This window comes from Littorina saxatilis, linkage group LG8 (assembly GCF_037325665.1).
Source record: "Littorina saxatilis isolate snail1 linkage group LG8, US_GU_Lsax_2.0, whole genome shotgun sequence".
In the NCBI taxonomy this organism is placed as follows: domain Eukaryota; kingdom Metazoa; phylum Mollusca; class Gastropoda; order Littorinimorpha; family Littorinidae; genus Littorina; species Littorina saxatilis.
Genome location: NC_090252.1, coordinates 13,929,820 through 13,996,172, shown reverse-complemented (window position 1 = coordinate 13,996,172; position 66,353 = coordinate 13,929,820). Strand labels below are relative to the sequence as shown.

Below are 66,353 nucleotides of genomic sequence, written 5' to 3'. Positions count from 1 at the left end.
GGAGGTCGCTGGATGCGTAGGTTTTGCACCCTCACTCTTAGCGTGACTCTCTATGCTCCTCAGTCCTAGAGCATTGTCCACAGAAATTCCCAGAGTCTGGATTGCGTTGCGTCCTAGCAGATTCAGATGAGGGATCTTGGTGACGATGTACGGAATTGAGCTTTGCTTACCAGTCACTGGATCCTTGGTTTGGCCCATGAAAGTTCCCAGCACGGGCAGGTCGTGCTTGCTGGCAGACTCGTAACGATGTGTGACGTCATCCAGCTTCGGTTTTCCTAGTTGTCTCCAGACCGGAAGAGAAACAAAATTTCCCGTAGTTGCGGTGTCCAGTTCCATGGTGAACTGTCGGTCCTGGATTGTTATGGGTACATCCAACCTAGGAGTATCTTGGGGAACTTCACCGAGGATCGCGTTGACAAGCTCTGCTTTCGTGACTCTCTTCACGGAAGCCTGGGAATGTCGTTCCCGATTCTGATGTTGCTTTTTTCTACAGACAGCTTCCAAATGTCCTGTGACGTCACAGTATCGGCATTTGGCTTCTTTGTAGGGGCAGTCTGTTGCTTTGTGGGCCTTTCCACATCGGTAGCACTTCCTGTCTGTGGAATTAGACTGCTTGTGGTTCTTTCGTGGACCCGTCGTCTTGTTCTGGTGGACCTTGTTGACTGGCATGGTCTTGGAACCGTAGACAGTTTCCTTGGCAACCTTCGCTGCGTCTTCAGTCTCAATCGCGACTTGGACAGCACGTGCGAAATCCAGCTCTGTGTCCTTGATCTTGAATAGAGCCTTTAAGACAGCCTCATTGTTGACAGAACATATGAATCTCTGTCTCAGAGCTTCGTCTTGTGGGTTTTTGATCGAAGGAAAGTCACAGGTAGCGGCGTCTTGGCGTATGCGCGCAGCTAACTCCTGGAGAGTTTCGCCTGGCTTCCGTTTCATGTCACTCCAGAACTTAAAACGTTCTCGCACTATGAAGAGTTTCGGGTCGAACTGTTCTTTCGTGAATTTGACAATCTCGTCCATTGTCAAACTGTTGATGTCCTTGGGCGGATTTTGCTGAGTAGCCAGATTTGCCAGTTGTTTGTAGACCGTAGCAGTCTGATTCGTCAAGAAAACTTGAGCCTTGCGCTGCTCCGGCACGGAGTTGGCGACCACAAACGTGCAAAATCTTGACCAGTAGTCAGGCCACAGTTCCGATGTTGCATCAAACGCAACAAAAGATGGGATTGCAGCTGCCTGTGTAGTAATGGGAAAACGTAGATTCGAAGCACTCGGATCGTCGCAGCTTTCCTCCCTGGCAGAAGCTGCGGCACCACTGAACACTTTCATCATCATCTCCATCTGGTGCATTTGTTGCTCCATATCTTCCTTGTGCTGGCGTTGCTGTTGCTCCAACTGCTGCCTCAGAAGCGTTATCAGCTGCTCTGTTTCCGTCATTTTGCAGTAATAAGTCACTCCGAATAGACAAGGGAAGTAACTGTCGGCGACGCCAGTTGTCGTGTTTTTCCTTTCGTCACTCTCAGTCGCAAAGGAGACACAACGATTTGTGTAGGTTCTGTAGATTTATTAACAGCTGGAACAACGGTGACAATATCTCTCAGCACAGTGTAAGAAAGAACAAGTGCAAGACTGGTAAAGAACAACAATACGTGTGCGCAGCCCTACTTATATAGTTAATGGACATACGAGAATATTCGGGAAACATCGACACTAATCTGGTTAGATCTACACAGTTCCGTCTGTTCGATGAGCGTCTACGCTTACGTCATGAGTGACTGCGCACTTAATCAAAGTAAGTTCTATAATGTTCTATATCCTTCCATTCGATTCCAGTGGTATCTAGCGATCTCCACAACAGTATTGACTTGGAAACAAACTTTGTTGTCCGCAATGTAAACAGCCAACGCTGTCACCATGCCCAGACTCAAAACAGGGACACGGCCTTGCAGTGTACGCGCATGTCTCTTGTTCAACGTGTGAGGAAGTTGTTCCAGGTACCGCTGGATACCTTGCTTCCAAAGAAAGCGGTCAAACGGATTATGGTCTCAACAGGCAAGCCGTTTATTCGTCCTTGGTATGTGGGCTAGGTGCTCAACAATTTAACACATTTTGTGAAAGTTTAGATTTGGTAGGCATGCATCACAAAACCTTCCAGAAGAAAGCTGATAAACTCTATCAACGACGTGATGTACTGGAGGAGACAGTATTCAATGAGGCTGTCCGTCAGGTCAGACAGATACACGCAACGCTTAATGGAATGACACTGTCTGATGATGATGTTCTTGACATCAGTACAAGCTACGACGGATCATGGCTGACCAGCGGGCACTCGTCCCACATTAAAATAGGGTGTGGTGTGGACGTGCTGACTGGAATTTGCTTAGACGCTCATGTCCCCGAGTACGCAGTACTAGGGTCCTGCAGACTTTAATTGTGTGTCTGTTCGTCTCGACTTAACAGCTTATTGCTGGGAAACTACTGGGCGCAGTTCGTTCAAATGTTGATACACTAACTTGATAATAGGTCCGATTGATCGTATTAAAACTTCATAATGTTACCTGGGACCTAAATGCCAAATAAATCACAAACACCACTCTTAAAGGTGGGAGTTTTTGCGGTGGGAGGCTGGTCGCTTTGCGAACAGCCTGAACTAAAGGGCAGACTTGGGCGGCGAACACGTCACGCAGTGACGAGAAAAGCATGATTTCAGTGCAAGCCAGACAACGCGTGGGGAAATGGTCTCGGCAAAGAAATTACAATGCAGGGTTTGGTCTCGGTGAAAGAGAGACAGAGAGCACGAGAGAGTCTATGGCCAAAGTGATCCGGGTTCGATTCATTTTGTGCACATGTGTTAGTGTTACTGTTTGTGTGTGTGTGTGTGTGTGTGTGTGTGTGTGTTTGTGTGTGTGTGTGTGTGTGTGTGTGCATGAGTCTGTACTCGTGTGTGTGTGTGTGTGTGTGTGTGTAAGAAAGAAAGAGAGAGAGTGAGGGAGAGAGAGAGAGAGTGTGTGTGTGTGTGTGTGTGTGTGTGTGTGTGTGTGTGTGTGTGTGTGTGAATGTCTGAAGAGTACTCGGGTCCAGCGCGAGCGTTTTTTATTATGTGCAACTACTGTCATGTTTGCCAGACAACTGGAAACAAACTTATCCAGGAGAAACCCCTGGAGTATGCTGCCTGGCTGGTAAAACAACTGGACATCTGTGACAAGAATTTTGCAGGTGAGTACGTAGATCTAAACAGTATGTGTGTATGGTGCGTTTGTGAAGACGGTTGTTGAAATTGGTGGAATTACGGGAGCTAAAGGGATACCACTTATTGCAACAAAAATGAAATCAACACAGACTGGTAGATAAAGTGTCCTTTAGTACCCAGTTCAAAATCTAAGCCCTGAGGTAATGGAATAAGTGAGTTATCGGATCAGAAAAGTCATGCAATCACACGGAACAAGCATGATTTGACTGGTTTGGCCTGCCGTCGCAAAGCCGGAAGTTTATGCGAGCCATGCACTCAAAGTCTGGTCGAACGTGCTTCGCGTGGCCACATGCAAAAAGGTGAGTAATCGATAATCTTTACGTTTTTATTCGTCCTTTAACATGTTTACCACCTCATTTTCTCGGCTGCATGTGTAGAATGCTAGCGCTAGTTCTTTATTTATGACATACGAATGCATTGGAAAGAAAAAAGCGTGATATGAAGACGACCTAGCTTCGCTAAAAGTTCGTCTGCTTCCAGACAGCACAACACGAGTCTAAAACTTGTTTTACCGTTTCAAACGTGTAGATAATCTTTGCAGTTGATATGCTCAGCATCACAAATACAATTATGAAGTTATATTAGAAAAAAAAAGTATATTATACTCAAAGACCGTGCGAATTGTTGATCGTGCTTCCGGTATGTATGGTAGGCGAATGCTGTTGTACTGTTCGGTGATGTTTTATTTATGTTTGTTTATGTTATTGTCGCCATTGTTCACACTTTAGGCACTTCTCTGATGGAATGCTATTGATTTAAACAAAACTTTATTCAATTTTAATCATGACAAGAACACTGCATGGATGATTACATACTCAAGCATATAATGCTTATTTTAAGCAATCATAGTAATTACAAAACAAGGGTTAGCATGATGGCGGAATAAATACATTAACTCATTTCAGAAAACGAAGAAACAAAACAAAAAACAAAACAGATACACAGACAAGCAGAAAATGGGAATGGGTTGGTGATACAGGAGGTGGGGAAAGGGCACGAGAGAACAGGAATAGGAGTTAAGCCCGCCACCAATCACAGCTGAACCACGCCGAACCAGCTCGTCGAACACTCGGCGAAACATTCCACCGAACCAGTTCTGTGGGAATGCTATTACGATAGCCTTTATTTGATGCGTAAATCATTAATGTTATCATTTTTTTCTACAGTCACCTGCTTTCTGAGCGAAATCCTTGCTCTACACCAGTGACCACTGCGAATGAGACAAGAATGAGGTAGGTTTGACATATCAGCAATTTCTATTTAAGGCTAAACAAAAAGGTTTTCATTAAAAAAGGCGTAATAAAACAAATCCCGTATATGTTTATATTTTCAATAAATCATGTTTCAGTGGAACCCCCTTTCTTAAGACCAACAAAATAATCTGAGAAAACCAGGTCTTAAAATGGAGGGTCTTAATAAGGGTGTTTCACTGTATTCAGGATATTTTATAATAAAATATGCTGTACTAATTAAAGACAGAATTTGACTATTGTAACCAAACATATGTTTACGTTAATTAGCGTCTGGACAATTATACATACAGTGTCAATCCAACTGCTTTATCTAAGTTTATGTTATAAATGATTTTTTTCCAGATCATGGAGCAGTTGTGTATCCTGTGTGGAGGCAGCCTTTATTCAGGGGAGCAGATCGTCATTCCGCAACAGAAGGGAAGAGACACCATACACAGAGTCAGTATCGAGCGTGGTGATTCAATTGTTGCAGAGGGGCAGGCTGTGCATGTACGTTGTCGCAGTTCATATATATACGAACAAGCACAACATAACAGCCTACCTTCGGGGAAGTTGGCTGCAAAATCATCGAGCAGTTGGAAGGCAAAATCGTCACCGATGTTTCCATGAGAAAAAAAGATCAAGTGGTTACAATGGCTGCAAAGACGTTTCTTCGTGTTGACGGAAGTCCTGTTCAAGTGGATCCCCAACTGCTATTACAGCGACTGATTGCAGTGACCACGGCTAAGCTTCATGACAAAGCAGAAGCGTTCCATTTTGAACTCTGCGGGCACCTGTCATCACTGTTTGAGTCACCAAAACTTCTCCGTCAACCAAATAAAGCTGTCTTAGCAGACGAACTTTGGACAATGGTGGAGACAGAGGAATGCCAGCGTTCAGAGGAAGCAGTGCTTCAATACGTCCTCGATGGTGGTTCCCTCCTCCAGCGCATCCCCTGGCAACGAGGACTAACTTTCCAGGAGATCATTGAGTCATACGTTCCCTACGTTTCAGGAAAGTACTCACCTGCAATTGTCGTATTTGATGGGTATACTTCTGGTCCATCTACGAAAGACATGACACACTCCCGCCGAAGTAAAGGTGAAACAGGACAACCTGTCCACTTCAAACAGGATATGCAACTGCAGACATCCAAGGAACAGTTTCTGGTAAACACGGAAAACAACGCTTCATCCATGCTCTGGGAGCTGCTCTTGAGCCAAAATACACAGTGGTCCATGCAAAGGGTGACGCAGACCTCAGCATCGCTCTTTCAGCAACAGGGACTGAGGGAGCGCAAAACACGGCCCCACTGCTGTTGTCGGAGAGGACACCGACCTTCTTGTGTTGCTGGGCTACCACGTAGACTCATCTGCCCATGATGTATTCTTCTTTTCTGACAAGCACGGCAAAAAGAAGAAGACATGGAGTATGAGGACATTGATTGCTAAGCTGGACAATGTTCGCCGCCTGCTTCTCTTTCTGCATGCTATAACAGGCTCGGACACAACATCAAGGCCATTATTTTGGCATTGGGAAAGGAGCTGCACTCAGAAAGTTGATGAACAGTATCCAACTACAGTGTCTTGCTGCAGCCTTTCTTGAAATAGAGACACAAGAAGATGTTCTGCGTGCTGGGGAAAAAGCACTTGTGCTTCTGTACAATGGCGTTCCAGATTACGCAGGTCTTGACGCACTTCGACACCGTCTCTTCTGCACATAAGTTGCTACTGGGACATCGTACGTCCAGGTTCATACCCCCCCCCCCCCCCCCCACCTCGGGTGCTGCGAAATATCACAGTCTAAGAGTCTACCTCCAGGTTCAGCAGTGGCTAGGAAATGACATTCTGACTCCAACTGATTGGGGCTGGAAGCTGGATGGCGAAGTTTATGTTCCATGCACATCGGACCTACCAGCAGCACCAGAAGCTCTTCTGAAAGTGATTCGGTGTGCATGCAAGACTGACTGTGACACAAGAAGATGCAGCTGTCGTAAACATAAACTCGTTTGTTCGCCTGGGTGTGGAGAGTGTCGAGGTGCCAGTTGCTCCAATTCCCCCGTCCGGCTTTACTGAATAAGGTGAGGCGAGAGAATATAAAATTGTTATCTTGCAGATAATTGTTATCTGTTGGCCAAGACTTAAAAATCAGGGTCCTGCGAACCGAGACTTTTATGTTCTTTTTCATTATTAAAATGACGTCATCTCGATTGGGATGTGTGACGTCACGCCAAGCAATCCATAATTGTGATTGTTTGTTTGTGCAGCCTGCCGGTATATTTTGTTTGCTGTCCTGTTTATTACCACACTAAACAAGGAACCTGTGCAACCTAGCTTGCCAGACGAAAGACCAAACCATACTGAAGAGGACGCGTGAGCGAAACTGGATCGATGGAGAAAGAAGCAGTGATATGTGCTGTCCTTGTTTTCGTCACGGCCAGTGCAGGTGAGTTCACTGTAGCGAGAGCGGCTACAGGCAGAACATCAGCCAGCCTTGTTTATCTCACATAACTCACATAGATTGGGGTCAAAATACTGTTTTCTTTCAATCAAGAGAGGCACACAAAAAAGTCTGATCACGATATGTGTGCTGGCTTGCGTTTGATGTGTTTCATGCAGCAGTTGCCTCCCTTGTTAGCGAGGTGCATTTTCACAACGTTCAGGTGTGAGGTCGCATCATCCATGGTATGTTTCGCGAAGTCGGAGGCGGGGGATAAGGGGGGGGGGGAGATTCCTCGGCGTAGGCACCGTTCTGTGTAGCTTTGAAGCTGCATCATCACTGTCTATACACCAGGGGTGCGTTGCATAGGCAGAGCGCCACAGAACGGTTGCGAACGTTTTCTAGGCAACGCATAGTTTTGTTATGGCGCTCGCGAGCGTTAGCAAGCGCTAGGTACGAGTACCATTGTCCGGAGTCACTGAAGCGTAACAATGGCTACCGCTCACCGAGAACGGTCTAGGAAACGGGGGTTTGCGGGGAGCATTCTGTAACGTACCTGAGAGGTGGCACGCCAGAAACTATTGCACTGTACTGAGCTTTCCGGTTGACTCTCTCTCTCTCTCTCTCTCTCTCTCTCTCTCTCTCTCTCTCTCTCTCTCTCTCTCTCTCTCTCTCTCTCTCCCCTCTCTCTCTCTCTCTCTCTCTCTTTCTTCCTTTCTTTCTCTCTCTCACTCACACACACTGCACCAACACACACACACACACACACACAAACACACACACACACGCGCGCGCGCGCGCGCAAACACACATACATACATGTGTGTTTTTGCGTGTGTGTGTGTGTGTGTTAGTGTGTGTTTTATGTGTGTGTGTGTGTGTGTGTGTGTGTGTGTGTGTGTGTGTGTGTGTGTGTAAGAGTGTGTGTGTATAAGGTTGTGTGTGTGTGTGTGTGTGTGTGTGTGTGTGTGTGTAAGGTTGTGTGTGAGAGTGTTTGTGCGCGCGCGTGTGTGTGTGTGGGGGTATGTGTGTGCGTCTGGGTGTGTCTGTGTGTGTGTATGTGTCTGGGTGTATGTAAGTGCGTTTTTGTGTGTGTGCGCGCGCGCGTGTGTGTTTGTGCGTGTGTGCGTTAGTATGTATGTGTGTGTGTTGAGGGTGGTGTGTGTGTGCGTGTGTGTATGTGTTTGTGTGTGTGGTTGGGCATGTGTGTGTGTGTGTGTATATATATGCGTGTGCATGCTAATGTGTGTGAGTGAGTGCGCGTGTACGCTTGTGTGTGTGCATACATGTGTGTATGTGTGTGTGTGCGTGTGTGTCTGTGTGTATTTGTATGCGCGCGCACGCGCGTGTGAGTGTGCGAGTATGTATGTGTGTGTGTGTGTGTGTGTGTGTGGTAAGTGTGTGTCTGTTCGTGTGCGTGTGTGTGTGTGTGTGTGTGTGTGTTTGTGTGTGTGTGTGTGTGTGCGCGTGTGTGTGCGTGTGTGTGCATGTGCATGTGTGTGCGTTAGTGTATGTGTGAGTGTATGTGTGCTTGTGCGTGTTTATGTGTGTTTGTGTATGTGTGTGTGTGCACGTGTGCACGTGTTTGTGTGTGTGTGCATGTATGCTAATGTGTGTGAGTGAGTGCGCGCGTGTGTGTGTGTGTATGCATGTGTGTGTGTATACATGTGTGTGTGTGTGTGTGTGTGTGTGTGTGTGTGTGTGTGTGTGTGTGTGTGTGTGTAATTGTGTGTGCACGTGTGCATAGTGCTTTTAGTTATGCGCTATAGAAATCTCCTTAATAAATATATGTATGTGTGTGCATGATAATGTGTGTAAGTGAGTTCGCGCGTGTGCATGTGTGTGTGTGTGTGTGTGTGTGTGTGTGTGTGTGTGTGTGCGTGTGTGTGTGTGTTTCTGATTGTGTGCGTCTGTTATTTTTCGTATTCCCCTTCTGTCCGCCGGTCTTTGTGAGCTGTCTATTTGTCTGTCGGTGTGTTTGCGTTTTTGAATAAATTATATACAAGATTGATCGAGTAGCAGACATATTAACCATTAATGTTGCTTTTTCAGTCCCTTCAGCACTTGGAGCAACTGATGTCTACATGGAATGTCCAGATTATCAATGGGTGCGAGGAAATACAGTTTCTTTTAAGTGTTCTGTCTTGAAGACGGCGTATCCCACACAATGCAAAACAAGTACAGATCGTTTTGTAGAATTTCGCAGAAGCCCAAACGGTGGTACATACGTCCCAAAGTGCGCTCTCGCAGATGTATTAGGCTCTTGCCTTTCTTCGTCACTTGACTGCTCGTGCGATAGTGAAAACACGACTCACTACAACTACAACTACACGTTTGAGGTGACGGCCGATTCATCTGGCTCCTGGGACTGCAATGTACCTTGTAGCGCAGGGCTAATTCAACCACTCACCTACAGCAGTAATGGCGGCTGTGAAAACAAGGCTGTTTTGGGTAAGTTTGTATTTGCTTTTACTTTTCGTTAGTTAACACATTTTGTTCAGCAGATTATGTAACATATGTGTGCTCTTATGTACTGTCTACATGTGACTACGTTTGAGATCAGGTCATATTTTCGCGAACAACGACTTTTTGATTTTTATGTTACGACTGTATTCTGTATTTATTTAGTGAAGCAGAAGGGGTTTCATCTTTAAGAAAATGTTCAGCTCAATCTTTCCTCTCGTAGACAGACTATGTTAACTTTTTTTTAAAGTGCAATGTATTCATCCTATTCTTTGATCTTCAGAACTACCTCCATGAAGTGCATTTTGTCATAAAGTTATAAAGTTGCAGATGCAGCAGGGTATTAGCTGTACATACATCTGTTGAAGTTACGCAGTCGAAGACAAAATCTTAAGCCAATTCAAGGCCACAGAAGGCGAATAAGCAGAGCAGATCTTAACCCGATTTTGTTTGAAAATACTCTGTTAGGACTGTTTTTCTTTGAAATGGGAATGATAAGGAAGACATTTTTTTTAAACCGAGCAATTTGAATGCAGAGAGCTCGTCCAGTAACATTCCTGATTCATCCTAGCAGTAGTATCGTGATGACTGCCGTAACCACTACAAGTCAGTTGCACTACTTTTGTTGCGTTATCAGCACAAAATGACAAAAACATGTGGTGCTATTGACACAAGGCACGCGTGTCATAATCACTACGTGTAAATTCTACTACGTGTCAATATTACTTTTTGTTTGTAAACAGCTATCGCTATATTCACAGGTATATTATCTACGGGTTAATCTGGATTGGGTGGCCGAGTGGTAACGCACTTGCGCTCGGACGGAAGCGAGAGGTTGCGTGTTCAGGCCTGGGTCAGGCCGCAATTTTCTCCCCCCTTTCCTAACCTAGGTGGTGGGTTCAAGTGCTAGTCTTTCGGATGAGACGAAAAACCGAGGTCCCTTCGTGTACACTACATTGGGGTGTGCACGTTAAAGATCCCACGATTGACAAAAGGGTCTTTCCTGGCAAAATTGTATAGACATAGATAAAAATGTCCATCAAATACCCGTGGGACTTGGAATAAAGTAAAAAAAAATTCCATCTCACACGGTATTAAGGGGTTACTTGTGTGTTCAAATCGCTCGTCAGAAACATTACACATTTTGTGCACAGGTTCCTCTAAGCAATATGGACACATCTGTGCAAAGAAAAAAGGGGGTCGACGTATTAACTTTTTTTTTTAGAATTTTTTTACTGGGGGTTGTCAAGTACGATTTTGCGAAAAACACTGCGATTTTTAACATGATCCCAACTGACATATTTAGCTCTACAAATAATAAATGAGACATTAGTTTGTGTATATAAATGAATGGAGAGTATAACTTTATCATAAAACGGTACTTATCAACGTGCATTTTCAGAAAATGATCGAGGTTTATCGAGGGCGTACACATAAAATTATCACTCCTTTAGTAGTAAAAACGTATTTAAAAAAAATTCGCGTGTGAGAAACATTACACATTTTGTGCACAGGTTCCTCTAAGCAATATGGACACATCTGTGCAAAGAAAAAAGGGGGTCGACGTATTAATTTTTTTTTAGAATTTTTTTACCGGGGGTTGTCAAGTACGATTTTGCGAAAAACACTGCGATTCTTAAGGGGTTACTTGTGTGTTCAAATCGCGTGAAAGAAACATTACACATTTTGTGCACAGGTTCCTCTAAGCAATATGGACACATCTGTGCAAAGAAAAAAAAGAGGTTGACGTATTAACTTTTTTTTAGAATTTTTTTACTGGGGGTTGTCAAGTACGATTTTGCGAAAAACACTGCGATTCTTAACATGATCCCAACTGACATATTTAGCTCTACAAATAATAAATGAAACATTAGTTTGTGTAGATAAATGAATGGAGAGTATAACTTTATCATAAAACGGTACTTATCAACGTGCATTTTCAGAAAATGATCGAGGTTTCTCGAGGGCGTACACATAAAAATATCACTCCTTTAGTAGTAAAAACGTATTTAAAAAAAATTCGCTCGTCAGAACATAACTAAACTTGAACACAGCTAAGTTCACTGTATACAGATACAATACCTGTAAACAAAATAAGTTGTTGTCGTATTGTCTGCTTCACAATTATTCCCGTACCAACCCCACCCCCATATCTTGACTGACAAAAATGATAAAAAAAGAAATAATTTGGGAGTGCTGTTGGTCAGTTGGTAGAGCGCTGGACTTGTGATACATGAGTTTGAATCAGGGTGAAGGGTTGGGGGTCGGAACATTTGTGTGCAAAGTTTCATGAAGATCTATCCAGTAAATTTCTATGAATCGCACACCACACACACACACACAGAGACACACACACACACACACACACACACACACACACACATATATATATATATATATACACCAGGGTAGATCAGTTAGTTTGTAAGGGGGGTGTTTTTAGAATTCAAGAGTGTAAATCGAGGTCGCAGAGCGCCCGAGACTGATCAAGGGGCATACGCCCACCCCCCCCACCCCCCCCCCCACCTCAACACAAGAAAGAACAAAAAGTCGCACGTGAAATCCATTACACATTTTGAGCACATGTTTCTCTAAGCTATATGTCCACAACTGCAGACAGACAAAAAACTTTGTTTTCTTATTCATTTTTTTTTATAAGAGTTTTGTCAGTTTTGGGGGGTACCGGGTGGACACATATGACCTTACAGAAAACACTGTAATTCGTAACGTCATCCTAACTGACATTTTTATCTTTAGAAAAGATAAATAAAACATTACTTTGTGTAGATAAAAGAATGGAGAGTATCACTTTATTATAATACGGTACTTATCAATGTGCATGCCGAAAATTATCCAGGATTGGCGAGAGCGTACACATACAATTATCACTCAAAAACGTTGTAACACAAAATTGGCTCGACAGATCATAAACAAATTTGAACACAGCTAACTTCACTATATACCGTTGCAATACCTAAGAAAACCAAAAGGTGTTTTCTTATTGCTTACTCCACAATTATACCCGCACCACCCCCACCCCCATATCTTGACTGACAAAAATTGATAAAAACATTCATTTGGGAGCCCAGTAGGTCAGGCGGTAGGGAGAAGTGTGGGTACTGTGTGCAGAGTTTCATAAAAATCTGTATAGTAGTTTTCTCTGAATCGCAATACAAACACATACACCCAAACACTTGGTGCCTTTAGTGCACCGATACCCCCCCCCCCCCCCCCCCCCCCCTTCCCTCCCCCAGATCCAATACCACCCCCCCCCCCTCCACCACCCGCCCACCCCAGTAATCACAAACACACACACACACACACACACACACACACACACACACACACACACACACACACACACACACACACACACACACACACAAGCAAACCAACCCCTCATAGCGATAAGAATAAGTACACAGTCAATAACTATATTTCTGACTATTTACAATTGGAATACATGCATACTCTCTCTCTCTCTCTCTCTCTCTCTCTCTCTCTCTCTCTCTCTCTCTCTCTCTCTCTCTCTCTTTCTCTCTCTCTCTCTCTCTCTCTCTCTCTCTCTCTCTCTCTCTCTCTCTCTCTCTCTCTCTCTCTCTCTCTTTCTCTCTCTCAAATATAATTTTGAAGCGCATTACATAAAGTCGGTATCTGATATCTAAAGTGTTTCGCTATGTTTTCGTCCTGATCTTTAGGATCCGGAGGATTATTTTCTGTTGATGATCTAAGGTAACGGAATTGTTCTTGCATTTTGAGGGAATTTGACAGGTATCGGGGTGTGGGGGGGTGGGGGGGGGGATTTGGTGTGGGGTAAATTATCAAAAGGCTTGCACCCTAACACAGCTGACTTGTAATCTAGCCTGAACTACGAAAGCAGCCACACGCATACTCATAGAGGCACGCATGTTTGTGTGACGGTTTGCACGAATAAACATTGAAAATTAGTTTTGAGTTTTGATAAAAACAAACGACATTTCCTTTTAGCACACAGGTGCTCAGCAAATGTGTATTGAAACTCGTTCAATTATCCCAAAATGTCATAACGTTTGGCAATATAATTATTTAACAACAACAAAAAGACTACCGGATTCCGTACATAAAAAAGTCAGGGGCTGTAACAACAATTCGCGGCATTGGACTGTGGGAGGTCGTACACAGCTAACACTGCGACGCGTAACCAAAATCTACGGACACACTTTTTATCAGTTGATGATACGAACACACTTGCATATTGGGGCACTACTAATTGTGTATTTCAGTTATAATGCATCACGTTACCTCAAACTTCGTCTCAAGTTGGAAATGTCCCCCTTGTCCAAAACCCCGCTCCTACCATCCACAACAGGGAGGACATTTCCAACTGGAGACAGAGTTTCATGAAGATCTGTCCAGTAGGTGTCTCTGAATCGCACTACAATCACACAAACACACAGACAAGCACACAGACACACGCACATACACACGACACACATGGGTGAATCAGTTACTTTGTAAAAGGGGTGTACTTTGAATTCAAAAGTCTAAATTGAGGACGCGAAGCGACTTAGGCTAATCATAAGAATGCGCCCCGCCCCCCCTCCCCGAAAAAATAATCTGTCGTGAGATACATTACACATTTTGTGCACAGGTTCCTGTTAGCAATGTGTACACAGGTTGGGGTTTATAGTATCGGTCCTCCCCCCCTTCTCAATTTCCCCCTGTCCGCAAACAGGCATCCTCTGCCTCGGGGTCGCATGGACCCATATCTTCATAGATCAATTGGATATTGTTAAACAGGTGTTTGGGGAAAGCTCCTTTGAACGGAATCGAGGTAATAATTCATTTCAAAACCAGGTGTTTTTTGTGGCTAAGTGTCTGTTCTACACGAACATTCTATAACTTGTTAATCTGTGTCCGAATAATGAACTGTTAACAAAGTTACTCGTATGAAGGAACTATGAAGCCAAACGCACCAAATGGACACATATTAACTGTGACACACATACACACGGCGAACACATAAACAAACAGACAAACAAAGCTTCGCAATGCCGTAATGGACACCCGCTCTCACTTAGTAGATTCCTTTCTTAAACTATTTATCTGTCACTATTTCTCAAAACTTCGCTTTCTCGCACTCAAGACGACATGCACAGACACAAAGACACACGGGCACACACACGCCCGCCCGCCGGCACGCACTCACACAACAAACAACACACACACACACACACACACACACACACACACATGAGGAAGGGATAATCACACATAGTGCGCCAGTGAGGTTAGAATGGTGAGGTGGGGTCTGAGGCTGGTAAGGGATTTGGGGGTAGGACCGACGAGAGGGCACGGATTCGGCGGTTCGCCGTGTCGAGTCAACTTCATATAGATCTGTGTAGGTGATTAACAGCCCCAGCCGATCTGGATCTGTTCAAGTCAAAAGTAAAGTCAAGGATACGAAGAAGTTTACCGAAAAACATCGATCCCAAGGACTCATGTTGTAACTTTTCAAAGCAGTTACATTCAATCAAAGCTCTATCCACATTAAACCGAACGGGAATCGTCGAAGATCCACGCAACTTCACTGCAATGTCGAAAACGAACTCATAATGTCACCGCAGATCTATAGTTGGTTTTGGTTTTGTGTCGCAGCAAAGAAACGAAGCAAATCTCCGGCTTTTATTTCACACTAAAAAAACGTTCATTTAGCGGGTTATTAAAATATATTTCTTTGAGGTTGCAAGGCAATGGCATCGCTGAGATGTACTCCTTCGAACACACGACACAGGTTAGAAATTGACTTCATTTGGGCGCTTTTTACGGCCAAAACAGAGTGAGCTTTTTGACGGGTTTATGGAAAAATCACTTCGGGGGCAGGTCTAAAATCCTGTGAACAGTGCCAAATCATACATCATTCAAAAGAGCAAAGTATGTTCTTTATTCTAACATATGGGCTAGGGTAAGTCATAGATATAAGTATCTGTCTATTATATCTGTAGGCAAGTGTATTCCATTCCTTCGATAGTCTCGTCATCTACACTTGCGTGAAATTGAGTCTGTTTTGCATAAAAGACCTGCGAGATTTGTAGAAGTCAAAACAACAACTTACAGTCCAGCCTCTCAAATTTCGTTCCATGCAATTTGTTTGTCTGTACGTATAGACTGAGGGGTGCCCCGAAATGATTTGTAATCACAACATTCACAGACTTCAAATACGCCATTGAAAACTCGTCCACGAGCGTTTTAGATATATACTTGGGTGACTAAAACTGTCGTACCTACCAAAGGCCGCTTCGCGTAAGAAAATGACTACCAGAGTCGCAAGGCTCGGGATTTTTTTTACAAGAAATTTATATTTCGTTGTTCTAGTCCGAATGAATATGAAGATATGGCGAGTTGAAAACGCCGATTCTTTCGCCAGAAACACGTCTGTTTCCATACCGGAAAGAAGGAATGGACTGAGCTACTAGAAGCACGGCGCCGTGCGTACAATCGATCGAATGATGTTATTCACACAATACCATTTGGCGATCTCTAAAAAATCATTTAAAAACGAACTAGTTGACATGTAATGAAACTATTTACTGAAATCAAGAAGTATCTTAGTTCTAGCCGTGCATATGACACACCCTTTCGCGAAAGCACACTGAACCGTGCGTATACGCATTCGCACCCGCAAACCACCAACCCAGGCGGGTTATCCAGATCCAGATCTAGATCCAGATCCAAGGGAAGTAACTCAGTGAGTATAAACATGAGCAAGAACCGCAACTCAAACCCACTCAGGAAACATGAATACACGCATGCAGGAAACAAAATATGGGTAGCGCCGTATGTATGGCAGCTCGCTTTCCCCGGGGAGAAAGCAGCCCGAATTTCCATGAGGGTAACCTCAATGGACTGTAAATCTTATCCATCCATCCATCCATCCATCCATCCATCCATCCATCTCCCCCTTCAACGACTCTGTTGACGTCCGTTTAACCGCTTGCTTCCCTTTCTAATTTATGATAAACCGGCGCGCGCGCAAACAACTCTGCATAGCCAGACGGGCGAGAGATGCAAGATTGCATTAACACACAAAAACACACCACACACCTGAGCATTCAAATATATATGATATATGCAAGACTGTTGCACACACAGCTATTTAGCCAAGGTTGTATTTTCAACAACACATGCGTTTCATAGGACAGATCATCGATCTATAGTCAAACAAGCTCAGACTAACATATGGGCATTATGAGCATTCTGGGTGAAGCTGTTCACAGAAACAAACCAATACGTAAGCACACATGTGTACAAACGTACACTCACATAACCGTGCACCGACACAGATAAGGCCAACAAAAAAAAATTGTCTGTTTAGGGTAACATGACCAAAAAAAGTAGGGTCGGTAGGTAGGTAGGTGTGGTTTTTTTTTTGTGTGTGTGTGTGTGTGTGTGTGTGTGTGTGTAAATGCTATGTTGGCTGAACATTCACTTCTTGTATTTGATGAATACATGTTTCAAAACTAACGTATAAATAAAACAGAGAGAAAGGGAGAGAAAGAAACGCCAAATGTCTCTTTTTAGCATGTTTACCTCTTTTTTTTTCTTTTTTTTTTTTTGAAATCAAAAAAAAGTTTTTGGGTCGGCGCCAAATCGATAGGGTCGGTCGGGTTACCCTAAACAGACAATTTTTTTTTGTTGGCCTAACATAGTGGTACCGGCGATGAAAGAACCCACTTGTCCTACAGAATACCATCTTCATATGAAGGCCGGGAAAATATAAAGGGTCAACCAGAATAGCCTTAAACTTCACCACTGCTTTCCTCTCGCACAATGTGTTGAGGTCAATGCTAACACAGCACGCAACATTTCCTGTAGTCCCAGGCAGCTCAGCATACCGCATTCCATTCTTTCAATGTTTCTGAAAGTTAACAGAATTTTGTTGGAGAGTACACCGTCCACCATGTGACAGTACAGTAAACTACCTTGTGTACGCCCCCCCCCTCCCCCCATGCACCAATTTTGCCCAAAGGAGCTGTTCCTTTGCTAGAATAACGATATTTTGGTTATGTCGCATAGAAGTGTTCCAGGTATGCGTTACTGCACACAACTTTTCTCTCTCGCGATCACTCTCTATCTTACACACACACACACACACACACACACACACACACACACACACACACACACACACACACACACAAACACACGCACACACACACACAAACGCACGCACGCACATACAACGCATACACACACACACACACACACACACACACACACACACACACACACACACACACACACGGAATTCAGCTAGCTAATCACGAAGATAGTTTTGTTGCTTTAGTGTCTGTTGACAAGTTTATAACTTCAAAAGATCTTTGCTCCTGACACGTCCTTCTACCCGTTCTTTGTCAAGAAATCAAAGAACACCTAAATCAACCTCTTCAGACCTCACTTCCCGCCCAAGATGAATATTTTGTTTCTTCTTATCCCTCCCAGTCCGATGCATCAACAATGTATCGCGATTCTCTAGCCACTCTAGACTTATTTTTCTGTCCACTCCGCGAAACATTTCCCAGGAAGGGAAACGATAAAAACAGCAGACTCAATAATCTTTTGTATTTTTCTTGTCTACTCCAACGGTCGAAACTGGTGGGTCAAGCATTTAAAGCATTGACAATCTTGTTTTTATTGTGGTGTTTAAGAAAATCAGATGTTGTTTAATTACGTCTAAAAAGTGTTCGCGGCGTCAAGTTTACGTATTGCTCTTTTTCTCTCGGAAAACACAACACAGATGAATACAATACATGCCGCCACCTCCCAATACAAAAAGTTGGACAAATCATAAGAAGAAAATAACAAAGAAACACAAAAAAGTTGCTTGTTGCTGTTGCTATTTTTAAGCAAGCTGCTGACCAGCTCAAGACAGGTGATAAGGATCTGAGACACGTCACAGTGTTGTGCCATGACGATATGCTTCCTGTCACTGAAAATACACCATCCACAACTTACGTTCAACTTTAAGCGCGGTTACATGAATATTTTCGAAACTGTTGATCCGATTGTCATAAAATTTGGCACGAATTTTTGTTGTGTATTGTTTTAAATTGTGTTCCTCTGAATAAGAATTCTGAAGAAAGTTGTTATTTTTGTTAAAGTTTTTCTATTTGGTACTTGTTTGGGCTGGTCAAAAACAACTTGTTTGTGCATTTGTCAGAAAGCTGGAGGAACTAAACACAGCGGAGTCAACACTTCAGCCAGATTTGTTTTTGCTGAAGTTGACGATCTGGTATCTCGGACACAGGATTGCATTGCGGACCTCAGTGTTTGGATGTCTTTAAACAAACTCCAGTTAAATAGTGACAAAACCGAAGTTATGCTGGCCTGTCCCAAGAAATTTCTCAATCACCCTTCTCTTCCTGCCTCTCTCACTGTCAACGAACTACCTATCTCTTTCTCTCCGTCTGTCCGCAGCCTTGGCGTCACTCTCGATCCAACTCTCTCTTTCCAAAAACACATCTCTAACATCTGCAAGTCCGCCTATCTAGAGCTGCGCAAGATTAGTTCAGTCCGTCACTACCTCACCGCTGATGCAACCAAAACGTTAGTGTGTTCTTTAGTCCTCTCAAAGATAGATTATTGTAATTCTCTTCTGGCCGGTCTCCCTAAGTACCTTTTAGATAGACTTCAAAGGATCCAAAATAACGCTGCCCGCCTGGTCTTCAAATCTTCCAAGTATGAACACGCCACACCCCTTCTTCACTCTCTACACTGGCTGCCAATCACTAAAAGGATCGAATACAAACTCTCCTCTCTTTCTTTTGCCGTCGTTTCTGGTTCTGCCCCAGAATACTTGTCAGAACTCCTCAATCTCTACACCCCTTCTCGTCAGCTTCGCTCCGCCGCCGACACTCGACTCGTCCGACTCCCCACAGTGCAAACAAAGACATGTGGCGAGAGGTCCTTCGCCTATCAAGCCCCTGTGACCTGGAATAGATTACCACTGCCTCTCAGACACACAGATTCTCTCACTACATTCAAGACAAATCTCAAAACACACCTCTTTCAGCGCAAGTGATTTCCCCCCCAGCATCTCCCCACCCACCCCATCCCGCCCCACCTCACCCCCTACCTAGCGCCTAAAATAACGTGTATATATATTTTCTGCGCTTTGTGTCAGCACTGTGTGTGTGTGTGTAAATAGTACCGTTGACACGTTTTTATGTAGAAGCCTACTGTGGTTCTTGTGCTTAGGCTGTGTATTGGACTGTCATTGTATGCCTGCATTATTAGTTGTCAGTAATTATTACATGTGCTGATTGTTCTCTTTGCCTGCGCGCGTATAGTATGTTGGTTATGTTTGGTCATAGTATGTTTGTTTATGTTTGGTCGTTATCTTGCCTGTGCGTGTATTGTATGTTTGGTCGCTTTCTTTGCCTGTGCATGTATAGTTTGTTGGTTATGTTTGGTCGGTTTCTTTGCCTGTGCGTGTATAGTATGCTTGGTCGATGTATGTATTGTAAAGCGCTAAGAGTAGACATTTTTCTAGAATAGCGCTATAAAAGTTTGCATTATTATTATTATTATTATCCCATGTGTGTAACCATTAACGTTTGCACCACAACATTTGCATCTGATATTATGAAATTGTTTCTGCAGATAACGTAATGAAATTTGCACCCTGCATTCCTTCATAATTAAAGTATGTACCGAGCAAGTTTTGTGCAAATCGGTTAGTATTCAAGTGTGAAGCGCGAACACAAACAACGCACTTTTGTGCGAAATCTATGTGGTTTCCTTACCTTAAAGACCACATCTGCCTTAAATGGTTTACAGAACGATTTAAATCTTCTAATGAACAAATCAGTGCTAACCTTATGGAAAGCAGTTGCAATAGCATTTAATGGCAATAAATGAAACAGTTCGTTTGAATGGCTATTTTTAGCTTGCGTAATCCACACACCAGTTTTCGTGGTTTATCTAACCCCTGCGCCATCGTGGACCCGTGTGATCAACTTTCCTTTTCACAATGTAGTCGTCACTTTGTGATTTTCAATGCGACTCGCTGTATCTGCAATATCACGTTATCGTGTACCTCTGAATTTAAAATGCAACAAACGACTGCGAGTCACACGAACTTATCGGCGGTGGTTGGCTTCAAAGAAGCAAGCGCTTTGCAGAAAATTCGTCTGCTTGCGAATCACAACATTGCCTGACCTGCTTCCTGGCTCCCTTTTTTCAAACTTTCAAAACTTCGAACTGTACTGATCCTGTCTTGATGAAAAAAGAATCATTTTTGACTCACATGCGAAGCAAAAGTGAGTCTATGTACTCACCCGAGTCGTCCGTCCGTCCGTCCGTCCGTCCGTCCGTCCGGCCGGCCGTCCGGCCGTCCGGAAAACTTTAACGTTGGATATTTCTTGGACACTATTCAGTCTATCAGTACCAAATTTGGCAAGATGGTGTATGATGACAAGGCCCCAAAAAACATACATAGTATCTTGATCTTGCTTCAAGGTCAAGGTCGCAGGGGCCATAAATGTTGTCTAAAAAACAGCTATTTTTCACATTTTTCTTATTTTCTCTGAAGTTTTTGAGATTGAATACCTCACCTATATATGATATATAGGTCAAAGTAAGCCCCATCTTTTGATACCAGTTTGGTTTACCTTGCTTCAAGGTCAAGGTCACAGGAGCTCTTCAAAGTTGGATTGTATACATATTTTGAAGTGACCTTGACCCTGAACTATGGAAGATAACTGTTTCAAACTTAAAAATTATGTGGGGCACATGTTATGCTTTTATCATGAGACACATTTGGTCACATATGATCAAGGTCAAGGTCACTTTGACCCTTATGAAATGTGACCAAAATAAGGTAGTGAACCACTAAATCTGACCATATCTCATGGTAGAAAGAGCCAATAAGCACCATTGTACTTCCTATGTCTTGAATTAACAGCTTTGTGTTGCATGACCTTGGATGACCTTGACCTTGGGTCAAGGTCACATGTATTTTGGTAGGAAAAATGTGTAAAGCAGTTCTTAGTGTATGATGTCATTGCTAGGTTTAGTTATTTTTGAAGGTCAAGGTCATGTCAAGGTCAAGCATGTGAGGCGTATGGGCTTTGCCCTTCTTGCATGATTTAAGAATGTTTGTGTAACACGCTGACAATTTATCATTTAGATTTTTAAAGTAAGGTCCAGCGCCAAACCGAGGCGTCCGATTAAAATAAATTCGTTGAAAAATGCTCGCTCTTTACGGATGGCACCTAGGATGTTCTCAAGCGGTGAGTGTTTAAATGAAAGGGTGTTTGTATTGTGTGTAAAAGCCTGACAGTGTCTGTGACCAGAAACTGATGGTTTATGTGAAGCTGAGCGTGCCTTTAAGCTGCTCTTGTACATATCTTTAGATCTGCACAGACATTCACAGTGGAAGTGGAATGAACGACTGGCAATCACAATAAAACCATATATTGCAGAAACCCCGAAAAAGACGCTGTGCATACATTATTAAGCTCTAGGGTAGTTCATGTGTCGTAAGTTGACATGATCCATGTTCCTTCTTCTGGGGCTCAACATGCCCCACAGCTTCTGATGTATTTCCGCCTCGGGGAAAAAAACCTCTATAGACATATTATTTCTTTTGCTTAAAGTTGTTTTGAGCAAGTAAGTCTCGTCCTGTAACATAATCTTCCAAAATAGACACAATAAGATCACATTAACTACCCATTGATTACATCAAATTTTGAAAAAAAAGAGATTTAAACAAAAATAATATAAGAATCATAATAATTACTGACTTTCTTGACCAAATTCAGTTTTGGCTCGCCCAGACAAACTATGTGTACTAAGCCCTTTGCATGACCTCATTTCTGAAACTATGACATCATAACATGATGTCATCACCAACAGTCTAGCCAAGACTTAAGAAAACCAAAACAATGACATCATACCTTTATGACCCCAAGACGTATTATTGTTATTGATAGCTCAGTGAATATTTCAGGGGTGAAAATCTTCTCCAGCAAACATTTTCATGCTGTGAGTGATTCTGAAATGTTGGTCATGTCTGCAGATTATCAACACCTACACTTTGTACAATTTGGAGATGTTTGCTTCCAACAAAACTAAAAAAAATATTAACGAAAAGTTTTTTACGAACATGACCCCACTGTGACCCCAAAATGTGATGGTCATGTTGGCAAATTAACAAACCCTTGAAGTGATCAAAGTTTCAAAGCTCTAGTTTCAAAAACGCTTAAAATAACGTCAATGTTAAGTTATTATCAATCGAACATGACCCCATATTACCCCAAAACTTGACGAGGGTCAATCAAACGTACGTCAAGCCGGTAGATTATCAAACCCTAGAAGTGTGCATAATATCAAAGCTCTAGCTTCAAAATCATCCGAGATAACCTCAGACGCCTTGATTAAAGACGCCTGTTTTGGAACCTCTTCTAAAGCCTCGTGGAATATATTACGTCAAAGCAAAGAAACGTCACTCTGAAAGTGTGGCGTGACGTGTTAGTTCTAAAAATCATTGAGGGTAATTAGCGAGCGCATTTTTTGGCTCACATGCGAAGCAAAAGTGAGTCTATGTACTCACCCGAGTCGTCCGTCCGTCCGTCCGTCCGTCCGGACGTCCGTCCGTCCGGAAAACTTTAACGTTGGATATTTCTTGGACACTATTCAGTCTATCAGTACCAAATTTGGCAAGATGGTGTATGATGACAAGGCCCCAAAAAACATACATAGCATCTTGACCTTGCTTCAAGGTCAAGGTCGCAGGGGCCATAAATGTTGTCTAAAAAACAGCTATTTTTCACATTTTTCCCATTTTCTCTGAAGTTTTTGAGATTGAATACCTCACCTATATATGATATATAGGGCAAAGTAAGCCCCATCTTTTGATACCAGTTTGGTTTACCTTGCTTCAAGGTCAAGGTCACAGGAGCTCTTCAAAGTTGGATCGTATACATATTTTGAAGTGACCTTGACCCTGAACTATGGAAGATAACTGTTTCAAACTTAAAAATTATGTGGGGCACATGTTATGCTTTGATCATGAGACACATTTGGTCACATATGATCAAGGTCAAGGTCACTTTGACCCTTATGAAATGTGACCAAAATAAGGTAGTGAACCACTAAAAGTGACCATATCTCATGGAAGAAAGAGCCAATAAGCACCATTGTACTTCCTATGTCTTGAATTAACAGCTTTGTGTTGCATGACCTTGGATGACCTTACATGTATTTTGGTAGGAAAAATGTGTAAAGCAGTTCTTAGTGTATGATGTCATTGCTAGGTTTAGTTATTTGACCTTGACCCTGAAGGTCAAGGTCATGTAAAGGTCAAGGTCAAGCATGTGAGTCGTATGGGCTTTGCCCTTCTTGTTTTTTCTATAATGACGTTTGTCTCGGTGACTTTGGCATTATAAGCAGTGGATAAACTGATTCCTGCCAGACTTGCTTGACAAGACCTCATTTACATGGTATACACACGTGTGATTTGAACGATTATTATATCACGGGTGTCTCTCTCGCGTATGTAGGATAAACATGCAAACTACACACGCCACGCGCGCGAGAGAAAAGCCTAAGAGAGGGGATGACGTCACGACCCTTTGACATCAAAAAAATCTTGACGTGTCTAATTGCGCGAACATTATGCCCTAGTTTCGGAAAGTCCACCCCAACATATCTGCCCTGGGTGGCGACGGATCAAAAATTGAAGAATTGGTCATCACCCACCGTATTTTAGTTAGTATGTTCCCAATGTATGGTGAACTTCCATCCCCAACTGTAGCCTGAGTTTGGGCACAAAAAATCCTTCTTTATCATGTATTATCGGCATGAACAGTTCTCAAGTCGATTACAGAATAGCGTTCGTGGGATACCTCCAGCTTCGCTGGGATAAAATCAAACATGTTTCGATTCGGCGCTTTGCTTGTTTTTCATTTGATGTTTTTTGTTAAAGTCAATCTGAGAGCAATTTTTTTTTTTTTTTGGGGGGGGGGGGGGGGCTAAGGTGTTCCCATCCCAAGTAGATCCGGAATCCTTGTGTAGGGCTGCTTCTCCCATTCTTGGAGTGCTAGTTCATGGTTTCGGGCCGCAAAATTTTTTTTCACACGTCAGTTGCGGGCTTCCAATCCCGAAGGCTGGTTCCGAGTAACTACGAACGTAATCGGAAGTTCCGATGTTTACCAAGTCAAAGAGCCGAGTCGAACACTATCCTTGCGTCATCCAGGGAGATACTGTACAGATCTCTGCGTCATCTTTGACTTTGCAAGCAGCTTCGGAGATTTCAAAACAACGTTTTTGCCCCAAAAAAGATTGTGGGCTCTTTTTTTTTCCTCCTCAAGTTATTTTGGACGTTGAGCGTGGTTTGTCAGACCTATAGCGTTTCGGTTTTTAGTCAAGTTACAAAATGGCAGTCCAAGGCAAGGAGCGAAGGTGATCAATTCGGAAAGAATCTCCAATGATGTTTGCTAATGCGAGAGAATTGGGACGGGCGAACCATTGCATATTAACCAGAGGTAGGTTTCCATGTTTCGTTTTATACTTAGAGTGGGTCTTTGCGAGTATGTGTTGCAACATGTGTCACTCCGCTCACTGTCACTGACAGTCAGTCTCTGACAACAACATTGGATGCATGTACCTGTACGTGTATGTGTTCTGCGCGAACTTAGAATCCGGTTTCATTCTAGAATGGACCGGGTCCAGGTTGGAATTCTAACCCTGCGCAAGTACAGGGGTGCCATTCTAGAATGAAACCCTTGAATAAAGGGGGCCGTAATGTTTGTAGGTAAGACAGAGTTGTCTTCCCTTGAATTATCTCCACCTGCACCTTCCCTTTGATAAGATGGGGCTGATTTGTCTACCCCTGAAAAAAATCCTTTGGCGATCTTGCGATGTCATGTCATGTCAAGAAAGTTGACACTCCTGAGTACGCAATAAACAAAGGCAGACCATAGCAAGGGGGACTACCAGGGCGGTATTGTTTGCAGGGCAGTTGTTTTTGTGATGAGAGCCGGTTGCGGCCGCTTGCAATGTCAGCGCTGTCTCCCTCTCGGAAATGTCTGGTTTTTTGACAATTTTTTTCACAGACAGACAGACAGACAGACAGACGGTCAGACCGACTAACCGACAGACAGACCAACAGAAGGACAGAGTGAGTTATAGAGCTGTTGTCACAGGTTTAAAAAAAAGTTGACATTAACAAAAACAGAAATCAACAACAACTTTTGTCTGGTTTTATAATATTATGGGAAAAACATTGAAAGCAATTCATAGTAGTAGTACTACCACAACAAATACTCTCAAAGGGGAATTCCATGCCTAAAAGTTTGACAGTTTTTATTTAATCTATCAGAATCCCTACCTTCCAAACTGTGATATGCCCACGTTTCAAACTCTTCATGTATATGAATAAGATTAAGTCAGTCCGGAAATTTCCGTTCGTAGCGATCAGTGCTGAGTGTCTCTCAAAATCGTAATCACTTTCAGAACATCACATCACAATCCCAATTCACGATGTCTTTGAGTAAAGTGTAAAAAACCCGAAAAAAAACCCAACCAAACACACAAAAAACAAAAACAAACAGAAAATCCAGTTACAAGCGAGATCGTCAAAACACTGTCAGTCCGGAAATTTCCGTTCGTAGCGATCAGTGCTGAGTGTCTCTCAAAATCGTAATCACTTTCAGAACATCACAATCCCAATTCACGATGTCTTTGAGTAAAGTGTAAAAAACCCGGAAAAAAACCCCAACTAAACACACAAAAAACAAAAACAAACAGAAAATCCACATTTGTGGCTTTGGCTGTGTGATAGTCTAACTGAAATGACTATTCCAACTTGGACCCAAATTCCAACCTTGCGCAGGGCCGATTCTAGAATGGACCAGCAACAAGGGTTTCATTCTAGAATGGCACCCCTGTACTTGCGCAGGGTTAGAATTCCAACCTGGACCCGGTCCATTCTAGAATGAAACCGGATTCTAAGAACGCGCAGAACATATGTATGTATCCTTGCCTTACATCCGGTACGAAGATAGTTGCCCTGTACAGGGATTTCCTCATTAATGTGAAGAAGAAGAAGAGTACCACTGCTACGTTTTTGCAACCTCTTTTTGACCCAATTCGAGATGCATGAGTCATAATATTTTAAACATTCTTTTCTTTAAGATTGAATCCAACTTCCAAGACACACAGTGAATAAAAAATCAAAGCTAGTGCTGGTCAAATCTTTTAATGCTAGAATTAAAAATAGATAACCTTCTCGGAATATAATTGCAAGCAGGTTGGAGGCTAGTTCAAGAATCAAATTGCTGACTTACCCAGGCTGGCTGGTTACAGTGCGTTTCTTTGAAAGGCAATCAATGGTTCTACTGCTCTGCTAGTACTCACCATTTTGAAAGTGATGTTCCCATGATTGGTACTTCATCTATTATTTTATTGCAGGTCTCCTCTCAGCTGAAAAAGCCAACCGATTGCTGCATGGCCAGCGACGAATCAGGTAAAAGGTTTTATTATGTACAACTGTCAGTGTCAGTGTTATGACATACAGTGTGTTTTTTCCTTCCCCTCTCTCTCATTCTCAAGTTCTGGTCAGAATAACTCATGTGGAGGTGTGCGTGTGTGACTGTGAGCAAGACTGTGAGAGTGGTGTTTTTTTTTTATAATTCAGGTTCAGGGATAATAATAAAATAATGAACACCTACTGACTTAGACTCCAAACCGCAAGCTCTTAGCCTTATTTCACCAGTATGGTGATCACTTCCTCCCGTATTGGAACCATTACTAATATACTAGAAGCGCATGACTTTCAGTGTGTATGTTTGATTAAAAAAAAAATGCATTGCAGTAAACACTGTCACTGTCAGGATATAATTATCTCAATGAAACTGTGTGTCAAGTTCTATTAATATTTTCCTTTTTTGAGTATGTATATTATGCATGTGTGTAGAGCACAGAGAGCGTAAAACTTTAAAAGGAAAATAATAATAGAACTTGACACACATGATTCCTATGATAATGTAGGACAGTGGCATTGATATCTTTCTAGAATAATATGTCGTTTTACATTCAGTGAAATTTTGACTGAATTAGTGAACTGAATGTATTCAAATATGGTGACAGACATGTATACAATGTAGACAAGTTAAAGTTGTATGTGTGTACATCACTACATGTTCTGTAGCTTACAAGTTACATTGAAAACAGCCTTGACTATAATGGAAATCCACTTAATCACTGTCTTTGGGGTTCCAACAAAAATCAGACGCAGTAGGGGGGGGGGGGGGGGGGGGGGGAGTCGGGGGATTTTATTTGAACTTGTCTACCAGGGAAAAAGAATGTTTAAGCTCTTGGCATTTATGTGGGTTTAGTGTGTGTATGTGTGTCAGTTACAAACAGTACACAACTTATTCCTTTATACTCATACTTAGACTTGTTCTTGTCGTTGTGTTTAAGATCCGTTCCTTTCTCATTCATTTGTCAGTAGTGACTGAAGATGACGAAGACCTGGCCAGTGAATGTGGATGAAAAGCAGTGCTATCCAAGTCCAGCTATGATCGATGGGGAAACTACAGCAACAGCCGCAGAGGATCACCGGACAAAGAGAACTGTTTCCCAGTATTGTAAATGTCCACTCAGTATTGGTTGTATTGAGCATTACAACTTGTTGCTATTGTACATTTTTGACTCACATGCGAAGCAAAAGTGAGTCTATGTACTCACCCGAGTCGTCCGTCCGTCCGTCCGTCCGGACGTCCGTCCGGACGTCCGTCCGTCCGTCCGGAAAACTTTAACGTTGGATATTTCTTGGACACTATTCAGTCTATCAGTACCAAATTTGGCAAGATGGTGTATGATGACAAGGCCCCAAAAAACATACATAGCATCTTGACCTTTCTTCAAGGTCAAGGTCGCAGGGGCCATAAATGTTGCCTAAAAAACAGCTATTTTTCACATTTTTCACATTTTTTCTGAAGTTTTTGAGATTCAATACCTCACCTATATATGATATATAGGGCAAAGTAAGCCCCATCTTTTGATACCAGTTTGGTTTACCTTGCTTCAAGGTCAAGGTCACAGGAGCTCTTCAAAGTTGGATTGTATACATATTTTGAAGTGACCTTGACCCTGAACTACGGAAGATAACTGTTTCAAACTTAAAAATTATGTGGGGCACATGTTATGCTTTCATCATGAGACACATTTGGTCACATATGATCAAGGTCAAGGTCACTTTGACCCTTATGAAATGTGACCAAAATAAGGTAGTGAACCACTAAAAGTGACCATATCTCATGGTAGAAAGAGCCAATAAGCACCATTGTACTTTCTATGTCTTGAATTAACAGCTTTGTGTTGCATGACCTTGGATGACCTTGACCTTGGGTCAAGGTCACATGTATTTTGGTAGGAAAAATGTGTAAAGCATGTGAGTCGTATGGGCTTTGCCCTTCTTGTTGTCAATGTTTTAAAGGCCCGCTACGCCTCACAGGGCCGGACTAGGCTAAGAGGAGGGGGGGGGGGGGGTTGCCAGTGGTGGTCCAGGGGGATGTTCCCCTTGGCGGGGTCAAGGGGCAGAGCCCCTATATTGTGGGGGTCAGGGGGCGAAGCCCCCTGAAGCTGATGGGTAGGTCATATTCTGAGATAGGAAAATGGTCGCTCCTTGCATGAAACGGCATAAAATAAACAATCATAAAAAATGTTTTAAATAAGTGAGGTACATGTTTAGGCTAGGGGGGGGGGGGGTGCGCAACCCCCATAACAACCCCCCCCCGGTAGTCCGGCCCTGCCTCATTTAAAAAGTTGTCCTATCGTTTTGAACTGAGCGCTGTCATTGTCCCATAAGAACTCCATTCCTTTGGACGGTGCAATATTCTATATTTTTCTCTCAAGATACACATTTTCAAAAAGAGACCGAGCGCTGAACTGAAGTTGTGCAGTGCGGATCTTGCGTTTTTGGGAATTCCAAACCGTTTGTGATATGAGCTGTTTGGGTACACCTGTCTGCAGCACATTCAAGTTAGGAGTACGGGAGACAACTCCAACTGACCATAAGTCTTGCGTCTGCTTTTGTTTTCAGTTCAAGACATTTTGACGAAGCGCATTGAATTATGCCACCGAAATAAAACTAAGGCCTGTCCACTTACAAAAACTGCTGGGTCAAAGTTCAGTAAATCTTACTTTTTCTTAAAGGTACTGAACTTGTCAAATCCAGGTGCACAGAGCCCCTGGGGCTTTTAGTCATACCTCAGGCAGCTATCCGTTAGAAGAACTACCAAGTTTCATTGACTTGCACCCAAAGAGTCAAGAACTGCGATTTTTTTACGAATTAATTTCGTACTCAGACCCGGCTGGTCTTGACCTATTTTTGGATCTAAATTTAGATCAGGTAGATCACCACATCATGCACAAAAAGACACGTCACTAGCAAACTATGTCAGACGTCATCATGAGTTTGTGTAAAACAAAATGGATGCCGGAATCACTCAGTTGAATCGAACTCCGACCAAACACCACGCAATAACTAGGTTAATTTATGCACTCCTGTCGAGCTTCACAGATGTCGTCGTTGGGTAGTTTTGGGTTTGTTTTACTACCATAGGAGGATTTTTGAACTGTAAATGCACTCAGCTGCAACAAAAACGCAAAGGCTGTGAGCTGCACTGTGCCTTTAAGGAAATGTGCGGCAGTAAAATTGAATTCGGAAAATACATGGAATAACCTGGTTTTCTGCATAAAAATAAATAAAACAATTGTGAATACTTCTTCTGCGTTCGTGGGCTGAAACTCCCATGTACACTCGTGTTTTTGCACGAGTGGATTTTTACGTGTATGATCCTTTTTACCCCGCCATTTAGGCAGCCATACGCCGCTTTCGGAGAATTGTGAATACTGATCGACGTAGAGTGCCGTTGGAAACAGTCGTTACATTGGATTTCTAGGAAACTGTTTAACAGCGACATCATACATCAGAAATTCCTAATATTTGGCACAAAGATACACATGTATCAATCTACAATCATATAGAACGATTTTTGACAACAGACTACAGTTGAATTTTGATATCTTTTGTCATGAGGATGAACGAATTTCTTACTGCATATTCATTACAATAATTAATTTAAATTCAACTGTAGTTTTTAACAAAAAACACGTTCTTTATGATTGTAGATATAATACATGTGTATCCTTAAATATTATGAATTTCTGATGTATGATGTTGCTGTAAAACTGTTTTCTAGAAATCCCATATGGCGCTGTTAATGCTAGATTCCATAGCAACAGCAGTCTATATCCATCCACAATGTTTTCATTCATTTTAATAAGTCACTTCAAGAATTAACCAGAAAACCAAGTTATTCCTTGACTATTCTTCAAGTTTAAAGGCACAATGCAGCTCACAGCCTTAGTTTTGCGTTTTTGTTGCAGCTGAGTGCATTTACAGTTCAAAAATCCTCCTATGGTAGTAAAACAAACCCAAAACTACCCAACGACGACATCTGTGAAGCTCGACAGTTTCTTGTTCACGCGAGTGCATAAATTAACCTAGTTATTACGTGGACTGTTTGGTCTGAGTTCGATTCAAATGAGTGATTCCGGCATCCATTTTGTTTTACACAAACTCATGATGATGTCTGACATAGTTTGCTAGTGACGTGTCTTTTTGTGCATGATGTGGTGATCTACCTGATCTAAATTTAGATCCAAAAATAGGTCAAGACCAGCCGGGACAGAGTCCGAAATTAATTCGTAAAAAAATCGCAGTTCTTGACTCTTTGGGTGCAAGTCAATGAAACTTCGTAGTTCTTTAACGGATAGCTGCCTGAGGTATGACTAAAAGCCCCAGGGGATCCGTGCACCTGGATTTGACAAGTTCAGTACCTTTAAGTTTGGTAATTTTACTGCCGCACATTGCCTTAAGTCATAAATAAAGGGTTCCAGTAACATACCATTCTTCTTTATTGATTATGAACTTTGGAAGGTTAGATTTTGGAATCAGTTTTTTTTAAATATTTCCTTGATGTGTTGTAATAAGATCAAGCGTCTGCTTGGACATATACTAAAGATCCACTACCTGGCTGCTGTCTGCGGAAAATCGATTAATTCATAGACAAATATGCCTTACAGGGAAGCAGCTAGCCAGTTGACTGTACGTGTGTTTGTGTAGAGGTGTTCTTATTGCATGTTCAAGCCAGGACAGATGGTGACCTGAAACATTTACACATTACACATGTATGCAGGACTGCTACTTTAAGCTTAGGTGCAAGTGTGATGATATAATTATTTGTTTGACTGATTATGGGCATTAAAATAAAACTGCAAAAAGAATACTTACACTTGAGATCTGATTTTGTGCGTGTCTGTGTGTGTGTGCGCATGAGGGTGTGTGTGGGCCATTTGACATACTTGCAGAAGAAACCAACAGAGGTAACTGATAAACTGCATTTATTAACACAAAGAGGTAAACAAAGTGAGTTCACACATTTCTCAAAAGTAAGAAAAGGCAGTCTCACATGTGTGATAGTCTAAGAATACCAATGCATTCACAATATTTAGTACTCACATGAATGGCACAAGAAAAATATAGGCTGAGAATGCAAGTTCTATTTTGGCACATTTGTACATGTAGCTGCATCCGCTAGACATATATCCATCTTACAGTTAAAACAAAAACTAGTGGTTAGGACATGGGCCTAAAAATCTCAAGGTCCAAGGTTCAAATCTCTGCAGAGGCATTTACTTTTTCCCCTTAGGCCCCCCCCAAAAATAGGTCTGTTTACGGTAACATAGGCCAAAAAAATAGGGTCGGTAGGTCGGGATTTTTTTTTTTCCAATAAACCATATTTTTACGTTATTTTGCCAAAAAAACAAGATTTCCCCCCCCCCCCCCCCAAAATGCCAAAAAAAAGTCTAGGGTCGCGCGAAAAAACTAGGGTCGGTCGGGTTACCGTAAACAGACCTATTTTTTGTTTGGCCTTAGTTAAAATAAAAATGCTCAATCGAGAGAGAGCAACCGTAAAGTTACCAGCGTAAAAGTAAAGTGTTGAATGCAGCTGTAAAGGTCATGCCAGCAGTGTGGGTCAGTTCTGGTAGCTCTGTCAGCACAGAATGGACTGAATCTGATCATCATCCTCAGCAAAGCCAGGCACCACTCTGCAAGCTGCCTGCACATCATATCTCGGCACCTCACTTCCTGGAAAATAAAGAAAATGTATTACTGAGCACATTCAGACTTTGCTGTGCGCTGATGGGGATATGTTTTTGAGTCACTTGAGAAAAAGTGACTCTATGTAATCGGTCAGTGTTAGTCTGTCCGGCCGGCCGTCCGTAGACACCACCTTAACGTTGGACTTTTCTCGGAAACTATCAAAGCGATCGGGCTCATATTTTGTTTAGTCGTGACCTCCAATGACCTCTACACTTTAACGATGGTTTCGTTGACCTTTGACCTTTTTCAAGGTCACAGGTCAGCGTCAAAGGAACAATTAGACATTTTATATCTTTGACAAAGTTCATCGGATGTGATTGAAACTTTGTAGGATTATTCTTTACATCAAAGTATTTACATCTGTAGCCTTTTACGAACGTTATCAGAAAAACAAGGGAGATAACTAGCCTTTTCTGTTCGGCAACACACAACTTAACGTTGGGTTTTTCTCGGAAACTATAAAAGTGACCGGGCTCAAATTTTATGTGAACGTGACTCATTGTGTTGTGAATAGCAATTTCTTCCTGTCCATCTGATGCCTCATATAATATTCAGAACTGCGAAAGTGACTCGATCGAGCGTTTGCTCTTCTTGTTGGTATTGAGAAGAGGGTGTGTAGTGGGGGTGCCGGAAGGTAGGTAGGAAGTAATACATGTACTTGTTCTTCACACAATCAGTGGGATGGAGAATGGTGTGGGTGATACTGACAGTGACAACTATTAACTAAACTGTAAACATTGTTCTGTAATATTACAGGTGCCATCATTCCTTCCTGTGAAAACCATTTATTTATATACTTTCATCATTAAAATTAAAAAGAATCTTTCATCATTAAAATTAAAAAGACTTCCTCACAAGAACCTTTCTAACGACATGATATCTTGTTATGCTGCTGATGTGAGCGGTTTTTCTGGAATGTGATGGAAATTTACTATTTTTTTAATTGACAGCATGAGCCCTCATCCCACACACATTCCCTATTTAGCGTTGACACCTTACAGTTTTGTTGAGAAATGTGATGTGAAGTCATTCAGAAAATTCTAACAGTAAACACTGCGCAGGGGCAATCAGGGTGTTGATACGTTTTACTATATTATATAACTCTTATTCCATGTAAAAAATTAAAAAAAACTATAAAAAAAACTGGCCAGATCTGTGATTGTGAGCCAAGGAAAGGACTGACTGTATTTAAAATAATTCCAGTAATGAGTAAATCTTTCATTCTAGCTATTTCATGTTTTACTTTCTTGCATCACAATAGTTCAAATCAATGTTCATACAAACAGCATAATGCACTTTATGAGTATAGGGTTGCAACAAACTTTAAGATGGGAAGGAGAGAGAAAATAAAGATATTTGTACCATTATGTATACAAAGTACATCATACCAATTAGTGAATTACCATGCACAGTATTACTAGTAATACAATTTACAAAGAACAAAAGACTGCTGAATGATCTACATCAGTACATGCATGTTTATAGCTACAGACTACCATCACCAATACCTTATAAATGTGTAACTTACTCTTCAGGGGTAGTCTGTAATGTAAAGCACCATGCCAAGTCATCCTGATACCTCTCCAGTACATGTAATTATGTATCCATGTTTAAAGGTAAACTGTTGGAACTGAAAGACAGGAGCTGTATGAATGATGCACATCACCTCTGGTTTCTCGGGAGGCCTGAAAAAAACCATAACAATATTAACATAACTATTAACATGTCTTGAAAATGAAATAAGTACTATTTCAACTTCACTATCAGAGCCAAATCACTCACTAATTCAGTAATTGTTTTGTTTATTCTTTTACAACCATAGTTCATACACTGATACAGCAACATTTGATTCTGTGCATATAGATTAAAGATCAAGCATTTTCTAAACTTGAGTAAAAAAAATAAGAACACAACAAGCACACACTCTGTGACTCAGTCACACCCAGTTACTCAGTATCTAACACACACATGACATACACAACAGATGAATCTTGCTCAGTTCTACAAAGGCCACGTTTGCAATGGTCATGTCTTGGATTTTAAAAACAATAACCTACCTGCTGGTTGATCCAAACCGATGATTGACAATCAGTGAGAGGAAAATGTCCGAGGCTGATGATACTGCCTGTGGTGGGAGGGCGTTCCACTCGCCAATGGTGCAAGGGAAGAAAGACTTCTGTATGATGTTCTGCAGGCTGGGAGTTTATGAGCCTCAGCATGGATTGAGCGAGTGCTGAGTGCATTCTTTTCGCTCTATCCTATTAATTCACACATTGACCCTGCAGCAGTGACGATCATTTCTAGATTGCAATCGGCAAAGTTCGTAGCTCGGATTGCACTCGTTCCAGCACTACCGTGTACTGGGTCAGCGAGACACGAACGACAACTCAAATCGATAAGCATCCGAACACATCGGAACTTCCGTTTACGTTCGTAGCTACTCGGAAATAGCCTTCGGGATTGAAAGCCCGCAACTGACGTGTGAAAAAAATTTTCGCTTTCGGGCCTGGTACGGACGGCTTTTCACTCCGCCCTCGATGCACCATTAACATACATTTGTCATACATGTTCTTAGAACACTGTACTTTTTAATACGCGATCGAAAACCGCAAAGTCGAAGACATTATAAGATGTTTGATGGGTTGTTGACAGACCAGCTTTTTTGTCGGTCCGAGGGGGAGCATATCGTGTTTTGTTTCATATTTATTGACCAAGGCCGAAATGCCCCCCGACAACAAACCACCAAACATCGTTTTTGTCATCATTTTTGTAGTGAGAAAATAGGTGCACAATCAACCCAGGGAGCCATGCTTTGAAACACGGGTTTCGTGCTGATAACCACACGAGTCCCGGTTTGATAATCACTGGCAATCAACGATAGCCGTGGAGCGAGGATTATCAAAATGAGCTGGCGTGTGAAAGCAACTTTCTGTGTTTTTGAGTTCATTAAATGTTGGGATGAATATGTCAGGTTTGAGGATGCACAGTTCTGTAGGTTCATCTCGGTATTTCACCCCCTCGGCTTTCTGTTGTAATTATTAGGCTGAGTGATCGAATGTGGAAGCTACGTTTGGTAAAAGGTCACAGAAGATTTGCGTCGTGCGGCGAAGGAAAGAATCGCGATCGTGTGTCCGACTCAGTACCTCTTTGTTTTTCATTAGACCTGTCATTCTGCTTGCTCGGCTTTGTTAGATGTTTGCATATCTTGTAGCTATTTTCTTTGCTTTTATTATTGTTTCTTATTTGTGATTCGTTTATCGATACAACACGGGTCAAAATGTGTGTGTCAGGGGTCGTTTTACTTGAACTTGACGTTCGTGTTTCTCGAAACGTCTGTGTATCGAAACACAGATACACGCACTCCATGACTCTGTAAGAAGAAAAAACGTATCGCTAGGTTTCATTTGTTTTTGATGAATGTATGACCTTTCATTAAGTAGTTATGTTTTTTGTTTACTTGTGCCAGTTTGGCAGTTCGTTTTTGGAGCTTTGCAAAGCAGTGTCGTGTCGTCTGTTTAGGTCTGGGGAAACACCAATGAAAAGAGCCGAAGAATCCCGGAGTGTTTCTATTGGGTTTGCTTTTGATTATCCATGTATAACCTGCTTCCTGCAACTATAGTAACCGGGGATTTATTGGCTGGGGAACATGAAATGTATTTCCCAGGTGCTTGTAAATGAAAACTTGTGAAAATGATGACAGAGTTTGTTGTTCGATGTTGACCGACGCTGGTGACGATCTCCGAGTTGCCACGAATATATGTATAACCCAGTTGCCGGCTAAATATTTCGAATAATTTCGAATGTATATTTATATATATATATATATATATAAAACATCAGAAATTGTGAAAGAAACAATTAAAAGTCAGCAGAGACTTTCTTCCGAGATTTGTTAAAATCTCTTAGCAGAGATAGAGAGAGAATAAAGTATCCCTTCACAGACAGCCTATTGGGAGCATCAGACCCTCCTCAAGGGGGACCGAGATTTACAGAGCAAAGTCCCTTTGTGGGGGACGTATCGCAAGGTAATCTAGTCCTGAGGAGGACCATTGTATTTGTACCTAGACCAGACACGTGTTTCGACACTATTGTGTCTCATCAGTGGTCAGGTGGTACTGATGGCGAGAGTTGTCAACCCATGGTATCCAACTAAGAAGCAAACCATTCTCTGAATGGTAGCTTCTGTTGGCATGGGAGACTACCCTCATCTGACAACCCCAAGAGGATATCTGTGAAGGGAAACACTTTGATTTAAGGCCAAAGTGTAGAATTGATATTTATTAAGAAAGAATTTAGAAATTTAGACAAGTTTTAACCAAGAAATTAGGTTAAAACAAGGGAAATTTGAAAAAGCCTAAAGGGAGGTAACTCTGTACCAGCCTGCAGATCCAGAAATGGATACGCGAACAAGTTAGATCTAATTTTGAAAAGGTTAAACAGGAAAAGCGGTCAACTTTTCACTGCTGTTCAACACAGGACTTGGTAAAGAAGAAGTTTTCTGCTTTATTCAATTGGATCGCTTTAAAGGCGATGCAACTTTCACGGTGACCACATTATAAAACATCAGAAATTGTGAAAGAAACAATTGAAAGTCAGCAGAGACTTTCTTCCGAGATTTGTTAAAAGAAAGTATCCCTTCACAGACAGCCTATTGGGAGCATCAGACCCTCCTCAAGGGGGACCGAGATTTACAGAGCAAAGTCCCTTTGTGGGGGACGTATCGCAAGGTAATCTAGTCCTGAGGAGGACCATTGTATTTGTACCTAGACCAGACACGTGTTTCGACACTATTGTGTCTCATCAGTGGTCAGGTGGTACTGATGGCGAGAGTTGTCAACCCATGGTATCCAACTAAGAAGCAAACCATTCTCTGAATGGTAGCTTCTGTTGGCATGGGAGACTACCCTCATCTGACAACCCCAAGAGGATATCTGTGAAGGGAAACACTTTGATTTAAGGCCAAAGTGTAGAATTGATATTTATTAAGAAAGAATTTAGAAATTTAGACAAGTTTTAACCAAGAAATTAGGTTAAAACAAGGGAAATTTGAAAAAAGCCTAAAGGGAGGTAACTCTGTACCAGCCTGCAGATCCAGAAATGGATACGCGAACAAGTTAGATCTAATTTTGAAAAGGTTAAACAGAAAAAGCGGTCAACTTTTCACTGCTGTTCAACACAGGACTTGGTAAAGAAGAAGTTTTCTGCTTTATTCAATTGGATCGCTTTAAAGGCGATGCAACTTTCACGGTGACCAGATTATAAAACATCAGAAATTGTGAAAGAAACAATTGAAAGTCAGCAGAGACTTTCTTCCGAGATTTGTTAAAATCTCTTAGCAGAGATAGAGAGAGAATAAAGTATCCCTTCACAGACAGCCTATTGGGAGCATCAGACCCTCCTCAAGGGGGACCGAGATTTACAGAGCAAAGTCCCTTATATATATAGCATCATAATTAAGTAAAAGTGCATTGCCGAGGCACATACACACACACACACACACACACACACACACACACACACACACACACACACACACACACACACATACACACCCACACACACACGCGCGCAAACACATACGCACACACTCACTCGCACACTCATCATCCATGCACACAAAGCACACACTCACACGCACATAGTCAGAGAGACACCCGCAACCCTTTCACACACCCACTCACACACACACACACACACACACACACACACACACACACACACACACACACACACACACACTTGCATATAAAGTTTAAATGAAACGGGAACTAATTCTTTAATTGGGGTGCGAATTTAGTCGCAAGAATTGTTTTGTCAAGTGTAGTTTTGCAAAAGAAACATCATGTGATGTTCCTTGAATGCTGTTTCATTCAAGAGAGAATAAGAGAGAGAGAAAGAGAGAGAGAGAGAGAAAGAGAGAGAGAGAGAGAGAGATAGACAGACAGACAGACAGACAGACAAACAGATAGACAGACAGACAGACAGATAGACAGACAAACAGATAGACAGACAGACAGACAGATAGACAGACAGGCAGACAGCATGCATGCAGACAGACAGACAGACAGACAGATAGACAGAGGCACATAAACAGACAGACAGCGACAGAGAGATACACAGTGAGTGGGAGAAAGAAGGGCGAGAGAGAGAGAGAGAGAGAGAGAGAGAGAGAGAGAGAGAGAGAGAGAGAGAGAGAGAGAGAGAGAGAGAGAGAGAGAGAGAGAGAGAGAGAGAGAGAGAGAGAGAGAGAGAGAGAGAAATTCAAATCATATCAAATCAAATCAATATATTTTTCGAGGGTTGTGGCATGAGCAATACAAATTAGCTTCTTGTCAACCAGCCCTCGCCCAGAGAGGGACTACTATAATCGTATGAACATATATACACATATAAATCATTTACAAAAATAAACATAAAAGTAAAAATTTAAAAAAGACAGAAAAACTATTATCAGGACTATGTACACGTTACAGGCTTTACACGAACTATTATCTTATGTTCAGAATTGGGAATTTACGGAACATGTTTAAACAAAATTAGAATGTGTTATCAAACTTAGTTTTAATATGATGAAACACTGATGCTATATAATTGTATGGACAAATATGATCAATATGAAAATAATGTGAATACGAAGTCTTCCATCACTGTGACTTTTCGTAATATGACATCAAATGTAATGAGATATGTTTTTTGAAAGTATTGAGACTCGTTGGAACTCGAACTGTTTCCGGGAGAGAATTGCACAAAACGCTTCCAGAATAAGCTAAACTTGATTCAAAAAGAGCTATCCGTGGAATGGGGACATTACATTTTTGGTTTGGTTTTGCATGAAATTTTGTAATGAAAGCACGTGGTGCACGCCCAGAAAGGATTTTGTGAAGGAGTACGCCTTTATTAAATCTTTCTTTTCAGGGCAAAATCTTGAGTTTCTTATAATCGTCAAAAACGAGACTGGATTGTTTCAATATAGTTAATTAATTTCAGTGCTCAGCTGTGTAGACTATACAGTGTTTTTAAAATAGTTGCACTGGCAGAGTCCCAGATGGTCAAACAATAATCCGTGATGATTTGTACGTATGCGTTAAAACATAATAACCCTGAGTGTGGATCAAGAAAGTGTTTTATTCTGTTTAACAGATATATTTTCCTTGACATGGTTTTACAAAACGACCTAACATGATGGGCCCAAGATAAATTAGTATCGATAGTTACTCCCAAAACGTTGTGATCTCCTACTTCCGCTATTGTGTCGTTGCCAATTAATATGGAATGAGGATTATTCTTGATGTTTTGTATTTGTTGCCTTGTTATAACTAACATGTATTTGGTCTTTTGGGGGTGAAGACTCATGTGGTTATACTCCGTCCAATTTATGAGATCATCTACACTGTTCTGCAATGATGAATAAACTTTGTCTAATTTATTATCAGACGTGTGTTTGGTCGTATCATCAGCAAAGAGTTCACAAGCATCATTGATACTAAAAGGAAGATCGTTAATATACAGGGAGAAGAGAATTACATCAAACTAAATCAAATGAAATCAAATTTTACTTTACGAGGGTTGTGGCATAAGCAATACAAACGAGAAGAGAGATAGATAGATAGATAGATAGAGAGAGAGAGAGAGAGAGAGAGAGAGAGAGAGAGAGAGAGAGAGAGAGAGAGAGAGAGAGAGAGAGAGAGAGAGAGAGAGAGAGGGGGAGAGAGAGATCGCAAGAGAGAGAGATCGCAAGAGAGGAGAGAGAGAGAGAGGAGAGAGAGAAAGCGAGAGAGAGGAGAGAGAGAGAGAGAGAGAGAGCGAGAGAGAGAGAGAGAGATAGAGAGAGAGAGAGAGAGAGAGAGAGAGAGAGAGAGAGAGAGAGAGAGAGAGAGAGATGTTGTGCAGATCTATAGCAGATCGATTTTGCTTTTACTTATATTATATGTTTTTCTCTGTTGGTTACGTTTTAGCCGACCTATGCGGAAACTCCCCTTGCAAGCATTGTGCAACCTGCATCGCTATCAACAGCACCAATGTCAAATGCATTTGCAACGAAACGTACTACTATGGAGACTTCTGTGAAAGTAAGTTTTGTTTGCTTTTTTCTAACTTTCATCACATGTGATAGATCTAACAATAATTTGAAAGGCAGTGACCTAAAGACTTACCTCTGTATAGTGACGTGTTCTTGTAACAATAATGTTTCCTTAAGATACAGGGGTTTCAAAAAGTGTGTGTGTGTGTGTGTGTGTGTGTGTGTGTGTGTGTGTGTGTGTGTGTGTGTGTGTGTGTGTGTGTGTGTGTGTGTGTGTGTGAGTGGGGGTCTGCAGAGCGATTTCCGGAAAAAAACCTGGACATATCTGTTTAAACTTTACAATCAAAATGTATTCTCTAATGTAATATTCCGGTGGTTGTGCATGGTCATCTTGGAATCTTTTAATCATTCCGGACTATGGGATCGCGTTTTAGCTGGGAAACTAAAGAATTAATTAATAAGTTTGCTCAATTAAAATCGAAATTAAAATCGAATTTTCACCGACAGATATCATTATATTTATTATTTTCTCTTTATCTTTCTATATGCCGTGTTAATTTTACAAATTAATGTGCTCAGAACTAAAGAAAATCGGTGTATGTAAATTAGGTACTACGCTGAAATGAGCGCAATCCGTCTTGGCAGAGGTATTTCATCCACAAGTGTGTATCCCGCTTCATTGGTTCTGTTGACGCCCGTTTTTAACGGATAGCTTCCTTTTATATAATATGCTAACCATAGGGCGTCAACGTCCCAAACTAAATCTGCCTAATCTCAACAACAAAATGGCATTCTGGGTAGGTAACATCTCTTTTGAAAAGGCGTCAGCGCTTTTCGGCAAATGATCAATGCATTTCATACTGGACTGCCAGCATATTTTTCGGTCACACTTGAAATGAATGCTTCTTCGGTTTGCTTTCTAAACTGAACGGGAGTAAATGGTCAGTGGTAATTTTAACTTAGCGCAAACAGTGAGATCCCCAGAACGTACCGTACACAAATACGAACGGAGAAACTCGGAAATCGAGGACTCGAGACTGACACAACATGCTCGAGAACCCACGTAGTACATTGTATATTCGAAGTCAAAATGTGTAATGTGCGTCACTGTGGATAGCTCAGTTGATATTCATTAGGCCTACCGCCCACTTCATGTCGTCTACGTGTCGATGCATTTGCGCGTCGGATTATTACGAATACTTTGCCTGTTTTGATTTCAGGGGATGTGTTGCGCGCTGGGGAAAAAATGAATTTGGCCGCGGGGCCTGACGCTTCAGAATAAAATCTATCCTATGTTTGACGCTGCAGCGCGCACGTTCCGCAAAAACCAACAAATCAGAGCAACGTATTTCAGGGGACACAAGCCGCTTTTTGTGTGTCAAAGAGTAATGCGTGTGTCTTAATGTCAAATTGTGTTATAGCTTGTAGACGGCCGTTTATAAATAAATGCTTACCAAGGTGTTGTGCGTGTGTGATTGTTACGTTTTAGACAGTCATCAATTTTAGTACAAATAGCTGATACTGTTCTCTGCAAAGACTTCAATCGCTGCGAAATCGCATCCATTCGTTCAACTTCCTATTTCTGTCATTGCTTAGTTTGTGCAGTTGCCTCCGAGGTGTAATGGATGAGACGTTGCCCCCCGAATCCGGCTGTCACTGGTTCGATTCCAACATGGGTCTAAAATAAAGTGCTGTGTTTATACTTTTTCCCCCCGTTTTTGTTTAAATTCTGGAGTAGCAGTGTTCTCGGCTGCGAGAGTTTCGGCCATGGTTTACTATTCTTAGTGAAAAACTCTAAAGTGCTTCCATTTTTAGCCTATTGTGTACAACCCACAAATTGACTGAACCAATTTCACTTTACACAACTAATTTCACTTTGTCTTTGATTGTTTTCACATCACTTTATAATCGGTGCTGTGCTGGTTTCACTTTGTTTGTTTGTTTCTTTCTTTCATTGTCTGCGTTTTTATCTCCAGTGTGTATGGGTCGATTGCGCTAATATGTGGTGTTTAGCCTGTTGTTAGGAATAGGTTCCTTCATTTAACGGAAAAGCCATACACCTCCACCTTTTTTTTGCGTTTCGGAAAACGCTTTAGTGTGCCTTTTTAATCAATAAAACAATTAAGTATAAGTGCAATGCCAAGGCACTGCAAACCCCGCGCGAAGGACAAATCCGCTCTCTCTCTCTCTCTCTCTCTCTCTCTCTCTCTCTCTCTCTCTCTCTCTCTCTCTCTCTCTCTCTCTCTCTCTCTCTCTCTCTCTCTCTCTCTCTCTCTCTCTCTCTCTCTATCTCTCTCTCTCTCTGTCTCTCTCTCTCTCTCTCTGTCTCTCCCTCTCTCTCGCTCTCCCTCTCTCTCTCTCTCTCTCTCTCTCTCTCTCTCTCTCTCTCTCTCTCACTCACTGCCTATTTTTCTTAAGTATAAAACAAACACAGACAGCTTCAAAAAAAGTAGATGTCGCACATAATGCAACTGAACATGTGCTGAATGATTCATCAATTCATTTAAAATGTATACATGTGCATGTTAAACAAAATTATAATAATAGGCAGATCTAAATTAAGTTATGTTAAAAATTGACACTTTTTAATCATTGGAAATTGTACTTTAAATACAGTTTGACAATTTATTTTTAAATGTGTATCTGTATATGCAGTTATAATGTAAGTTTGATGTGATAGTTCTTTGATTATATTGTTTTCTGTTCCTGTTGACCCTATATTAGGGCGAGGGCTGGATGTAAAAAAGCAATATTCTTGCTTATCTATTACCCTCGATAATAAAGATTTTGTCTTGTCTTGTCTCTCTCTCTCTCTCTCTCTCTCTCTCTCTCTCTCTCTCTCTCTCTCTCTCTCTCTCTCTCTCTCTCTCTCTCTTCTCTCTCTCTCTCTCTCTCTCTCTCTCTCTCTCACACACATACACACACACGCACACACACACACGTACACACCCCAAGTCACACACACTGACAAACCCACACACACACACACACACACACACACACACCCTTGCAAACACACACACCCTTGCAAACACACACACACACACTCATTCACACACGCTCACTCACTCACACAAACTTCATACAAACAAAACACACACTCATGCGCACATATAATCAGACGGACACACACACACCTTTACAAACACACACACACACACACACACACACACACACACACACACATACACACACACACACAACCTCTGGAACACACTCACACACACGCACACAGACACACACACACGGCACAGCAACTCTACCTCTCTTTCGTACGTACACACACACACACACACACACACACACACACACACACACACACGTGCACGCGCACACGCACACGCAAACACACGCAAACACACATACATAACCTCTCTCACTCTCTCTCTCTCTCTGTCTCTCTCTCTCTCTCTCTCTCTCTCTCTCTCACACACACACACACACACACACACACACACACACGTGCACGCGCACACGCACACGCAAACACACGCAAACACACATACATAACCTCTCTCACTCTCTCTCTCTCTCTGTCTCTCTCTCTCTCTCTCTCTCTCTCTCACACACACACACACACACACACACACACACACACACACGCATATACACTAACTGTAACACTAACACATGTGCACAAAATGCACACACACACACACGCACACACACAAACAAACACACACACACACACACACACGCATACACACTAACAGTAACACTAACACACGTGCACAAAATGCACACACACACACGCGCACACATACACACACACACACACACACACACACACACACACACACACACACACACACACACACACACACACACACACACACATTGCGCGAGAGAGAAAGACCGGAGAGAGGGGATGACGTAAATAGATCCCCTGCGCCTTGAGTCTGAGTCTGGAGATACGCGCCATCGTAATCATCGTCAGTTACCCGCTCGTGAAAAAGGCAAGGACATTGACAAGCCAGTATATCGCGGTAGTTATTGCGCTGAGCAGGATAGCACGCTTTTCTGTATCTCTATTCTTTTTAACTTTCTGAGCTTGGTTTTGATCCAAACATAACATATATGTATATGTTATTTTGAATCAGGAAGAAGATGGAATGTTGTTGTTTTTTTAATTTCAATTGCACTTTTCAGATTTTTTATGACCAAACTCATTTATTAATTTTTAAGCCACCACGCTGAAATGCAATGCCAAAGTCCAGGCTTTGTCGAAAATTACGTATCCAAAATGTCAAGCTATTTGATCAAAAACTGAGGGTGTGACAGAGCCACTTCAACTTTTACAAAAAGCCGGATATGACGTCATCAAATACATTAATCGGAAAAAGGGAACAATAGGCTGGGGATATCATACCAAGGATATATCAAGTGAAGTTTCATAAAATCGGCCCACTAGTTTCCTCGGAATCGCTCTACCCATACACACACACAGGCACACACATACACCATGACCCTTGTTTCGACTACCCGTCTATGTTAACACATTTGGTCATAACTTGACCAATGTATAAACTACAACATAGAAAACATGATTGAGTTAATTGATAAGATTCAGAATAAAAACAATTATACTGAAAGTACACGGTTTTGTCTGTTTCAGTCAGTAAATGTTTCAAGAATGGCCAGTGTAAACGTGGAACTTGTCGAATCAACGAAAACAATGAAGATGTCTGTGACTGTACCGGAACCGGCTACATTGGGACAAGTTGTGAAAGTGAGTCTCTGTCTCTCTCTTTCTTTGTGAGTTTGTATATTACTTCCTGTGACTGTTCGTTTGCATGTAACATGATGTTCATTGTTGATACAATTTACCAGCTGCATTTGAACAGGCAAGCTTATTTATATATATAGCAGTCAAGACCCGGATGTTAGCAGAGCCTTGGGTCAATTGTGCCAAAAATGATTAGGATTTCTTTTATTATTCATTATTAAAGAATGACGCATACCAGAAAAATATATTAGAAAGAAACTTTTAGAAAATGAATTGTGTCACTTGCTGATTTGCATACTTAAAACTTTAAGATATTTCAATCTCTTTATGACCTCAAAGTTTGAGACATACCACATGAAGTGTCTGCATAATCCAAATTCCTGTTAATGTGGTTTACATGGTATGAGTATCCTTTATTATCCAAAGGAATGTATAAGCTAGGTTCTAGGCTTATTGCCTCCACCCCCCCCCAGAAAGCTTCCCCCCGGACAGTTGCCCCCCCCCCCCACAACTCAACTGCCCCCTGGACAACTGACTCTAAAACAATTCCCTATCCCCCCCCCCCCCCCCCCCGTGATCATTTTCCCCCTAGGACAATTACCCTCCATGATTTTTATTTTGAGTTAGCGAAGGGTTTCTTTTGGATTTTGAGGCAATTGGAGGTAAATTAGGTATTTTGGTCTCAGTTTATCTGTATGATGCTCCCTGGATTTCACACACACACACACACACACACACACACACACACACACACACACACACACACAAACACACACACACACACACACACACACACACACACACACACACACACACACACACACACACACACACACACACACACACACACGAATGCACGCAAATAGGTATTCAGTCGGAAAATACAGGATTTCGATCTTGAATTGTGATTAAACCAAATAAGTACGCGTACAACACGCACATACTAACGCACGCACATACCACCGTACGCATTCACATTTACGCACGTCCGAATACACTCACATACGCCCGCACATACACACGTATTAGAGTAAATGTCATGCTTTTAACATTCAATAGCTGAATAATTTGTTGTCTGGGGGGCAATTGTCGCAGGGGCAATTGTCCAGGGGGCAGTTGTCGGGGGGCTATTGTCCAGGGGGCAGTTGTCGGGGGGGGGGGGGGGGGGGGCAATTGTCCAGGGGGCAATTAGCCTGCTACCCTGAAACATTGAACTTTAAGAAAATAAACATCAGGTCTTCAGTTCATTTTGGCAGACAATGTTTATGGCACAATCATGTTGGTCATGTTGGTCATGCTAGTAAGAGTAATCTTTCTCGAGGATCCAGGTAGGGAAAATTAACCTGTGGGGTGGCGTAAAGACGCGCAGGCGGGGCTTCTAGACATGGGAGATGTGAAAGGCGCCACTCTAAATCCAATGCCACATCCACTTTTTAAACCATGTGAATCTAAATCTGCTTCAGAGCCAGCTTTTTTGTTGTTGCTCCTTTTTGATTTTGTAAAGTTCTACCCAAACTATACGGCAGTCGACAGGAGTTGGAGAAAACGACAACATTTATCACCAGTGCTGGACTGATTGTATAACCTCTGCGAACGCCAAGAAGAAGAAGAAGTAAAGTTCTACAAGTTTGGTAGTTTTTAGGTTTTATTTAGTCATTGATTTTACACCAAATGTGTGTAAGATAGATTCAACGGTTTGTTTAAAATACGTAGGAAACTTTCACTGCAATAATTGTATGCGCTTCCTGTTCCGGCGCTTCCGGTCTGCCATTTTTGAAGCGTTGGACAACGTATTTTTCCTCCATCTGTATCGGCCAAAAGACATGTCGCACAGAGGCCATCATTGGGTAAATATTGTTCAGTTTGTGTCTATTATCAATTTTCTGTTCAGGAATAAGTATATTAGTCTTGTAGTAGGGAAGAGTTTATTGTTTTGTACGTTTTTTGGTACAGCCTTTCACCATTTGGTGTTTTAGTGTTCACCATGATGTGCGCACTTTTTGCAAAGTTCATTTCACGGTTAGTGTTCAGTGTGTCAAATTCCAGTAAGAGTGGTATTTTGTACATGTTTTTGTTTTTTAATCTAAAATGTTGGTAGTGTATGGAAACGCATTCGTGCCAAAGGATAACGTTGCACAGTTATTTTGTTTTTCAACCATGTTTTAGTCAACATTATGCCCACCTGTGATTCAGAATAAGTTTTTGGGTTTGCTTTGTTATCCCTTTTTGTGATAAAGTGTGTAAGAGTTGAAGTGATGGTCAGAGCTCTTTTTCCAAGTTGGTAGAATTATCATTATCTCCCTTTAAGTGTAACAGAACAGTTTTCAAAATGACAAGTTTCACAGATTGTTTCCCTTTGTTTTTGTAGTGTCAGTGTAATGTTAGTAGTTGCTGTTCATTATACAAGTATGGTTGAGTGATTGTTATGTCACATTGGTTTCAGTTTGACGGTGCAGTATGTTGGAACTACAGTTGATTATACATCACATCAACTACGCATCAGTTCTGCCAGGCTTTTTTTTGTGCGGCTGTGACAGGAGACCTTCAGGGACTTGTCTGGGCTGCCTGGTAGGTTTTTCGCAGTCTCCCTGGAAATATCCATTGCTCCGAACAGTGGCCTGACACGTGAAGATCGGAGCATTTATGTTCTCCAGACAGGCGTGACTCACATGCACATATCCGATGTCGAGGTAGAATTTTCCTGCTTTTAACACTCTTGAGAGCATGAACAGTTTGAGTCCCTGTTGACGGCCATGACATTCGGGGTGCGGTGGATTCTGTCATTTGGCACCCAGAAGAAAGAGCACAGACTGTGGCTGCATCCTTGTACAGGGGGCTGCTTCCTCAAAACTGGTTCAGGTAATCGAAAATCGCTTCAGCGGTCCAAACAATGGGAATTGCAAAACTCACTGCTTCAGAGGTGTGATGTTTGACGACAGCACTCTCACCATCAGACAGGCTCTTGCCATGGCGGAATTAAAAAAAAAAGTTGTGTGTGCCTTTGAGATGCCGTTGAAAGGCCCAGGGCTGTTTTACTTGGCTTAGTAAGCATAGGACCAATGTACAATGTTCTTGATGTCACCCCGCGTCAGATGTGAAAGACACCACGCAAAAAGGCTCGGGATGTTATACAAACGCGTCATCCGCAATGCCTTGAGTTCAACGTCATAAGAAACGGTTGTGTTACTAAGGATTCAGGAAAATGCATGCTTTTTCGCTCTCTATGTTGTTTTAACAACTGATGGTTCTGATAACGTTCGCAAACACTCTTCTACTGTGTTCGACAGATCTGTTGGTCAATACAGACACACAGCAGCAGCAACAACTACAACAAAACAGCACAAAACATCCACAATAATGGAAAAAGCATTTATTGCACACTGAAAAATCGTTCGTTTAGCGGGATATATAAAAATATTTCTTTGAACTTAAAAGTTAATTGCACGACTTTTGACATGTCCTGTTCGCAATTCAATTGATGCTCTATTTTTTTTACAGGACTAGCAAAATTACACCAATGTTGAAACTCATATGAAACTTTAGCAGCATTTGTATAAGTCATTACCCCCCGCGGGTTAGGGGGAAGATTTTACCCGATGCTCCCCAGCATGTCGTAAGAGGCGACTAACGGATTCTGTTTCTTCTTTTACCCTTTTTTTTGTCTTTCTTTTTATATTTAGTCAAGTTTTGACTAAATATTTCAACATCGAGGGGGAATCGAAACGAGGGTCGTGGTGTACAAGTGTATGTGCGTGTGTGCGTGCGTGTGTGTGTGCGTGTGTGTGTGTGTGTAGAGCGATTCAGACTAAACTACTGGACCGATCTTTATGAAATTTGACATGAGAGTTCCTGGGTATGAAATCCCCGAACGTTTTTTTCATGTTTTTGATAAATGTCTTTGATGACGTCATATCCGGCTTTTCGTGAAAGTTGAGGCGGCACTGTCACGCCCTCATTTTTCAACCAAATTGGTTGAAATTTTGGTCAAGTACTCTTCAACGAAGCCCGGGGTTCGGTATTGCATTTCAGCTTGGTGGCTTAAAAATTAATTAATGACTTTGTTCATTAAAAATCTGAAAATTGTAAAAAAAAATAAAAATGTATAAAACGATCCAAATTTACGTTTATCTTATTTTCCGTCATTTGCTGATTCCAAAAACATATAAATATGTTATATTCGGATTAAAAACAAGCTCTGAAAATTAAATATATAAAAATTATTATCAAATTTTTTTTTTCGAAATCAATTTAAAAACACTTTCATCTTATTCCTTGTCGGTTCCTGATTCCAAAAATATATAGATATGATATGTTTGGATTAAAAACACGCTCAGAAAGTTAAAACGAAGAGAGGTACAGAAAAGCGTGCTATCCTTCTCAGCGCAACGAATACCCCGCTCTTCTTGTCAATTCCACGTGCACTGCCTTTGCCACGGGCGGTGGAGTGACGATGCGTTCAGTTTCATTCTGTGAGTTCGACAGCTACTTGACTAAATGTTGTATTTTCGCCTTACGCGACTTGTTCTTCTCTTCATTACAGTTACTCTATCGTTACAGCTATTTTATTCACCTTTGCTATGTCTAGTAGTTTGTGCGTTTGTTTGCGTGTATGTGCGTGTGTGTGTGTGTGTGTGTGTGTGTGCGTGTGTGTGTGTGTGTGTTGTTGTTGTTGTTCCCATAATTCTGTTAAATAATACCATTTTCAGCGGGACAATACATAACAAGTTAATTAATCCAACGCTCGATGGACAAAAGGCGAGAATTTACAAATTACCAATTACAGTACTAGTTTTCAGCACAGCATCATACGGCGCATATATAAATAACTTTACATTAACAGCACTATACTACAATGTTACTAGAAATTTTGAAGTCGAGCTTGGTTCTGAAATAAGACCTTCATGTTAGTTTTTGGATTTCCGTACTTAAACTGGCTTATGCACATTTTCGATATCAATATAAGGTGATTAATTATGAAGGTTTTCTCTCTGGGGATATCACGTGTGAAATACCCAAAAAGAGCCTCTTCGCAGCTTAACTTTATATTTTTGCCTGTACATTTAAATATGTACCCTTGACATTCCTGCCATATGGGTTGCACTGCTCTACACTGCCAAAAAAAGTGCTCGATGAAGTCGGTTTCGTTACAATACTGACAAAGATTTGTTTGACGAATTCCCATCTTATGTAGCAAAATAATGGTGGGATATATATTGTGTAAAATTTTCCAATGCAATAGACGAAGACGGGTTTCTGTCGAACATTCGTTAGCTAATTTCCAGTGTTTATCTTCAAATGTAATATTTAATTTGTTCGACCAAAATCCAGCTGAGCTTGGCTCCTTTATCTCATAATTTAACATCTTTAGGCGAATTTGGCGTGGAGATAATTGTATAAATGGCATATGATCAGAACGGGCCTGACCCGTATCACGCAATAATAGAGCTTTAATGGCAGTCTGTATTGCATTATATTCAAATAGGCGAGACTGTTTATATCCAGTTCGTTCACATATTTCCTCAAAATAGCACATGTCGTTATCGTTAAAAACATCTTTAACAACGCATATTTTAGCCTGTATCCAGTCATTCATGTATAGCGTTTGCTTCCTGTACCTTATATTTGTATTATTCCATAAGGTTTGATTGCGTACACTTATCTGCTGTTCATTACTGCTTATTTCTTTGATCTTGTGTTTATTGTTTAGCCAGGTGATAAAAGCTTGTTTCCAGAAATATTGCTTTATGGAACCCAGTCCTTTAAAATTTTCTGCACTCACATTTGAGCGAAATCAGCATAAGCGTTCGCCCGGCCAGATTTAAAAAGGATGCTAATGGAATCTGTTGCCACTTTGCGTTACTTCCGTCCAGCAGCCTCATAATCCATGAAATTAGAGATGATGTTTGTACATCTTTGACATTAATCATTTTCAGACCTCCATGATTTGTCTCTTGGCACATTACTTTTCTATTAACTTTTTCATAAGCTCTTTTGTTTGAATATTTTTTCTTCCAGATAAATCGGAATAGAGATGAATTTAGCTTATTGAGGAAGTTTTCTGTGGCACATAGAGATTGCAGTACGTAAGTAAACTGTGACAACATTAATGTTTTGACTATACAAATTCCTTTTACCCTTGTTAAGTGTTTCTTGGATAGAATAGAGTCAATGTTGTAAAGATTTTTACAAGCAGTATGTAAGAAATGTTAAGTCCTTTGTGCTGGAAACTTGCATTCTCCCAGTAAGGTAATATATTGTACTACGTTGCAAGCCCCTGGAGCAAATTTTTTATTAGTGCTTTTGTAAACAAGAAACAATTGACAAGTGGCTCTATCCCATTTCCCCCCTTTCCCCGTCGCGATATAACCTTCGTGGTTGAAAACGATGTTAAACAACAAATAAAGAAAGTATAAGTCATGTATCATGCATTATTGGGATGTAAGTCAGCAACCTTATGACGGCTTTTAAAACTCATTTCGGAGCATTTCATAACATTTCATAACATCTGAACATCTAACTTTACAAGGCAGTTCACAGCATGTGCATTGGTGAAATACAGAGCTTTTTGTCACGATACCCTCGACATTATTTTTGACCTACTGCAGTAAGAATTGCACCCCCCGCGGGTTAGGGTGAAGAATTTACCCGATGCTCTCCAGCATGTCATAAGAGGCGACTAATGGATTCTGTTTCTCTTTTTACCCTTGTGAAGTGTTTCTTGTATAGAATAGAGTCAATGTTTGTAAAGATTTTGGTCAAGCAGTATGTAAGAAATGTTTAGTCCTTTGTACTGGAAACTTGCATTCTCCTAGTAAGGTAATATATTGTACTACGTTGCAAGCCCCTGGAGCACATTTTTGATTAGTGCTTTTGTGAACAAGAAACAATTGACAAGTGGCTCTAGAACATCTCCCCCTTTCCCCGTCGCGATATAACCTTCGTGGTGGAAAACGACGTTAAACAACAAATAAAGAAAGTATAAGTCATTTCTCATGCATTATTGGGATGTAAGTCAGCAACCTTATACGATACCCTCGACTTTATTTTTGACCTACTGCAGTAAGAATTGCACCCCCCGCGGGTTAGGGGGAAGAATTTACCCGATGCTCCCCAGCATGTCGTAAGAGGCGACTAACGGATTCTGTTTCTCCTTTTACCCTTGTTAAGTGTTTCTTGTATAGAATATAGTTAATTTTTGTAAAGATTTTAGTCAAGCAGTATGTAAGAAATGTTAAGTCCTTTGTACTGGAAACTTGCATTCTCCCAGTAAGGTAATATATTGTACTACGTTGCAAGCCCCTGGAGCACATTTTTGATTAGTGCTTTTTTTAACAAGAAACAATTGACAAGTGGCTCTATCCCATCTCCCCCTTTCCCCGTCGCGATATAACCTTCGTGGTTGAAAACGACGTTAAACACCAAATAAAGAAAGTAAGAATGGCATAACACAAAACAAATGCATAGCAACTAAAAAAGGAAACCTGTTCTGGATAGATATTAGTAGGGGCCTAGTTATAGTAAGATGTGGCTGTGATATCCACATTTATATCAGTCACAATATCGAGAAAGGAGGAATCATATCAGATAGAGGCGTAAGCCGAGATCTGATATGTTTCCGCCTTTTGAGACCTTGTGACTGATATAAATGTGGATATCACACCCACATCTAACGATAACGAATTTATTGCGTTTTGTTTTGGACAGTTTCATGCATCCTTTTTCAAAATAAGCAAGACAGGCTCTTCCGTAAACCTCCCGTCAGTAGTTGCAAAGGAGTCTTCTTTGGGATCACCTCAAGGTCTCGTCTAACCAAGACTTTGGCATACTCGTAGCAAAGCCGCCGAATGGTACCGTAAACCAAGAATAGTGACGTAAGAGAATAGAATGTCGTCTTTTGATTTGGAAGGTATCCTGTTTCAGAACTTCTTCTCCACAACTCGGATGGTCGTTTCCACTGAACGATGGACATTGAAGTGATCAGAATTTCAGAGAATTGTCTTTTACTTTCACTGAACTGTCCCTGCTGAAAGACTTGCGATTATGTAACAATGCGCGAGTCGCAATGATCCAGGTTGGAATTATGCACAGTGAATGTGACCTCTTCCAGTCTCTCTCAAATTTCATTCGGATTCCCTCTGTTTACTTCATCGAGTCATCAGGTCAGTTACGTTTTAATTTCAGGGCTGTTGCTGTGTAAACCATTGTGCCTGCAGACACTTTTGCTTCTATCTCGCTATGGGATAAAATCTCTTTCAAATTGTAGTCAAAGTTATCCAGTTCTTACAAGTGTCTGCTGCTTGTGCCTCTTGTTGTTTTTCTGCTAAATTGCCATTCAATGCAACCCCCGTCGGTAAGACTTCAGATCCAATTTCTAGGACACACGACTGCGTTTGAAAGATTGGGCATGCTTTTCTCTTTTTTGACAATTTGCCTTTTTGCTTGTTGTGTCCTCAATTTTTCATCAAATGAAATGGGTTTATGGGAAATATCTCGCTTAACTGTTTTTGAAGTGACCGTCTAAAGATGGCGCCCATAAGTGATTAGTCACTTCCTGCGAGATATCACTTGGCTATGACGACTTCCTGCGATATATCAATTGATATAGGGTGCATGTTTGACCAATGGTTACTTACAGTTTCATCATGTGACCCGTAAAAACGCAATAATCGACGTGATCCTATTGAGTTAAAATTGCAATGTTGTGCCTATTCTTAATTGTTTTCAATTTTTCAATTGATCTGTTGTGTCTTTGTCAGGTCGATTCTGGGTGTACCTTGTTTTGAGCTGTGGTCACTTGATGCCTGTGAAATAAATAGTTCTGTCATCCGAAAAATACACCAGGTTGAGTGTCTTACTGGTTATTGATAGTTGACATGAAATGAGACAATTAACGCTTTAGTAAAGGTTCACAATTTGCCGCAGTAATACGTTTGCTTACTTTAGTTCATGCACAAAGTCCATGAACATGTGTCCAATAGGAGTATGCTAAAGCTTACTGTATATACAACAAGCAAACACTGGCTAACTGGCTATATTGTAAACTTTCCTGGACGATGTTCGTTGGATTCTATATAGTTGAACACATAACCCTTGCAATAAGCCCTATATAGTTGTGTTTTGTTTCAGAATTGGATCCTATTCTCATCGCTCTTATATGTGTGTCAAGCCTTTTGGGTGAGTAGATCTAGCACCAAGCCATGCATACAAGGGAGCAGTGGATGCAATTAAGTGCTTATTAGTTTTTATTTAAGAACAGTACGGTTGTGTTTAGTTTTTAATTCCTTATTGAAACAAGTACACGCACACAGACACAGCCACAAACACATACACAAATACACAGACACAAACACACAAACACACACACACACACACACACACACACACAATAACATCTCTGCCACAATACTCTGTCACTTGAAAATTCCAGTAGCTTTTTCTGTCTTGTGGACACTGAGTCTGTTTCATTAGTGAAATGTTATTGGGTTCTTCTTTACTGCTGGTCATATGTGGCCATTTCTGCGAAAAGGGACATTCTTGATCTAAGCCTCTGATTGGAGAAACGCGGGGTCAAAGTTAGAGCAAAATGTAAACAAACTTTGCTGTGCTGACTGACGCCCACTTCAAGTTGAATTTCTAAACAGTTCAATCAATTATCAGCGATAGCACAATGAACAGCAATTTAAAGAAATGGAAAATAGTCTTGGGATCAACATTACAAACTTCTAAAAATGTTTATGTTCATTCCTCCTCAGGAAAAACACATCGAACCGATGACGAGTTGACTGCGATCATGCCGAAAATGGCGACAGAGTGTTTTTTTGTGCTTCGAGATGCATTTTTTCGTCGCTAGTTTTGGTCAAGTAAAAACAACTTACCTATTTTTTAAATGTTTAACAGTAATATAAACTTCCATCTGGAAGCACATTCAGGAAAGTGATGTAGCCAAATCATCGCACAGCCACATTTCACTAGACGGATCTATACGCATAGTTCAGGTAGATCTGACTTTCACGCGACCGTAGACTAGCACTGTACGAAGAAGCAGACGACAAACGCAGTTGCCCGATGAAGAACAGTTACTCCCCGTTTTCGTCTTTAGTTGCTTCCCTTGCTAAAGTTACTGACATTTAGATCAGTGGTTACTGACTGGCGCATTCTTTGCAGCTGTGAATTGGGATAGTGGAAGGGCAAGTCAATCTTCTCAGTTAAGCACGGAATGTTCTGCTGACAGAAGCCACTTTGGGATAAGACAACAATTTTGTTGACGAGGTCAATGCTGTTGAATCAGAATAATTATGTTGCACTTCGCCCGGACATTTGTGACTCCGAAGTCGAAGCAGATACTTTGATCACGATGGTATTGTAAAAGTTCATGATGACAACGCACACTAACCGGCACGGTTGGCCTAGTGGTAAGGCGTCCGCCCCGTGATCGGGAGGTCGTGGGTTCGAACCCCGGCCGGGTCATACCTAAGACTTTAAAATTGGCAATCTAGTGGCTGCTCCGCCTGGCGTCTGGCATTAAGGGGTTAGTGCTAGGACTGGTTGGTCCGGTGTCAGAATAATGTGACTGGGTGAGACATGAAGCCTGTGCTGCGACTTCTGTCTTGTGTGTGGCGCACGTTATATGTCAAAGCAGCACCGCCCTGATATGGCCCTTCGTGGTCGGCTGGGCGTTAAGCAAACAAACAAACAAACAACGCACACTACAAATCGGTTAAAGACTTCCCCCAGAGCATATTGCGAAGCAAGGTCTTCCTCTTCCTGATCGTTTGAACGCCCGGACATCGTACATGAGAACATGTTGCTCTTACCGTTTGCTGTCTCCACTTAGATCTATGACAGGCTACAATTTCAGGTAAGTTACCATATGAGCTCTGACGCGATGACGTCACACAGTCGTGTGCAGAGTTGTCCAACCTTGCTTTAGGCATTCCGGCGGAACTCGCGAGAAGGCAACACGCGAAATCTGCCCTCCGAATCTCCTGCATTTATCGACATGGTTTCTAGTTGTAGCGTTAAAAATTGCCATAACAGACAAGATAGAGATAAGGACAGAAGATTCTTTTCTGTTCCATTTGTTGTCAACGGAAAGGGCAAAGCGACTAGGGATTTGACTGCACGACGCCGGCGAGAATGGTTGGCACAGCTTCAGCTGAAGGATTTCAACTTTGAATCAACAGCTAGGAGATACGTGTGCTCTGATCATTTTGTCAATGGTAAGTACTCATGCTTTTGTACACCTGCCTCTGTTAGTCTATGTTTTATGCAAGCTGTGTTGTGATGGTAGTGTGCGGACAGTCGGTCAGTCCTGCACTGAGTGCAGTCTATGATTGAGTGAGTCAGTCTTACACTTACTCCCTATAACATAATCATGGTTGCCCAAAACCATGACTTGTGAGAATGCCATATGTGTGAAATACTTGGATTTGATAATCAGCATTTATTTGAACAATAAATGGTCATTGTTGATACAACTTCATAGTTCAGTTTTAAAGGGTAGATCAGTGTCTAGATTTACTCATTCATTTTGTTTGGGTGACTTATTTTTAAAATAACTCCCAATCCATAATTTACAATACATTTGCCTTTGATGTTTTTTGCAGGGCAACCATCAACCCTGTGGGAAGTAAACAGTCCGAGCTGGACGCCTACTTTGAAACTTGGGTATGGTGCAGGGACACAGCCTGACAGCCAACAAGGACGGTACCAGAGACTCAAGGAGAGGAAGAAGCTTGTGGGGAGTGAGTCAACTCCTTTCTCACCCTAATTTAGCAGAGGATGCTGGTGATGGCGATGGTGAAGGTACTTCGGATACAGCAGAACTGGCTGCTCCTCTTCCCGAGAGAGGTGAATGTGGTGGTACTTACTGCCAGACTGAAACCTATGACAATTTTGCCTGGATTTCTAAAGATGAAGAAAAGCAGCTACGGGATGAACTAAACAGGCTGGTGCTAGAAAATCGGGAACTTAAAGACGAACTTGCCAGGAAAAAAATGACACTTGATTATTTGAGGGACAATGACGACACTGTACGATATTTTACTGGGATTTCTAATTTCTTCACACTTGTTACATTATTTAATTTTCTTGCACCGCATTTACCAACACACTCGCGCAGAGCACTGCCACAGTTTCAAGCTCTCATGCTCACATTCGTGCATATACGCCTTAACACACCCCTGCAACACCTGGCATACATCTTTTCTGTGTCAAGAACAACTGCCAGCAAAGTTTTTCACGAGACTGTGCATAATCATGTACCACAGACTGCAGCCACTTGTTTCCGTCGCTATATAACCTTGAAAACGACGTTAAACACCAAATAAAGAAAGAAAGAAAGCCACTTGTTTTCTGGCCAAACAGGCGAAGCATAAAGACAAGTTTACCGCCACAGTTCCTTCCCTATCCATGGAACAGAGTAGTGTCCATTATTGACTGTTTTGAAATATTCATTGAGAGACCCTCCAGTGTTGATGCTAGTGCACTCACCTGGTCAAACTACAAGCACAACAATACAATTAAATACCTAATATCAATTACACCTCAAGGCCATATTTCTTTTATTTCTAAAGGGTGGGGTGGGCGAACAAGTGACAAACACATCACTGCAAATAGTGGGTATCTAGACAATATTGTACAAAATTATGTGATTTTGGGTGACAGGGGATTTGACATTAATGAACTAGTGGCTATGAGAGGTGCACAAGTGAAAATCCCTGCCTTAACAAGAGGGAAGAGTCAGCTTACAGCTTATGAAATAGAGTCAACACGCAAACTAGCTAATCTGAGAATTCATGTTGAGCGAGTTATCGGTATTCTTTGTGGAAAGTACACAATTCTGAACTCTGTTATTCCGACTGATCTTTTGTTTGCAAGGGAAGGAGAAGAAGTGGTAACACTGGACAAAATAGTCACTGTATCATCTGGGCTTGTCAATGTTTGCACTGGTATCATGTGATTCTTGCTGTGACGCTGCATAAACACAGCCTGGTGAACTGAAGGCATTGTTTAGAGAATATGTTAATTAAACTGTGGTGTATTGTATCTGATTCTGATTCAGGTGTCTTACATGAGCAGTAGCAATAGTCTTTCTGTTATGTTTTCAATGGATGGAATCTTGAATTTAAAGATGAAGGAATTGTTTAAAGAATGTGTTAATTAAACTGTGGTGTATTGTATCTGATTCTGAGTCAGGTGTCTCACATGAACAGTAACAACAGTTTTTCTGGATGGAATCTTGAATTTGAATATGTGTATATGATCTGACCTGCTGCTATTTCCTTCCAATTCAAGAGCAGATGTAATTCTTTCTATTACACACACACACACACACCACATTAACATACACTTTGAAATCATTTTGCATAAATGTGACATGTATTGACACAACTGACAAAGGTTGAATTATGCTTATTAGCCTCAAAATAGCTCTACACAGGAAACAAGATATAAAATATATTCAAGACTATCTGCAGCTTTCGTCGTAGTCCAGAATACAAACTGAAGCGAAGAATATATCAAAGACAAAGCCTCAACACAATATCCTGAACTGCAACTTGTGAAATCTGCAACACAAGACAGAGAACACTCACGTTCATTCATTATAAACTGAAAGCACATTCTTACCTTTGCAGAAATGACAGAGTTCTGACAGCCATCAGGTCTGTAGCACTTGACATCCCTCACCCAGCCAGAGACAAAAAGTCGGTAGGAATCCAAACTGTTGTAAGCTTTCAGCTGCTCACATGTGTGAGCACTCTTGCCAAGCACAAAATAGTTTACGATGTTGACGTAACTCAGCTCTGGCAAATCTTCCGGATTTGCTGACCAGCACCTGGTTGGAATGTCATACGGATCATTCCCGTCAATATACAAAATCTTCTGGTGGTATCGCCGCCTCTCCTCTTGTAACAATAGCTCAGAATATTTTCGCTTCTCGCCCGGTGGCTGTTTCTCCATCTTGCTTGCTAAGGGAAGTCACTCCAGATTCTTCTCTGAACGCGTCAGAGCTCATAGACTGCAGTGTGTGTGTGTGTGTGTGTGCGCGCGCGGCTTGTGTGTGTGTATGTGTTGTGTGAGGGTTTATGTATGTGTGGAAATGTGATACTATGTATTTGCATGTATGATACAGGTACAAATGTGATAATTGTAGGCTTATACTAGTGATTACTGTGTGTGATACATGAAATGTGATATGAATGCTGTTTTTATATGTTATACTCTTACTTTCTCCCAAGCGCAAGACAAATTCTTCTATGGAAATTGAAGCCAATAAAATTTGAGTTGAGTTGAGTTGAGTTGAGTTGAGTTGAGTGTGTTTGTGTGTGTGTGTGTGTTTGTGCGTGCGTGCGTGTGAGTGTGTGTGTATGTGTGTGTGTGTATGTGAGAGAGAGAGAGAGCGAGAGAGAGAGAGAGAGAGAGAGAGAGAGAGAGAGATGATAGTGACAATGATGATTTCTATGATGATGATGATGATGATTTGTACTACGTTGCAAGCCCCTGGAGCAATTTTTTGATTAGTGCTTTTGTGAACAAAAAGCAATAAACAGTGGCTCTATCCCATCTCCCCCCTTTTCCCGTTGCGATATAACCTTGAACGGTTGAAAACGACGTTAAACACCAAATAAAGAAAGATAATGATGATGATGATGACGGTGGTGGTATGTGTGTATGTGTAGTATGTTTTTAAACTCCTTTTTTTTTAACCAATGTTACTCTCTTTTTCTCAGTTTGCTCGCGTGGACCAGCAAACAAGTCCAGCAATTCACCGCAACATCTAAAGATAGAAGTGCCTGCCCGGCCACAAAGCAGGTGTTCGACAGAATGGAGCAACAGCAATGACCAGCTGGTTCCAGTTCCAAGGAAATAAGCACGGTTTACCCTTGGGACTTTGCTCAGTAGGTAAAGACATTAATATTTTACAATTTGTCAGTACTTAAAAAAAGGGGAAAAATACAGTTATATTTGTGTTTATGTGCTGTTTTCTCCAACAAAGAAGCACACACACACAAACACACACACACACACACACACACACACACACACACACACACACACACACACACACACACACACACACACACACTACATTTTCAATAATATGACCATACCAGCTTAGAAATGGCAAGTAAATAGGTACCCAAAACCAGACTTGAGCTGTGCAAATAGTAGTTAGTAAATAATATATATTGATCAACTCTGTGGTTGCCTTTGTTTCAGAGAAGCAAGTCTTCTACCTTGAAAATGAGGCAGGGGTACAGAGGAGGGTAGCAACTTCAGTCTTCGGCATGGTGCATCAACTTAGGCATGCAGTTTTGTGTGTGAATGAACAGCACACATTCATTTTGAAAATGTCTTGATCGTCGGCCACATCAAGTTCGACCATGACTGGCATTTCAGTTTGTTGAAAGTAAAGGGAGACGTTCGATAGCAGAGTGCTAGGATGACATTTTCAATTCAGTGAAGTGATGGACAGACTGACAGACCCACGTGTGCAAGGACATACAGCACCATGTTACTTTCTCTATATTTACCATGAAAACTGAACAATTAATCCTTGTTATGAAATTTAGAAGTACCACAACTTCAAGTCGACAAGCAGCAGAATCTGGTATTGTTTTCAGCAGGCAGCCTCAAATAGTTTGTGTTTGTATGTGCGTGCCATGGGTGAAGAAAGAATAGAACATGGAGTGATGAGAGGTAATATGAAAGAAGAAGAGATATTTGAGAAAAAAAATCATATGGCTGATTGGTTTTTTTCTTTTGCATGGGATGAAAGAATAATAGAAAAAGACGAGAAAAGTACAGATTAGGGTAACGTTACAAAACGGGCAATAACTCTGGAATTAAACATTATTTTGACCTAAAACCATACAAATAATAACGGCAGATGATTGAACTTGCTATTTTCCGGCAAAAGTTTGTATTTGAAAGTTTGGCCATTTTAAGTCATTTTGGGGGTATCTCCAAAAAAGGGTCATAACTCTGTGAAAAATAAATTTCAAGGTCTGACATTTTCACATCACGTTCTAAATATAACATTCTGTCAAATAAAATCAAAAACTCAAAATCGATAAATGTGTCAAGAGTGTCCCTTTTCGCAGAAATGGCCACATATTATGAGAGGAACAGAGGTACAACAACAAATCTTACGTCATACTCTCAAATAAAGCATCAGTGAAATAACGAAGTTTACACACACCTTAAAATGATTGACAGCTGGTATGGATTACACCACGCCCAAATGGCACCATTTTAGACACCTCAACAGTAACTCTAGTGAACCTTTTATACACCTTTTTTTCCGAAGTGTCAGATCGGTATCGATAATGTGTTAATTTAAAGAATTGTCAGTACCGTTAGAGCACCTTTTAACCACCCTTTCTGTACTTTCTTTTGCTAGGGGTCGTCATGGCCGCAGGTGGTGCTGGTGTGTACTGCGCCAGGAAACAAACGTCAGGAGGTCAACAGAACGCCCCTCCAGCCGATGCCCCATCAGCTAACGCCCCCCTAGCCAACGACCCTCATGCCAACGACCCTCGCTACAACACCCATCCAGACAACGCCCCTCCAGACAACGCCCCTCAGGTTGCTGGCAGCGCTGGGCCATCCACATGCCAAACTGTTCCAACCACACCTTATGATGAGCCTGACCAGTCCAGTGTCGCTGGTTCAGAGGCCAGTGAAGGCACCGAGTACAGCGCATCAGAAGTGCCTGAAGTTTGAATTACAGCCTGATTAATGGAAGGCACCAGTGTTAAAAGTGATTGTTTTTGTTTTATAACTTGGGTCAAAAATTGTTTCAGATATAAAGTATTAAGTCTATCTCCTGAAAAATGTGTGTTTTTTTTAAGTCGGTTGCCATGGTAGCAATACCAAATGGCCGCTTAACAGCACCTTTTTAGAATAGTAAGGCTTTTACAAACTTCATGGAATTTTGTTTTGATGATTGTTATGGGTATTCTAACACAATGCCCATACTGTGTTCTGAGTTTTTTTTTTATTTGTCCATTCTTCGAAAAGATATCGGTGATAAAAATGAGTAATGTTGAATTTCATGACAAAACGTCACTTAAATAAATTAACTTCTCACACATTACAAATTCCACATTACGTTCAGAACATATTCATGAGACTTCTCAGGAGATGCATGGTGCTGCACCATGCCTGAACAAAATCATTTTTGTGTTGATCGTTCTTTTGCTCCGCAGTTTATTTGCTTTGCTTTTTTTGTGCTAGAGGACAGATATGGGGTTCTTCTTCTCGTTGCTACAGGTGGCGAACTTTGTGTTCATTATGTTGTCCTTATTGGTTGCCCTACGCATTCCGCTCCGCAACTTTAACGTCAAGTCCTGGTTCAAAACACTAATGGTAACGTTCTTCACTCAGACACCACCGGTGGTGATTCATTGCTCCATTCCATCTGTTGCAAGGGGAGCGGCATAGTCTTCTTCCAATTTTCACAAGAAGTTGAAGAAGAATGCATTGTAACTTGATCTTCCAATTCGTTCGTACCACTAGCAGACGACGCTTTCGAGTCGTACTTTTATTCAAACTTCTGTCACGCGATCCTCTGCCACTGATCCGAACGTACCTGATAATCTTCTCCTTAGCACTGTAATCAGGACAAAACGTGTTACAAACGGAAGTTTCCAGAAAGATATCCAAGGAAAATAGCAGCCGTAGGTATTTCACATCGCCTTTGGTAAGTTTTGGCGGAAATCAAGAACACTGCATTCTGGTCAGGCAGAATTGAACCGAAAAATGACCGAGCGTAAATGAAGTTGAATATCCGCGATTCGATTGGTCAATATCGAAACAGTTTAATACAGAATCTTCCTAAATCTTAATTGGTTCTCTTTGGCTCATTGAAATGTTTTCCATTTGCTGTTTCTAACGGCGGGAAATCAGCAAACGGAAATCCCCGTTGTCCGCGTCATCAGCTAATCTTTGCAAAGAAAAGACAACTCCTTCCAGTCATACACACGTGACTACTGTCGAGGATGTTTTTAACTCACAATCAACTCCCAAACATACGCATGTGTTGATTTGTTTTATGTATTTTTTTAATATAGAATTGCGCACACATACATTGTTTATTTAGCCTGTATGATCAATTTGTTCACTGTAGTGTTTTGCCGTTTTTGAGTCACTTGAGAAAAAGTGACTCTATGTAATCGGTCAGTGTTAGTCTGTCCGGCCAGCCGTCCGTCCGGCCGTCCGGCCGGCCGGCCGGCCGTCCGTAGACACCACCTTAACGTTGGACTTTTCTCGGAAACTATCAAAGCGATCGGGCTCATATTTTGTTTAGTCGTGACCTCCAATGACCTCTACACTTTAACGATGGTTTCGTTGACCTTTGACCTTTTTCAAGGTCACAGGTCAGCGTCAAAGGAAAAATTAGACATTTTATATCTTTTCTCGGAAACTATCAAAGCGATCGGGCTCATATTTTGTTTAGTCGTGACCTCCAATGACCTCTACACTTTAACGATGGTTTCGTTGACCTTTGACCTTTTTCAAGGTCACAGGTCAGCGTCAAAGGAAAAATTAGACATTTTATATCTTTGACAAAGTTCATCGGATGTGATTGAAACTTTGTAGGATTATTCTTTACATCAAAGTATTTACATCTGTAGCCTTTTACGAACGTTATCAGAAAAACAAGGGAGATAACTAGCCTTTTCTGTTCGGCAACACACAACTTAACGTTGGGCTTTTCTCGGAAACTATAAAAGTGACCGGGCTCAAATTTTATGTGAACGTGACTCATTGTGTTGTGAATAGCAATTTCTTCCTGTCCATCTGATGCCTCATATAATATTCAGAACTGCGAAAGTGACTCGATCGAGCGTTTGCTCTTCTTGTTACCGTTTATGATGAATTCTCCTCAAATACGTCAGAGTAACCAGAAGAGGTTCACCATTCAGAATCAGAAAGAAGCGAAAATGACCAGGGAAGATAAACATAACTTTGTTCACTGTAGTGTCTCCCCCTTAAATCAATGTCCATCAGTTAACCCTAAACCCAACTGAAAAGTTCATGGGGTGATTAGATATATTTGTTTAGTTCATAATATCCCTAAATGGACTGATTAAATCCATTACAACTTATGCGTCAAGGAGTACATGAGTCATTCTGCAAAACTGGCTAACAAAAGCGGGAATTTGGCCCAACAATAAAACTTGATTAATTTGAGTTAAATCAATGACGTCAACTTACAAGGTTCTTTGTTATCAAAATGACACATTGCAAAAAAAAGAAGAAAAAAAATACTTTCCTGAGAAATGACAGATTGTTACCAACGTGCACTTCCAAAATGTCAATTACACCTTCTTTTTTCGTGACTTTTGTCATAAGTCACGATAAATTGTGAGAAAAAAAAACGTTTCGCATCTGTATGTATGGCTGATTTTTTTGTTTTTTTTGTTTTTTGTGTTTGTTGTTGTGTATTTGACTTTTTTTTCCCACAAATAGCATAGTATTACAAAGTACAGAAAAAAAGTGTGCTTGCTCATCTAATTAATGTACATCAAGATATATTTATTATACTTGTTTGGCAGGTTATGTTGTGCATGTCTGGGGTTTGGAGATGTATTTTTAGTGTCTCTGTTTATGTGTGTGGTGATTGCTCACTTCAAAAAGAAACAAGTCGCGTAAGGCGAAAATACAACATTTAGTCAAGTAGCTGTCGAACTCACAGAATGAAACTGAACGCAATGCAATTTTTCAGCAAGACCGTATACTCGTAGCATCGTCAGTCCACCGCTCATGGCAAAGGCAGTGAAATTGACAAGAAGAGCGGGGTAGTAGTTGCGGTGAGAAGGATAGCACACTTTTCTGTGCCTCTTTTCCGTTTAACTTTCTGAGCGTGTTTTTAATCCAAACATATCATATCTATATGTTTTTGGAATCAGGAACCGACAAGAAATAAGATGAAAGTGTTTTTAGATTGATTTCGACAATTTAATTATAATAATATCTTTTTATATTTTTAATTTTAAGAGCCTGTTTTTAATCCAAATAAAACATATTTATATGTTTTTGGAATCAGAAAATGATGGAAAATATGATGAACATAGATTTGGATCGTTTTATAAAAAAAATATTTTTATTACAATTTTCAGATTTTTAATGACCAAAGTTATTAATTAATTTTTAAGCCACCAAGCTGAAATGCAATACCGAAGTCCGGGCTTTGTCGAAGATTACTTGACCAAAATTTCAACCAATTTGGTTGAAAATTGAGGGCGTGACAGTGCCGCCTCAACTTTCACGAAAAGCCGGATATGACGTAATCAAAGACATTTTATAAACAAAAATGAAAAAAATCCGGGGATATCATACCCATGAACTCTCATGTCAAATTTCATAAAGATCGGTCCAGTAGTTTGGTCTGAATCGCTCTACACCCACACACACACACACGCACACACACACACACACACACACACACATACACCACGACCCTCGTCTCGATTCCCCCCTCTACGTTAACACATTTAGTCAAAACTTGACTAAATGTAAAAACAAGCTTGTGAATTCCCTACCAGTAATACAGACAAGCGTAAAGAGGTGAACCATAGGTTAAACAAAGTATGGCGAAAAGCAGTAACAAAAGCACCCGCAAAATACATTTTACAGAAAAAGACAAACGACAAACAAATAACCCCCCCCCCCCCCCCAAAAAAAAAAAAAAAAAAAAAAAAAAAAACCATAAATCAAGATCCAAAAAAAAAATAACAACAACAAACATTTCTCTATTTCTCCCTAAAATATTACTTGAGTTGCAATGTGTTTTTACATTTGACAAAAAAAAAAAACACCAAAGAAGAAGAAAGACAACAGGCAAAAAGAAAACCTAACTTGGGTAATAGAAAAAAAGTCCTCAGTGAAAAAAGTGGCTATATTGCTTCCACTCTGAAACGAACTGTATATAACGTCCATCTATTATGCGTTGATATTTTTCTGCCTCAAACCAATTTTTCGCATAATTTACAAAGGCT

The 66,353-nt window shown here is 41.3% G+C and overlaps 3 long non-coding RNA genes across 3 annotated transcripts; 2 read left to right on the top strand and 1 right to left on the bottom strand.

Annotated features, from left to right (window-relative positions):
- Positions 1-8,982: 8,982 nt before the first annotated feature.
- Positions 8,983-54,520, top strand: LOC138972186 (uncharacterized). The gene is made up of 4 exons (XR_011457481.1): positions 8,983-9,369; positions 40,555-40,668; positions 45,235-45,348; positions 54,472-54,520. It is a non-coding gene; the product is annotated as an uncharacterized lncRNA (long non-coding RNA).
- Positions 24,502-27,990, top strand: LOC138972184 (uncharacterized). Its single transcript, XR_011457480.1, has 3 exons — positions 24,502-24,908; positions 26,836-26,890; positions 27,875-27,990. It is a non-coding gene; the product is annotated as an uncharacterized lncRNA (long non-coding RNA).
- On the bottom strand, positions 32,282-34,646 carry LOC138972183 (uncharacterized). Its single transcript, XR_011457479.1, has 2 exons — positions 34,128-34,646; positions 32,282-32,584 (listed from the first exon to the last, which is right to left on the bottom strand). It is a non-coding gene; the product is annotated as an uncharacterized lncRNA (long non-coding RNA).
- Positions 54,521-66,353: the final 11,833 nt, after the last annotated feature.